Source organism: Gymnogyps californianus, chromosome Z (assembly GCF_018139145.2).
Source record: "Gymnogyps californianus isolate 813 chromosome Z, ASM1813914v2, whole genome shotgun sequence".
Classification (NCBI taxonomy): domain Eukaryota; kingdom Metazoa; phylum Chordata; class Aves; order Accipitriformes; family Cathartidae; genus Gymnogyps; species Gymnogyps californianus.
In genome coordinates, this window is record NC_059500.1 from 48,453,584 (window position 1) to 48,525,672 (window position 72,089).

Genomic DNA, 72,089 nt, shown 5'->3' on the forward strand with positions numbered 1-72,089 from the left:
TAGATTGTCATTACAGAGCTTAGTACTGGAGACCTTTAAAAGCAAGTCTGAATAATATACTATTGTAGAAAATACACAGAAAGAAGACATACGGGGTATTAGGTAGGATTGTGTCTACAGCTGCTAAGGACTGATATGCAAAATTACTGTAGAACTTGCATCATGCCAGGCGTAGTGTTAAAAAACCAACATGGAGAATTTTTTCCTCTTTCTATACTAAGTGCTGTAGAAATAAAGTCAAGTAAATAAGGCTAGGCATAGGACCAAAACAGTTGAAAGATAGGGGAGATGCACACAGCCTGTGGCAGCACACCACTAAGTGCAGGCAGGAGTTACAAATTCAGGGGATTTTAAAAAGCGCTTTTCAGCTAGATCCCTGTTGTCTGAGCATCCAACACAAAAATAAAAAAAGCTCCATGAAGTTTTACAGAATGTTAAGTAGATGAGGACAAAGGCCAAATGCAAAAGGAGTTGCAGAGCCTGCTCTGATATGTAGCCAGAAGAGGTGAAAAGGAGTAACTATTTTCAGTCTCTGCTGGAACATAAGCAGATTCTCAGGGTTTACAGTGAATACACAAGAGAGATGTGATGACAGGTGTCCTGGTTTCGGCTGGGATAGAGTTAATTTCCTTCTTAGTAGCTGGTACAGTGCTGTGTTTTGGATTTAGTGTGAGAATAATGTTGATAACACTCTGATGTTTTAGTTGTTGCTAAGTAGCGCTTATCTTAAGTTAAGGATTTTTCAGTTTCCCATGCTCTGCCAGCAAGCAGGTGTGCAAGAAGCTGGGAGGGAGCACAGCCGGGGCAGCTGACCTGAACTAGCCAAAGGGATATTCCATACCATAGAACGTCATGCTTAGAGTATAAATGAGGGAGGAGTTTGCCGGGAGGGGCAGATCGCTGCTCAGGGATCGGTCAGCGGGTGGTGAGCAATTGCATTGTGCATCACTTGTCTTTTCTTGGGTTTTATTTCTCTTTTTTTCTTTTTTTTGTTATATTCTTTTTCATTACAGTTATTATTATTTTTATTGTATTTTTTTATTATTATTGTTAGTATTATATTTTATTTTACTTTAGTTATTAAACTGTTTTTATCTCAACCCATGAGTTTTACTTTTTTTTTTTTCTGCTCCCCATCCCACTGAGCAGGGGAGGAGTGAGCGAGTGGCTGTGTGGTGCTTAGTTGCTGGCTGGGGTTAAACCACAACAGCCCTTTTTAGCACCCAACATGAGGCACAAAGGGTTCAGATAATGACAGATCTGACCAGAGCGTGTTAAAACAAATTTGGTATAAGCATTCATTATATTAGTTTAATACACGCTGGTCACAATGTTGATTTATTGGCTCTTAAGAGTTGTGGCGCTTGTTCTTAGAGTTGTATTATGTATCCCCTCACTTGCCATATAGAGTCCCTGTGCTGCTGTTTATCACCCATAAGGTAAGGTGGATTAAGGTTTTCACTTTGCTGTACTATGTAACACTGGTTTATGGTATGATAAAATTATCGGTCATAGGACTAATCCGGTATTTGTACTCAGCATTGCCATTATCTCTGTACTTCGGGAGCTATCTAGCGGAAACTATGAATAATTACACCCTTTACCTTTTCTCCTTGGAGAGCCAGTCTATGGGGGAGACACCTTCCTTCACCTTTCCCTTCTCCTCCAGGCTAATTACAGTAGTGCTTGAGAATTTTGAAGATTTTAAATATCCTTGGAATCTCGAAACGAACATGGTCTTATTGCTAGTAACTAGCATGTTCCTGAATGTAGTTCAGGTCTTGTTCAGGGTTAAACAACTATTTAAGAGGATCACGCAGAGATCTGCCCCAAGGCTGGAGAGTTATGAGTGGCAGGGTGTGTAGGGTAGCATGGGCAAATGCCTAGGATGGTGGGCACCTCCAGTATTTTGGAACTTCACCCTTGAACAAGTGCAGAATCCTGAAAAACTAGTAGAACATTTGGAAAAAGTATTCTGTCACCCCAATAATTCCAGGGAGACACAAATCACTGCAATGTGCTGGGGCCTGGCCCATGCCTACCGAGCCCTGTTCAACACTATTCAGTACCCTCATGGGGAAGAGAAGGTCTCTGGATCTGACAACAAAATCACAGGCGCTGCTAGTCCAGCCCCGGCGACAGGCACTGCAGTCACTTCAACCCCAGTGACAGGCACCACAGCCACTCCGACCCTGACGACAGGCACTATGGTTACTTGAACCCCTGTGACAGGCACTGCAGCTGAAGCAGAGAACCAACTCATGCCAGTATCAGTTGCCCCTGTACAGAAAAAGAAATACTAAAAAAAACCCAGGTCGCTTAGCAGAGGATGAAGGTGAACCAGGGTCATCATGAGAATAGGAAGAAGAGGCAGAACAGGAGATAATCACTGATCCCTATCCCTGAGTGAGCTACAAGATATGCGAAAAGACTTCAGCCGTCGTTCAGGCGAGCACGTTATCACCTGGCTGCTCCAATGCTGGGATAATGGAGCCAGTAGCTTGGAATTAGAGGGTATGGAAGCCAAGCAGCTAGGATCCCTTTCTAGGGAAGGGGGCATTGACAAAGTGATTGGAAAAAAGACACAAGCCCTCAGCCTCTGGAGGCGACTCCTGTCAGGCATGAGGGTAAGGTATTCCTTCAAGGAAGATGTTGCATGTCATCCAAGCAAGTGGACTACCATGGAGAAAGATATCCAGTACCTGAGGGAATTAAACATGCGGGAGATGGTTTATTATGACCCAGCCAATGTGCATTTACCCACTGTCATGGTTTAACCCCAGCCAGCAACTAAGCACCACACAGCCGCTTCCCCCTCCCCCCTCCCAGTGGGGTGGGGAGGAGGGAAAAAAAAAAGTAAAGCTCGTGGGTTAAGAACAGTTTAATAACTAAAAAGTAAAACAAAATACACTACCAACTAAGAATAATAATAATAATTGTAATAAAAAGGAATATAACAAAAAAAAGAAATAACACCCAAGAAAAGACAAGTGATGCACAATGCAGTTGCTCACCACCCACTGATTGATGCCAGAGGAGCAATCTGCCCCTCACAGCCAACTCCCCCCTGTTTATATACTGGGCATGACGTTCTATGGTATGGAATACCCCTTTGGCTAGTTCAGGTCAGCTGTCCCAGCTATGCTCCCTCCCAGCTTCTTGCACACCTGCTTGCTGGCAGAGCATGGGAAACTGAAAAATCCTTAACTTAGGATAAGCGCTACTTAGCAACAACTAAAACATCAGAGTGTTATCAACATTATTCTCACACTAAATCCAAAACACAGCACTATACCAGCTACTCAGAAGAAAATTAACTCTATCCCAGCTGAAACCAGGACTCCCACAGATCCAGATGACGTCCACTGCACACAACCTATGTGGCAGGCGTTTACATGGAGCGCACCATCATCGTATGCCAACTCATTGGCAGTAATGGACTGGAAGGACAAAGAGGGACCAATGCTGTATGAATTCGCTGGCCAACTCTGGCAATACGAAGAAAGTCTCTCATCCTCCCTCGTCTTGGCTGTGGAGAAACTGCCAGATATACTAGCCGAGAAACTGTCCCGAGAGTTCCAGGGATTTAAGGATAAGTTCTGCCTCCCACCTGCATGGACCAATATCTCAGCTATTAGGAATAAGTGTCCCTCTGCTCAAGAGAGAGGAGATAGAAGGTACACACCACAGGGTACCCTGTGGTGTTTACCTGCGTGAACATGGAGAGGATATGATGAAGTGGGATGGAAGACCTACCTCGGTCCTAGATGCACAGGTATGTGAATTGCAAGGAAAAACAGTCACAAAGGAGAGTTCTTCCAGGAAAATTGCTGCGCCAGTCTCCGGTGGGCAGTGTGAGCCGTGTGCCAGACAGAGTGGAAGGTCTGATCTTACTCCTGATCCTATGAGAAGGAATTCTAATCCATTTTTACAAAAAGTGCATGGAGAATCCTATGACCAGGACTGGAGGGGCCCTGCTTCCAGCCAGGTGGAGGAGAGAGACAACTGGGTTTACTGAACTCTGTGGATCCGATGGCCTGGCACATCAGACCCACAGGAGTATAAGGCTCTAGTAGACACTGGTACACAATGTACCCTAATGTCATCAAGCTATGAAGGGGTAGAACCCATTTGTATTTCTGGGGTGACAAGGGGATCCCAACAGCTAACTGTATTGGAGGCTGAAATAAGCCTAACTGGGAATGAGTGGCAAAAACACCCCATTGTGACTGGCCCAGAGGCTCCATGCATCCTCGGCATAGATTATCTCAGGAGAAGGTATTTCAAGGACCCAAAAGGGTACTGGTGGGCCTTTGGTATAGCTGCCTTGGAGATGGAGGAAACTGAACAGTTGTCCACCTTGCCTGGTCTCTCAGAGGACCATTCTGTTGTGGGGTTGCTGAGGGTTGAAGAACAACAGGTGCCAATTGCTACCACAGTGGTGCACTGGTGGTAACATCACACCAGCTGAGACTCCCTGATTCCCATCCATATGCTGATCCATCGACTGGAGAGCCAAGGGTTGATCAGCAGGACTCGCTCACCTTTTAACAGCCCCATATGGCCAGTATGAAAGTCTAATGGAGAATGGAGACTAACAGTAGACTATCGTGGCCTGAATGAAGTCACGCCGCCACTAAGTGCTGCCATGCCAGACGTGTTAGAACTTCAGAATGAACTGGAGTCAAGGGCAGCCAAGTGGTATGCCACAATTGATATTGCCAATGCATTTTTCTCAGTCCCTTTGGCAGCAGAGTGCCGGCCACAGTTTGCTTTCACTTGGAGGAGCATCCAGTACACCTGGAATTGACTGCCCCAGGGGTGGAAACACAGCCCCACCATTTGCCATGGACTAATCCAGAATGCACTGGAAACGGGTGAAGCTCCGGAACACCTGCAATACATTGATGACATCATCATATGGGGCAACACAGCAGAAGAAGTTTTTGAGAAAGGGAAGAAAATAATCCAAATCCTTCTGAAAGCTGGTTTTGCCATAAAACAAAGTAAGGTGAAGGGATCTGCACAGGAGATTCAGTTTTTAGGAATAAAATGGCAAGATGCACGTCGTCAGATCACAATGGATGTGATCAACGAAATAACAGCTATGTGTCTGCCGACTAGTAAACATGAAATGCAAGCTTTCTTAGGCATTGTGGGTTTTTCGAGAATGCATATTCCAAATTACAGCCTGATTGTAAGCCCTCTCTATCAAGTGACTCAGAAGAAAAACGATTTTAAATGGGGCCCTGAGCAGCAACATGCCTTTGAACAGATTAAACGGAAGATTGTTCATGCAGTAGCACTTGGGCCAGTCCGGGCAGGACCAGATATTAAAAATGTGCTCTACACTGCAGCCGGGGAGAATGGCCCTACCTGGACTCTCTGGCAGAAAGCACCAGCAGAGACCCAAGGTTGACCTCCAGGGTTTTGGAGTTGGGGATACAGAGGATCCGAGGCCCGCTATACTCCAACTGAAAAGGAGATATTAGCAGCATATGAAGGAGTTTGAGCAGCCTCAGAAGTGGTTGGTACTGAAACACAGCTCCGATTAGCACCCCAACTGCCAGTGCTGGGCTGGATGTTCAAAGGGAACGTCCCCTCTACACATCATGCAACTGATGCTACGTGGACTAAGTGGGTTGCACTGATGACACAACGAACTCGAACTGGAAATCCCAGTCGCCCAGGAATTCTAGAAGTGATCACAGACTGACCAGAAGGCAAAGATTTTGGAATATCACCAGAGGAGGAGGTAACGCATGCTGAAGAGGCCCCATTGTATAATAAACTGCCAGAAAATGAGAGGCAGTATGCCCTGTTCACTGATGGGTCCTGTCGCATTGTAGGAAAGCATCGGAGGTGGAAGGCGGCTGTGTGGAGTCCTATACAACAAGTTGCAGAAACTGCAGAAGGAGAATGTGAATCAAGTCAGTTTGCAGAGGTGAAAGCCATCCAGCTGGCTTTAGACATTGCAGAACGAGAAAAATGGCCAATACTTTATCTCTATACTGACTCATGGATGGTGGCAATGCTCTGTGGGGGTGGTTGCAGCAATAGAAGCGGAGTAACTGGCAACACAGAGGTAAACCCATCTGGGCTGCTGCATTGTGGCAAGATATTGCATCCCAGCTAGAGAACCTGGTTGTGTAAGTATGTCACGTAGATGCTTATGTACCTAAGAGTTGGGCCACTGCAGAACATCAAAACAACCATTGTACATAACTGTTTTTTTCTTGGGTTTTATTTCTTTTTCTTTTTCCTTTTTTTTTTGTTATATTCCTTTTCATTACAATTATTATTATTATTCTATTTTATTAGTATTATTGTTAGTATTGTATTTTATTTTACTTTAGTTATTAAAGTGTTCTTATCTCAGCCCACGAGTTTTACTTTTTTTCCAATTCTCCTCCCCATCCCACCAGGAGTTGGGGAGGAGTGAGCAAGTGGCTGTGTGGTGCTTAGTTGCTGGCTGCAGTTAAACCAGGACACCAGGAAAAAATGGAAGTAAGAAGAATAATCTTGATAACAGAGATTCAGCAGTTGGTGTTATCTTTATCAAAATTATCTCCTTCAGGACAAACTCCTTAACAAGTAGGTGTGCATCCTCTACATAAAAAAAAGTTATCCTCCATAAAAACATGAAAAAAACATAAAATAAGAAGCTGTTGCTTCAATCTGTAGACTGGAAGAGTAGTATAGAGGCAAAGACGTGGTGCAAGTTGTCCAGTAATTTTGCATATCAAAGCAGCTATAGATACCATCTTACATAACACCCAGTATATCTTAATCTTGGCCTAAGAAGTCTTCTTGTAGCTAGGTGACATCACTGAATTACAGAGATACTCAAGAGCTGATCGAAAATAGTTTGCCAAAGCTTATTTTTGTCAGAAGAAAATGTTATGACTTTTTAATTAAAAATTGTTTGCAGTGGCATTTTTCTTAGAATACCAACTCAGAGTAGAATACCTGAAGAGTGTAAGAGTAAAATATTTAAATACTTTTTTTCAAAGCTAGAGATATTCTCATATTTTTTCATTTTTTTGTTTCACATGCTTTCTTTTCTACTGAAACCTGGGTAAAACATGGCATATAAAATGTATAAGAGAGAGAAAATAGCAGTCATTTTACTTCAAAGTGTATCTCTAAAAAACAGACAGCAGAATATTAAACCTTTTCACTCTCTATATTGGGTCAACAGCAAGAACTTACAAAAAAAATTCTCCACTGCTGAGACATTTATAGAAAACATTTTAAAAGTAAGAGAAAGTTGTAGTCCCTCACAAAAAGGGAGAAAATATTTTGAAGCAAGATAACTTCTATTCTTTGATAATAATATAATGTCATGGGGGAAAAGGAACACCAGATAACATGACATGGATGAGCTGACTTTATTAAGTGGACCAAAAAAGTGGGATAGGCTGTGTCAGGTAAAGGATTGTGCACACACATGCATGTGCACACACACACGCATGTGCACACGCACGCACGCACACACACACACACAGAGTTAACGTGATTCCCCCACCGTTCCCATGCCAGAAAGTTGAGGCTGCAGAAAAAGTGACACTCTCCCCAGCCGCTCCATGGTGGGCTCTGCCTGAGGGCTTGGCAGGCAATGCTTTAACAGTTGCATCTCGGGTCCTCTGCTTCTACGTGGTGCCAGATGTTCACATACCAGCTTTCCCAAACTCTATTGCTGGCGGGGTTTATAGCCAGATGCTGTCACAAATTGATACATGATGATATCACACTAGGCCTTTCCAGCAGTTTCAGGTGTTGTTCTCCTGGCACTTGTTGATCCGTGGTCTGTACCATGGCTCATCCCACTCAGTTCTTGCTTGCTTCCTTGCCTGTCAGACACGGTTAATCATGCTTAGTTACTTATGATCAGGGACAAGGTTGTGATACTCCTGCAGCAAATAAAAAAGATTTTGGAGACAAAAAAATCAAATTAAATATTTGGAAAGGAACGAAAGTTTAAACATGCTATGAAAAGGATTTGGTTTCAGCCATCACAAGATATTTTGCCATCTGTACTGTCTAGAAATTTTGGAAATCTATCACAACACAGAATATCCAAATAATTTGGAGCTGGGACTGCCTAGTCCTTGGAAATCCTGTGTTTTGTAATCTTGATGGATTTAACTGTAAGGAATTCCCTTATGTCTTTAGGAACAAAGTACTAGCTGAAGCAAGTGCTGTCACTCATGATGCTTTGAAATGACCCAGGAATAAAGACAGCAAAGATTGGTTGCTAGAAGGGATTTTCCAGAGCTCATCAACAAAACATTTCTACTTTGCGTCTTCAAGATACTTGCAAGGAATGTGCTGACACTGTCGTGTCCGCAGCACAGCTGGTAAGCCTTTCCTACAACAGTGGTGTACAGGTGGAAGCAGAATCCTGTATTCATGGAGCTGTGTCCCCACGCTTGTGTTCTTTACTTATTTTTCTATTCCAATGAGGCCAAAAAAGACCTAGTTTCTTTTTGTCAGACTCTTTTGTTTTCTTTTTAACTCATTTTAAAGGGTCAAAATGATAGCTAGGGAGTCTCAGGAAAAGGTGTCTCTGTGTGCCGCTGGGCAAAAACACCTTTTACAAAGCACTGGCATTGCTGATGACATCAGCCCAGGTCTCTGGTGGTGCCAGGCAGGGCACACATGGCAATGATTTGCCATCATTGCTCCTGTACCTTTGACATCCTGAGTCCTCTCTGCCTTGCCTATACCAAGCCCATAATGCCTCAGGTTATTATCCTCTTGCCCCACACATTGTCTCCTTTTGCACATGTGCATGAGGTTGATATTCTTACAATCTGTTTTTGAGGATGGTTTTAAGACTTCACATGAAGAGCATTTGTTTCAGCACTTTTAACAGGCACTTTCAGCTTAGCTGTTTACCAATATGAATAACTTTCAGAATGCCTCTCGAAAACCCGTCTTTACTACCGAAAACACTTTTTGATCCTTATTCTCGTACTTATCTCTTACAGTCAAGTTACAAATTAATTGAATTCTTAGACATTATTAGTTCCTGCACCTCCTCTTACTCCTAATACATTTTTAGAGAAACAAAACAAAACAAAACACATTTGAAATTACCCTAATTTACAGTGAAGAGCAACCAGGCACTGAGACAACTACTTCAAGACACACTTTTGAAAAAGCGGGTCTTAATCACGTATGCCTGAAGGGCCCATATGTACACTGGATATAATAAAAAGATTTTGATACAAGAAGGAACCTCAAATAATATACATGAAGTATTTAGGGAACTTCAGATGAAAGGTCCTATGAACTGTCAAAACATTCATATTCTAATATGTTCCTTGAGACAGTTTGGCCCAAAGTAAGCATAACCCTCCTTCCAGCTAAAGGCTGACAGATGTATTTCATGATGAATAGTTTGTGCTTGAATGAACAATTTCAGAAGCTATTCTGAATTTTTTTTTTATCTTATGTTTTCTGAAGGTGAGCATCTGCAATTCTATTATTATATGGGGGAGAGGGGAGAAAAAGCTACATATAAGCATGTGTGTGCCTGATTGAAATGATAAGCTTTGTGCTGGAAGGATCTGTAGCTAGGAGACAGCTAAAAATAACTTTATTCAGGACAGATGGGTGATGTGAGTATGTGGGTGCTATTCAACTGTTTTACTGGACTTTTCAACCCTTAGGTGTGTTTTATTAACCCATTTTGAAGATCCACATGAAAAATAATTTGCCTACATTATGAAAATGTGATAGATGAAAGTAGGTAGGGTGAGCTTTAGCAATTTCCACAACTTGGGCTTTTGGATTGCTTGGGGTTTTTTTAATTTTAATGTTCAGGTTTGGCTGATATTGAAAAAGCAGGTTTTCACAATTAACTTTGCACAATAACTTCCATTATCTATAGGAATCTCTATGTTTCTTAACAGTATCCTTTAAAACTTTAAATTTCAGAAAGAAAACGTATCTATTCAAAAGTTAATAATATTGAAATTAAATGCCAGGGTGTCCTCTACTGGCTCACAGTATTAACACCAAACAGTAACAAAAATTAAGTAGTTGTAACCCGGCAGGAATCATGGTCCAAAATCTAAGAGAAGATTGCCAGCTCCATTTAATTTGAAACATGCTGGACTTGTTAAAAACAGATTTGGATCCCTCCCACGTCTTGAAAAGGTGGTGGCAGCTTACACTGCATGTGGCTTGAAGAAATTAACTGGCTTCTCCAGTGGCTGCTGGCTGCATGGTAGAGCAAACCACATTCATATTGCAGCAACAAGGCTGCATCATCAATTGAAAAAATGCTTTCCAGGGTATGAAAATAGAAACAAAGCATGTCCTGTTACATTTTCTACAGCTCATCAGAGCCTACAAGTTCAGCAGGGATTGTGAAATTCCTGCTGTTGCACAGTCCTTCCCTGCTCTGGTTCGCCGCAGGAGCTATGACAAAAGTGGGCGGCTGGCCTGTGTTAAGTTTAGAAACAAGATTGATAGTTGCACGCTATCAAGAGGGAGCTCTTCACCTCAGACATCAAGTAAGAAGCTTCTTGCACAAACTGGAAATACTTTCTCAGAGGTGGCTGCAGGTGATTGCTGACCTTCAGCAAGTGGTGTCCCATACAGGAGGAATATTTCAACACCTGTCTGTGCTTCCAGTTTTGCCTCCTGGTAATCTCTAGAAGTGTGCATACAGTGCTACAAGCCAGATCAGCAGACTTGTTTCTTCATACCTTTTCATACTGCAATATTGCAGAGAGCAACAGGAAGTGAGAGCTTTTCTTGGGTTATAGGGAATTTTGGAATTTCATGAACTTCCTTTAGACATAAAGAAATGAAAAATACGTAAGATAATGGGATTATTTATTACTTTTGCAGGCTGAGAAGAAGAATAGAAAAAGAACCACTGATGCTAGTTGCACTTGATAGGCCCTCTGACATGAGAGTGTGGAGTACATCTACAGTTAACTTCACAGCCTAGTGAAGTGCTGAAATTGTGACCTCCAGACATCTACCTATGAAACTGCAGCACATTAATACCTCTAGTTGCCAAACATCATCCCAGTATTCAGTGGAAGATACCTTCAGCTTAATTCCGTTTTCAGACTCTCAACTGAAGGTTAAAGTATTAATGCTTAGTAAATATTCTTAAACTGGCAAAAGTAAAACTTTTGGCCTTGGGTGAAAGCAGAAATTTTGATTTGGCTGGATTAATACCATAGTTGTACAGAGCAAACTGAACAGATTTTCTTTCCAGTCTACAGTGTAAAGTCTGAGAGCTTTATGCACATTAATATATATTCTCAACAGCTTTGTGAAACATGGAATTATTATCAGCCCTATTGTACAGCTGGAGAATTAAAACTAAATTCACTGCCCAGTTTCTGGCAACTATTCTCTGCCAGCACTGGGAATCAAATCTATGCTGAGTCCCATCCTAGGACCTTAAACAGATCTGGAAACATTATGGTATGACGTGACCTCAGCGACTTTGGGAGCCCCATGAGACCCTGCTAGACTTCCAGGCCAAAGCAAATAGTAACTTCATGATGCTCCAAAGTGAAAGCAAGGAGCAGTTTCTGGGAGAAGGAATGTTGAGGATGTGGTGAAATGACCTATAATGTCCCATGCCTCTGGAAGCTTCCTCATTTTAAACAGCTATCATCTCAGCTTTACTCAGCTGAGCATAGCAGCTGCTGCTCTTTTGTAGTGGACATTGTGAGTCTAAGTTGTTTTCATGTGGTGTACCAGGCTTTTTATCCTCCCGCTCAGAAGTGTTAAAATGATGGCATAAACAGTCCAGCTGACTTCTGTTTACTTTATATCTGTAATTCATTCTGCTCTTTAAAGAGCAAGTTTTAAAGCACCCGCTTACAGGACTTGCAGGAGCTGATCAGCTGCCTTAGCTTTACTCTTCCCTCTACCCCACTCATCACACAGGAACTGGGTACATTGGATCAGAAGATCGCTGTAGGATTGATGAAGCTGATGCACCTGCAGTTTCCTTTGGACATCAACACTGATGTGTGCTGATGTCTATCATCATACTATATCTTTTCCTGATGGTTCAGGTCTGCATTACGGTAACTGTGAGCTGCTAACAAGCTACTTTGGCCTCCTGCAAAAGGACTGTCAGAGGCCACCTCCTCTCACGCTGCAGAAGTAAAGCATGCTTGCAAGTTTTTCTATTTATGACTCTGTTTTTCCCTTCATGTCAGTATTTGTTTTAGAAGCAGCTCTGATCACATTTCACTTAAAGGCTAAAATCAGAGAAATTCCAGGAACACAAGTCCCATCTCTAGAAGAATAGGAGAAGATAAATAAAATTCCTTCCTCTTTTTCTTACTGAGTACTCTGCTGTTCCCTCATGATTTAGGAAGTATTCATTTCACGGCACAACCTGAAAAGTCAGCAAAAAGAGAGGATGTTTCTGCTCTGAAGCTTCCTACTAGCAGGTTGAACATTCTTTCTGCCTCTTCTAAAGTTGCCTTGTTCATCATGCAACCCCATACATGGGCTGAAGCTTCAGACATATGATACTTTCCGCATTACTACAGGAGCTTCTGGGTTTCTTCTGTTCCTGTGACCTCTGGAAGGTCCAGGCAGATGGGGATATAAAATGTTTGAGTGGGACTGCCCAGCTAGAGTTAGTGCTACAATTTTTGCTGACAAGTTTTAAAGATCAAATCATCCCTCAGATCTTGGCATAAATTAAGAAAATATGACTGAGTTCTGCTTGCAGTATTGGCAGAGAGAGGATTGTCTAGCTGATCCGTTGCAAAGGGTCACAGATGAGTTTTGCCAAGGCTTCAGTGCTTCTAGGTAAGAAATGCAGACACTTGAGGAACTTTACAAACAAAACCTGTAATGACCACTGGGCTAAGTGGCAACTCAATGGGCACTTTGAGAAACCAAACCTTAGACATAGGCACTCAGAATGCATGTTAAATCTTTGAAACCTAGCCAAGGTATTTGTGGAATTCTCCTTATGCAATTAACTCAGTGTAATTATGCAAGCTGTGTATTGTCACTTCCACCATTAGATGCCTCAGTACCCCTCAAGTACTTCATATTGTCAACCATTATAGCCATAACTGTTACACAGAATCATAACTAGTCTCCTCACTACACATAACATGCAAGCTTTGGAGGCAGGTGCTACAGCAAGCACTGAAGACCTGTGGATATCAAAGTATTCTGTCTGATGCATAGCATATACCAGCTAACTTTTACAGTGCTGTGACTTCACTATTTTCAGTGGAAACTAAGGATGTTCTCCCTCTCTGCAAAAAAAGTTTGGGGAATCTGCAGCTCCAGCTTGGATATGTTCAAGACTTAACTGGACATGGCCCTGAGCAGCATGATCTAATCATACCTCCTCTGAGCAGGAGGTTGGACTAGACTCCACAGATGACTCTCCAAATCTAAATTTTTCCTTGGCTCTATGAAAATTTGTTTCACCAGCTAACATGGAAATAGATGCCAGACTTAAAGTGTTCAATAATTAAGAATCTACCTATTATTTAAGAATCCAAATGTTTTAGGAGACTACAGTCGGGTCTATACGCAGGCAAGTGCTACAGAAATAAGTACAATTTATTGAGAGTCCTGTGGTATAACATTCTCTGTGGTTTAACATCCTAATAGACAAACTGATAAAGTATGAGCTAGATCAGTGGACAGTGAGGTAGGTGGTAGTGCTAAAACTGAATGAAAGACTGGGCCCAAAGCGTTGTGTTCAGCGGCACAACGACCAGCTGAAGGCCAGCCATGAATGGTGGACACCAGTGGTCAATAGGGTGTCCAATCTTGTTCAACATCTTCATTAAAGGGGGTCCAGAGGAGGGCCACGAAAATGGTCAGAGGGCTGGAACACCTCTCCTACAAAGACAGGCTGAGAGAGTTGGGGTTGTTCAGCTTGGAGAAGAGAAAGCTCCAGGAAGACCTTATTGCAGCCTTTCAATATATACAGGGGGCTTATAAGAAAGATGGAGAGAGACTTTTTACCAGGGCCTGTAGTGACAGGACAAGGGGCAACTGTTTTAAACCGAAAGAGGGTAGATATAGACTGGACATAAGGAAGACGTTGTTTTACGATAAGGGTGGTAAGACACTGGAACAGGTTGCCCCGAGAAGTTGTGGATGCCTCATCATTGGAAGTGTTCAAACTCAGGCTGGACAGAGCTTTGAGGAACCTGATCTAGTGAAAGATGTCCCTGCCCATGGAGGGGTGGGAAGTTGGAACTAGATGATCTTCAAAGGTTCCTTCCAACCCAAACGGTTCTACGACACTATGATTCTACGATCAATGGTCTGGAAGATTAGGCAGAGTACACCCTCCATAACTTCACAGTACAAAACAGGAAGGAGTGGCTGATATAGAGGGTTGTGCTGGCATCCAGAGGGACTTGGATGGGCTGGAGAAATGGGCTGACAGGAATGTCATGAACTTCAACAAAGGGAAATGCCAAGTGCTACCCCTGAGGAGAAATGTTAGACAGTGTGAAGGTTACACATCACAATAGAGGTCCATAAGTGGGACGAGAGAGTTCATACATTACACTGAATTTGGGTGTAGGCAGTATATGGGTACATGGTTTCAGACCAAAGTATGTGGTCTTCATGGGGTGGCACAGCACCTAGAGCACAGCTAATAGGGGCCTATGAGAGGTCTGTCTCACAGCCTGTGGAGTGTGGCGTTGGTGCTCACCGCAGCAGGAAGAAGAAATGGGAGGTAGCTGTGAAGCGCCAAGCATGCCCATAGTCCAGGGATGTGCAGACCCCCAAGGTCTCTCTGCACCAGTTCTCCATGTCCTCAGCAAACCTCTTGCCACTCTGGTGTGGGAGGAGACAGAGTGACTATGAGGACCATTAGAAAAGCTAGTAAAATAACTCTCTTGGTGATGTAAATTACAGCTGGTGCCTCCTTCAGGACCTCACTGCCCATGTCGATGCTCTGCGCAAAGGACGTGCCACAGGTCAGTGACTGTTGAGGGACAGGAAAGTCCCATAGATGAGCACTGTTGATGGTGGTTGGGTAAATCGCTGAATCCTCCAGTTTCAGGCAGTGACCCAAAGAAGCACCAGTGTGTTTCTGCAGGTACCAGGAAAGCAGATCTTGTCAGAGAGCTGCCCAGCTCCTCTTGGAGCCTCCCAGCTCATAGACGAGCAGAGACACAGGAGCTCGAGCCCCCTTTTCTTTCTCTGCTTTGTTACTGCTTCTTTTCAACTCCAGCTTTCACAAAAAGTGAAGGCAGAGTGAAAGGCACAAGCCCTGACCACTATGCAAGTGAGTGCAAATAGCATGAGGCTGGCTGCCACTACCCCACCAAATGAGCTGCCGGCCAGGAGAGGGCTCTTACTGCAGGGACATCAGCTCGTCCACTGTCTGCCCCAGTAGCATCTGAAAGGGAAATGTTCTCTGTTTGAGTCCCAGAGCTGCTGTGGCTTTCCAGAGCCAGCAGCTCTAGGAAGGCATGGCAGAAGCTGCTGCTTCTTTGACCTGCTCCCCTGTGCTTTACCTATAAGGAGATACTATTAAAGGTAAAAAGCTTAGAATTTATCTGTACTTTACAGTGCACAGCAAGAATATATCACAAAGCTGTTCCCATCTTCTGCAACATTTTAGGCCAAATGGTAAGGAAAGGCAGCAAAGCCTTCTGGAAATTCCAAGTCTGTGTTTGAGCTACCAGAGTGCTAAGAGTTTAAAAATAATAAAATAATAATTACAGAGCATTGTAGAAATTCTGAGCTTAAGTCTAAGACAACCTACTGGTGCTTTACAGAAAATTAAGATCAAGTTCATTTCTATAGAATGCACTTGGTTTTATACAGTGTTACCTGGCAATGTGCCCTAATTCATTACTTCATTTGCCCAACTCAAACTCAGCCTACTCATATGCTCGGAAGAAGCCCCATCTGCAAACTGACCTACATACACCCTGTTCCCTGCTTTCATGAGTCTAGCCATTTTCCTCAGCCTGTAGATATGGCAAGCCTAGGATACCTCCTGGAGCAGAACTGTTGCTCAGCATAGCAGTAGCCATAAAGATTTGAAAGACCTAAAAATGTGAAACCAGGAAAGAAGTCCTCACAGCAGTTTTTAAATCTGGTCCATGTAGTTCATGTGGGAAAAGCAGTATGATTATCTGTAAAGGGAGAGTTGTCTGTATAAACCCGAAGCCAAGATTCAAATACAACAAGATGGTGACCACCATCTTCTTTCTTTCTGGAGGGAAGGTGATATTTTAAAAGAGGAAAAAAACTCACCCTCATTTGGTTCAATCACTTCTTTATTTAAATGGAGAACTGTTAAGGGAACTGTTGGGGGGTTTTGCTATATTTTTCACAAAGTTTCACTTTGCAATAAATGAGAAAGTCTAAGAAAGTAAAAGTTTTATGAAACCTTAGGGTTCAACAGAAAAAAAACCCCCGACATCAAACCCAAAACATTTAGCTATATTCGGCAGCTGATAGCTCAGTGCTGGAAGACTTCCTGATTTCCTCTGTGAGGAGCAGCAGTTCTAGAGCCAAGTTTGGTAATTAGGAACCCATGTCACATTTTTGAAATGTTTCTGAAAACATACACCTTAGGAAGCAGGATGACAGAAGTTGTAAGTCTGCCAGTGAAAAAAGGATGTTGCCTCCATCAACAACATGTCTTATGTGCTTCTAGAAGGGCATAGAGTCACAGGGCTCCATAGGCAAAGCTTTGAACTACCTGAGATGTAAAAGCAAACAGCCTCCTGCTTTCTTCCAATCCCTGGATCACACCCTTCATCCTAGCACTGAAACTTTAGATGCAAACTTTTGTCAGCCCTGGTAATCTCTGTCTTGGCCGAGTCAGATTTTGATCTTAGCACCTGAGGAATAAAGCATTCTTCAGGGATTACCTGTACGAGACAGAGAATAGAGCAATACGGAACTGCCAAGAATTGTGTAACATGTCAAGACCTGGCCCATGTCATCAAGTGATGGCGTGTAAAAGATTTTTTTACTCTTCTGTGCATTTCTTCTGGCCCCATTTGTTGAAAGACACAACATTTCCCTACACCTTAAAAAACAGGCCCCCTCAGCAGGGTTGGACACCACTGCACACCAATTATCCTTCTGCTCTAAATCATGTAAATTATCTCTAAGATAGTTGCCCTATGTTTGCATGCCCTCCACAAACACTACAAAATAATAATCTGATAAAATAGGAGTGTGCCAGGGCCAGAAACTTGTGTCTCAGACTCCCGTTAATAAAAAGTAATGGGAGTTGTGTGTGTGTGTATATATATATATTTTTTTTTTTTTTTAATAGTTTGGGTTGGAAGGCACCTTTAAAGGTCATCTAGTCCAACCACCCCTGCAATGAGTAGGGACATCTTCAACTAGATGAGGTTGCTGAGAGCCCTGTCCAACCTGACCTTGAACTGAGCCTTGAATGAGGCTCCATCTCTGTCAGACTCTGTCTTGTTCTACTCTGTCAGAGGCCCTGTCAATGTGCATAGGGACATCCCTTAGATAGGCCTATGGGGTTATGTGACAAGTCGCTGGCAGTGGGGGGCTGCAGGGCAGCCTCTGTGAGAGGCTGGAGCTGCCTCCTGCCAGACACAGCTGGTTCCAGCCAGCCCCAACGGACCCACTGCCCAACATGGCTGAGCCCCTCAGACAAGATGGTGGCGCCTCAGAGAAAACATACTTAAGAAAGGACAAAACACACCGGGCAGAGAGAGGAGGAGGGGAAAAGTAAAAGAGTGAGAAACAGCAGAGTGAACACCAAGGTCAAAGAAGGAGGAGGCGGAGGCAGTCCATGACACACCAGCAGATATTCACACCATGGCCTGTGCAGGGACCCACCACTGGAACAGGGGAAAACCGTGAGGAGGAAGGAGCAGCAGAGAGGAGCTGTTGTGGACTGACCATAAACCTCCCATTCCGCATCCCCCTGTGCTGCTGGTGGGGAGGAGTCAGGACTGAAGGAGTGAATTTGAGCTTGCGAAATGGGGCAGGAAAGGAGCTATTTTAATGTTTGTCTTTTTTGTTTCTCACTACACAAATCTACTTTAATTGGTAATAAATTAGTTTTCTCCAAGTCAAGTCTGTTTTGCTTGTGACAGTGACTGGTAAGCAATCTTCCTGCCTTTATCTCAACCCATGAGCTTTCTTATCCTCCCACTGAGGAGGAACAGTGAGTGAGCAGCTGGGTGGGTGTTTGGCTCTTTGCCAAGGCTAACCCCCCACAATATGTGTACAAAAAAGAATATAAAATGAAATAAAATGCTGTGTCATATGAAAGAAAAAATAAATTATAAGTTACCATGTCTTTAAGCTTTACTAGGGGGTTTGTGAACACCAGCATTCTTTAATGAGAAACAACCTGTATCCACAAGATTGCATGCTGGTCATCATGACATTAATTTAATGTGCTCAGTGTTCAGTTTATCGTGTTTATGAGGGCCACTATACATATGAGTTTTAATTGACTGAAGCAATGTTATAATGACAAAAAAAGTATTTCTCACATTTGCAGGAAATGAAGAATATGCTTTCTGAAATAAAATTCTTGTTAGCTGAAGTTAGCACAACAGATTTGAAAGCAACAAAGAATAATCCACAACATTATTCTAGTCATTCTCTCAGCATTTATTTGAAATATCAATACTTTCCATGATATAGTTTATACATTAAGCAGTAGGGAATTGTCATCATTTCACATCATCCAATACTGAAGTGGCACATTCGAAGCAGCACATTAAACCTCTGAAAGAGTCTGTACAATTTAGATAAATAGAACTCTGGATAACTAAACTAACAGAACTTCTGCAACTGTTACCAAAAGAATGCCAAGAAGCTAGGCACAGCACTGTACACACAAAGTGCAGGAAGGAGGAACACAAGAGAACCAACTAAACATATGGGAAATGTTTTTGCATATACAGCCACATGGCTTTAATTGCTCAACACAAAAAGATAACAAGTTTTATTTAGTCCTCATTGAGGGCAGAATATGCACAAATGATGTTCGAAGAACACATGGTAGGCAGAAACAAATGAAGGGAGGGTCATGTTTGGTTGGTTACTGTATTCCTCAGTGAATGAGTTTACAAAGGATATCTGGTGCTTAAGCAGCATGATTTTGTGCCAAGACTTGACAAGAAACAGTTAACAAATGCCAGTTTTATTCCCCATCTTGCCCTCTTACTGGCATTTTGGTGAGCATGCTTGAAGTTCCTGAAGGGCAAATTCAGGTGGTTTGTAGTCCAAAGTTTTTACTATAGGAATCCCCATTTTATGGTTTACAGTTTACCTCTGGATGGAAATAGGCCTTTTAACAATAATTAAGAATATAAAAATGAGCAGAGAGCAGCAGGACACACAGTACAGTGGTTCACTTTCTCAGAAACCAGAAGGTCTACATTTACACTGTCTCTGTGAGAACAGCAAGCCAGTTTGGTTGGAAGATACAATTCTGTGTAGTCAATGTTAGACCTGTGTGAACTGTATCATTAGGAAGTGAAAGATGGAATGGCAAGAACTTTTCCCTCTTTTTATAGAGAACTAAGACTGAAAAGTAATACAGTGGTGATAGGCATTATCTTCCCAATACCACCTTCACTTCCTGCTACTTTACTATGAGTTACCTGCTTTGCTTGCCATCATCCTCCCAGCTTCATCTCAGTAATGGCTCTCGTTACCACCAGGCCAGCATGGCCAATAAACTAACCCACACTATGCTGGCTCAGAAGATACCACGCATCACCACCACGTAGTATGACAACACATAAACCAAAGATGCTCAGTGGGAATCGATGACTCTAACCACTGCAGTTTGCACTTGCAAGGTGTAAGAAGCAGCATTTTGGAAGCAGTGGTACTGACACAACTGTTTGGGTCAGAGGTGGTGGATCAGCCATCCTAATTGGGTAATGGAACTAGAATATCGACATAATTGATGGGGAAGAAACCTGACTGGCCATGAAGCATCCCCTCATACCAATTCTCATCAATCTGGTTAGTGAGGGTAATGATATCACCCTCTTTAAATCCCAGCTCCCCTTCATTTTCTGGTTCAAAGTCATACAGAGCTCGGCAGCATGGCTGATCCATGTGAACACCTATGGAGAAGAAACACAAAGAAACAATGTGCTTAAAAATCTCAACAATTACCTTTTTACCATTACAGTACAGATAGTTACAGTATCCTTTTTACCATTGTACCTACTACAGATTTTGCTGTTTCTGGTATCACTGATATGCTGATGACAGTTCTTTGGTAACATCTAAATTTGGACTGCTAAACTTCATTAGAAAACAGCTATCAGCTTTTGGCAGCCTTCAGTTTTCATATGTGACTGCTAGTAAATGTCTGAGAATCCTAAAAGAACCAAGCTACAGTCAAGCCCACACCTAAAAGCATGGCTACAATCAGTTCGGAATCTAATTTTTATCTGTTTACAAAACACAAAAAATGAAGCAAAAGCCCTAATGTGTTTCCAGCTTTACCGGCACAGAGATGCTCTATTTACCTCAGGTAAGTAGTGTGAGGGGTAGCTTAAAACAACAGTGAAGATATAACTGTGTCTTTGTCCTTTATTTGGAAACTTCACTGGTACAGCTATACTGTAAATCACTGTATATGCTCCTAATCCTCTGAATTTTAATATGAGGTTTCCAAAGACCTTTTCTCCCCATTCCCACAAAACACTTGATTGCAGGGCCAACAGGATAGATTCAGAACAAGTTTGAAATTGAAAGCTTTCTAATATGCCAGTTAATGAACATCTGACCATAAGCCCTTTAGAATGGCTAATGCGTATTATTATAAGTCACTAGTTAGATTAGATTTTCATACATTATATGAAATTAATAAATATTCCTCCCATCCCCCATAATCCCCCCTCCCCAAAGTCTCTATAGCTTCAAGCCTACCAAAAGCAAAATTGTTACTGGTCAAAATATTTAGGATTTAGCAGCACTAAATTGTAAGAAATCTTATATCCCTACCTGACTTTCCATAGTAAAAGTTCATGCAGAATGAACCGACACATACCACTCCACCATAATGGCACTTCTAAGAATACATATTCCAGCTTTTTCATGTATACTGGCTTCAGGATGAGTAAGTTTCAGATTCAAACTTTTTCCATATTCGTTTCAACCGCTCACTATGGCTAGAATGCCCATGCTTGAGCTATTTTAGGACAAAAATATTCCATTTCTATAGATCTCAATAGAGCAAGTTTTTCAAATACCAGATTTAATTTATTAAATTCTGTAGTGAAACTTTCTTTCATTTCTTTACATATCGCTTACAGTGTATTTTGCTCTATTTGTCACGAAGAATATTTTGCTGGCATCAACAAGCCTTAGAACACGTGTTTGGTATCCTCATTGCTACCAGCTGAAATTTAGAAGACTTAACAAATAAACTCTAATGACCATAGAAGACCGGAGCCTTGAATGAACCAACCCAAACATACATTAAAGAATTTTCAAAGGCGGCGGCACTTCTCTGAAATGGATAAACACTTCAAAAGAAAGAACCCCTACCGAAGAAAATGCTAAATACTGCTCTCTGAAGAGGAAAACATGACTGCTGAAGAGACACAGGAACATCAGTCTGCACTGCCTTAGCACAGACAAGTGTTCATGACACTACAAAACAGAAGTGAAGAAGAAAATTACTGGTAGCATGAGGAGAGCCTTAGCATGCAAGACTCAAGCCATGCTCATGCACAAGGAATCTCCATTGTATCCCTGTCCTCGCTAGCATAGTGAGGAGATTACCAGGAGTTTGCAAGATTATGCAAGACAATTTCCAGTTGCAGGTGCCAAATGAAGATACTGTTGCTGCCTGCATCTGGGAGAACATAAAACATTCACATCAGGATGTGATGGGAAGGAAGGAAATCCTGATTGAAGATCTAGTGAAAAAAATCCAGTCTTGCAAGGTGGAGTGTGCTAGCAATTGTCACTGAGGTAAACTGGAATAACTGAGGTCAGGGTCTGGACAGAGGACAGCCCTCACCATAACATGGGATAACAGGCCATTACTGTGAGAAACAAATAATAAGGCTTTCCTAGTATGTGCTGATATGAAATAAACACTTCTTTAAGATCACAGTTATGCACAGTCATATAAATGCTTAATCTTGCTTGTGCCGCTCCCAATTGGATAAAGAGAATAACTCAGATAGCTTTGTTTTTCTTTTTAGTGATTTTTTCTGTCAGGCTCTTTGTGTTGTAATACCTGGTTTTAAAAAGCAGGATAAGGTTACGGAGGTTTTGGTGGGGGTTCAGGGTTCTGCATTTTCATGGAAAACTTCCAGTTGTTCTTTCAGTTTTCTAAATGCCTATTTTGTAAAGATCTATATTTCAAGGTGAATTTAGTACAGCAGCATCTCTTTGAGCTTCTAGGACTAAGGAAATTTTTGACCCAAAGACACATTTAAAGCAGTGGATGATCCATCCCTGTTCTTCTGCCTGGGGATGTGAACACTTTACAAAGAAACAACAGTTCAAACAGCTCTCTCCTATACTATCCTCATTTTCATTTTCCCTCACTATGGAAGCACTAATCTCTAGAAGAAAGCATGGAACTTCTGCATTGTAGCAAAACTTCAGACAGAGTTGGCTTTTCTTCTCACACTGCTACTGCCATTACCTGACGGTTTGGGTGTGGTGGCATGGGATATTCCTCCATTGTGCTGAGTATTGTCACCAGATGTGAAATCCAGGCTCATACGGGGTTTGGGCTGGTATTCTCTCCTGGGCTGAGATGATGCCTCTTTTATTCTGCCAAAACATGAAGTTAAGTGTCAAGAGTTAGTTTCTTGTTAACAGATGACATGCACCAAACATCTTTATTACCATGGCTGAAGTCCCCATCTACCAATCATCCAGACTAAACAAGCTTTGGCATTGGGAGTAATTTTTCGTTTACAACATGAGTTTAAATTACGAAAAACCACCTGATGTGACTGTGCCATGAGGTTGTTAATTTTTCTTTCCCTCCAGGAACCTAGCATTTTGTCTGGCTTCCTTTTTGTCTAACAATAACAAAGAGCTTCTAGTGAAGAAAAGCTTGTTACGTGATTAGCAATGCTTACAGAAGGGCTGTACAAACATTTCTGCCCCCATTTTTAGCATGATTTTTGCTTCTATCCCTGGCAAGCCTTAACTATTCAGTTGGTCGATGCCAACTCTTGTCATTTTGTGAGGAGACTGTGTGGGAATGTACTGACTTCAGTTGCAGACTTAGTTCATTTGTAATTTGGAATACTTGTTTCACAAAGGCACACAACTCCAGTTTTCCTGATTCAAAATAAAAGTATTATGCATCATTCATTCCAACTTATTCTTCTAACTGAGAAATCTAGAATTTCTAGGAAAGGGTACATTTTCAGATTCCAAGGTAAAATCCAGGAAAGAGATGATGACAGAATCAGAGCAGCTTATGCAGAACAACTGCCACATATATTTCTAATATTGCATATGGAAGGATACTTGAGTCAAGCCCTCCATATTTAAAGGACAAGTTGGTTTCTCTAACCTTCTCTCGATCTGCCCCAGACTTGTTGTTGGTAGCACATTTTGATTTATCTATTGAAAAGATCTGCTTCTAACTTAACCAGGTTTGGTCCTGATAACAAGGGTTTCCTCACCATACATAATATTATCAATATTAGTCAGTACCCAGAGACTGCTTTTCTTCTTCATAAACAAAAACATAAGCATATTAAAAACATAAATTGAGTTGTCAAAATAAACTTAAATAAAAAGGCTTTGCTGAGTTTCACTCATTAACAGAAGTTACTTTTTCAAAACAGTAAAGTTTTGAAGAAAGAAATACTTAAGTTCTATTACACTTAATACTTCTGTGAAACAAACACCATTTTTTACAGATTATGAACTAGAAGGCGACAGTTCTAGTGACTTGCTAAAAATTACCCAAAAGCTCAGCATGAGCCATGTTTCTTAAGAAAAGAAACGTCTCCAGGGAAACCATTCCTGCTTCCCAGCTACTATGTCACGATACTCCGTCTTGAAAACTGCAGCCTCCTTTTGCTTGATGAAAAAGAGATTTTAAAAGGAAAAGCCTTTGTCGACCTTCCAGATTTTATTAATTTTATTGCAAGTCTCCCAATGTTTGCCAAGTTTCTGAAGTCCCAGTTCCTGGAATCATGGTGTTTTAAGGAAGTTTATGCCTTCTGTTAATGTGTAGAAGAAAAATGAAAATCCTTGCACTTGCAGTTCCTGAAGAAAGTTTTGAAGCCTAATCTAAAGGGCCCAGAAAGAACAGAAGACTTGAGTGCATTTTTAAATTTTTCATGGTTTTTGCAGTCTAACACAATATTTTTTTTAAATTCTTTGGGCAATTTTAAACAGGACAGCCTTAGCAGTTAGAAGACATTGTCCATGCCAAACAACAGCACAAATAAGTTCCATTCACATCTTTTAAAAAGTATCTGGAAAACGGGCAGTATGTGCTGTAGACATCACTGAGAGTGTACAGTAACATACTTGCTCAGCTTAAAAGTAAAGCATTATTTATTTTCTGGTCCATATGGTCAAAAAAACAACCCCCAAAACCCAGGACCGTGCATTCTTTGCCACCTGCATATCACCAGCAGGAAAAGACAAGTAGTTCAAATAGTGACAGCTCTACAGCCCTGCTTAATCCCTGGCATGAGCATATCGCAGTGCTCTAATTTGTGTCCAGTGGTGTGGACAAAGGATGATTTAGCCAGCAGACTCTTTACAATTAGGGATGCACAGTAAGTTTATGCAAAAGATTCACTTCAGCAGATCTATAATAGCAGTCTGATGAAAGGTTCTTGAAAAGCTAAAATTATTCAGAGCTGAAACTTAAAGCAAAGATACTAACTGTTTAGCAGAAGTTTCAAAAGGGCAAAGGATTATCTGAATTGATACAGGAAGAGAAATCTGTTGCACAGAGATGTATGTTCACTTTATGGCGTAACTTATGGACTACAGAACAACCCACCTGCTCCTGATGATTTTTTAATGCTTCTGTAAAGTAAGTGAATTGCAGTATTCATTTGGAAGTGCTGAAAATCATTCTATTAGCTGTTTAGACAGTACTGCAAACTATCCAGAAACAGCCTGCTGGGCAGCCTACCTACCAAAACAAGTGCTGCTCCTAATCACAAAGAACTTTTAAGACTTAGAACTGGATGAGGCTTACAGAGTGTGTGCTCTGAGAAAATAAACACTGACAGACCCAGTAGTACCAGAAACCAGATCTACACCAATGACATCAGAAAACAGCAAAGAATCATGCATGATTAAAAGGCTGCCTTCACACAGTATGTGAACATTATCTGCTCTTGGGAATTACGTTCAGCTTTTAGGAAGAGTCTTCCAGACTCATGTGGACTAAAGAAATCTTTCCTGTATGTTAAGCTTCCTTGAAGAAGGATGTGTGTGTGGGAAGCTGATAAACTTTTACAAACATTAGCTGCCTCATTTCAAGGGGGTACAATCTGTTTTGTGTTGACAGAAACAAAAATTCTAAACTAAAAATTCTAAAATTCTATTAGAAAGATATTGTAGTAATTCTGAGACTGTAGTCGCAGTTACAGAAAAGGGGATGGAAGAGGTAAACTCAATTAAGCCTTGTATCAAGTTTGATCTGATAATAAAGCTGGAAAAAAGGAGTATTAAATAAGGTGGCAAATGATGGGGGTTTCACTATCTGGCTCAGGAAGATCTTCAGGTAGATCAGACTGTAACAAGATACTCTTTTTCAATAGCAATCATCAGCATCTTCTCTCAGAAAGACTACTTTGTGAATACATGCAGGAATGGTAAGGAATCCAAAGCTGTAAGTCCCACTGACTTCCAATATTTATAAACACTTGCTTTCAGTTAAATTACATTTAACAGCTTTACTGAGCTGAGATGCTTTCACTGAACTCAGTCCTCATTCAGTCATACTCAGAAGTACATGCTTCTCCAAAACATATAAACCTCAGCTTGCAATTGCCTAATGAAATGGCCTTTGTTTTCATAAACATACAATTACCGAGTTGCAAAAGATAACAGCGTTGCATTCCACTCATAGGTTTTCTACCTCTGTAAAACAAAAAATTGAACAAACTTACAAAAAGTGCATTACCTATCTTCCAGCTTAGAAGTAACTCGCTGTAGGATCTGTGTGGCCTGCTTGTGGTACTCCAGCTGGGCTTGTACAAGAGCAGAAAGCTGGCTCACTTGTTCAATCTGAGGATTGACATTAAAACATCAGATCTTAGACGAGTACTAACAGCTCAGCAACAGCGAGTAAAGACCACTCACTGTCACACTGACACTGCAAAGGCAGTTTTACTTCTCTCTCTCAAAACTTGATTCATCTTTGTAGTTCGTAAATTGTTACATATCCGTCTTTATTCATTACCATGTCCAGTTATGACCTGATGTGGAATGGTAACTGCAATTCTTCGCTGCTGATCATCTCCATGGCTGATCTGCATGAACAGCAGCCTACAGACCTACCTCATTCGGCAAACACTATGAAAGTAAAAATGAGACTGTAATGAGAGCATAATACACCTTTTCCCTCCCTGCCTTTGAGGGGCACAAAACCATAGGGACTATGGTCATGCTTCTTTTGTATTCTGGCCTGTGAAGCAAACTAAAACAGGAAGATACTAGGTACTCTTGGATGCAGAATATTTGTAGTGAAGGCAGATAGTATTCTACTTCATGAGTGAAAAAACATCCAAAACTCTTGCGTGGGCAATGCAATTCCTAGCAGTTTCCATAATACACAATGCCACAATGGCATAATACAGGCCAGCACTATCTGGCCACATGGGGTGGGATGTTACTACAAGGATTAAAACTACAAACTTTTTATACTTCTTTCATTTCAGCACAGCTATATTTAATTTCCAGCATGCAAATATTTTCAGGTTTGTTATGGCCCCTCTACAGCAATCTGGTAACAAAATGAAGAATTAAATTAGATGTGTGTTTAAACTTTAAATAAATCCAATAATTTACTTCAACAGAAATATTTAAACTGAGTTTCCTTTGACCACACATTCTGTAAGACAGTCTTCAGCTGAAATGTTTTTTTTCCTCCAAAAGAGATTAATTTTTCTTCTCGCTTGATTTTACAGTTTCAACATTAATTATAAATAGAAGATTAAAAAAACCTAATAGATGCTCAATCCTAAACCAGACTGTAAGCAAAAAATATGCTGCAGAGTCAGATCTGAGCAGTCACATTAACTTTGGCTTTCCTATTCACTATTGCATCTGATTACAGCAGAGACCATGGGGTTGTGAGTTCATCATCTCTGATCTTTACCAATCCTCTCAGCAGCCCACACACTTGAGCAAAAGCCTTCGCTCAAACCCTAAAACCACAGCTAAGTAAAAGTCATGACTTACATTTACATAACTCTAAGAAGGAAGATATTTTGGTTTTCTAAGTAACACTATGCAGTTAGGAAGCACAACGATGCTACAGAGGATTTATGTTCTGTAGCTCAGTTACCTATAAAATACCTACAAAAGTAGTCCTACATGTGCATGCTGTACATTACTATAGCTTCTGAGCCTCTCAGCGAGTCCAACAAGGAGGCAAGTGCTTCCCCATTGTAGTGTGACAGGAATCTCTGGCGTCATGGATTTAGTAAGGCTTTCAAGTTTTAGACAGCTTTAGACTGCCTTCACTGCTGAACCAGTATCTTTCTCTTTTTAAGATTCAGCTCAAAGATTAACAAGGGATATCTCACATCCATCTCCAGAAGGTTGAACATGCTTGACTCAGCAATTTCTTTTGATTCGTCAAATTTCTCCAGAGCTTGGCGAAGTTCTTCATCAGGAAGCTTGCCCTGTCTTTTCTTTTTGTAATCAAAATCCAGGCGTCGACCCTCCATTTTCTTTAGGTGATGCTAAAAAACAAAAACGGGAAACGCAAGCACAGAATAAAGGATGTTCCCCAACTCTCCTTATACTGCGTTGTAATCAGGTAGTCCATGTACATTTGCAAGCATGTGCTGTTTGCTGTATATCAACCCTTCCCAGAGCAGAGAAACACAGAACAAGGAAGTAAGTGGTTTTACATATCGTTTAAGAAGCGATGGTGCACTGCTGTCTAAATGACAGACTTTCAACATTAAAAAAAGGCCACTCAGAATGGATAACTGCAATTGCCACCTGTATAAAAGATACACAAGTTTCTAGCTTTTTAACTCTGATGCAGAATTACCTGAACACTATGGTTTTTCCCTAGATGTTTAAGAGAAAACTCTATTAAAAGCACCAGTTAGTACATTTTTGCATGTGTAACAGTTCTCATAAACAAAGCAAAACAGAAAATATTTTTATCATTTCCATCAGACCACCAAAGGATCTTAATGTTATCTTTTATTAAAGATTTTCTAGTTTGTTAACTGACGTAACATTCATGTCAATCTGTTCAGCAGCTGCCACATCAAGCTGGCCAAAAGTTAATGCTACCAGCATGAGCATGATTACTTTAGGTGTTTACTTTCCCTCAGAAGAATCAATTTGTCATCTATTATGATGTTTATAACTTCGTCAACTTTGTAAATTATATTAAACTGCCTAAGACATCTTTCTTCCACATATATTGAACAATATGAAAGCCTTACTGAGCTCAAAAGAACAGTTACTTATACAGATAAGCATTTGCTGAATTGGGAGGCACTTTTACTTCCACAATTACAAAATTAGGTTGTGTCTGCAGAAATATGTGTGCAACAGATTTTTCTCTGTAATGCTGGCTGGTTCTTGGATTACTGTCGTGGTTTAACGCCAGCCAGCAGCTAAGCACCACGCAGCCGCTCCCTTACCCCCCCCGGCTCCCAGTGGGATGGGGAGGAGAATCGGGAAAGAAGGTAAAACTCATGGGTTGAGATAAGAATGGTTTAATAACTACAGTAAAATATAATACTAACAGTAATAATAATGAAATATAATAATAATAATAGTCATGAAAAGGAATATAACAAAAAAAGAAGAGTGGGGAAAAAAGGAAAAAAAACCCAGCAATGCACAATGCAATTGCTCACCACCCACTGACTGATGCCAGAGCAGCGATCCGCCCCTCCCGGCCAACTCCCCCCTGTTTATATACTGGGCATGACGTTCTATGGTATGGAATACCCCTTTGGCTAGTTTGGGTCAGCTGCCCCGGCTATGCTCCCTCCCAGCTTCTTGCACACCTGCTTGCTGGCAGAGCATGGGAAACTGAAAAGTCCTTAAGATAAGCGCTACTTAGCAACAGCTAAAACACCAGCATGTTATCAACATTATTCTCACACTAAATCCAAAAAACAGCACTGTACCAGCTACTAAGAGGAAAATTAACTCTATCCCAGCCAAAACCAGGACAAATTACTAATTACGTAATTCATGCAAACAGTTTTTGTGTTCAAAATTCCTGGGAATGTTTCAGACACAGTCTTCATACAGACAAAAGAGCAGTGCCAGTCTAGAGGCAACTATCAAAATGCCCTCACATGTCATACACTAGAAAATTGAATGTAAACATCTGTTCATCTATTTAGTGAAATGAGCTTTCAGATGGTAGGATTAGAGTACTGTGTTCATGCCTGCATAAGCTTCACAATGCTACTATCAAAAAATGTTAGAATTTTGATCTTCCCTTTCTAAACCATCAACAAGAGAGACAGAACTGAAAAGTAAAACTCAAGCCAAAAGAGACTAAAATCAGATCATCTGCGAATCTGAAAGCCCATTTTAAACTACGCAACTAACATAAATTTTGAACATATTCAGAGTCTGCACATTTGTCATTATTAAAATGCCACATTGGGGGCAATACCTGTATTTCTCTCAGATCTTTGTCATGGAGATTCTGAAGTGGGTCAATGAAGTTTTGTTTCACTTCCATGTCTAAAGAGTCCTTGACCTCAGAAAGCTCCTTCATAGCTTCTCCCACATCTGCAAGTGCTGGTCCTGAAAGAAAAGATGTCCAGTTTATCTCAAAATAACTTAGTTCCAAATCACTGCAGAATGAAACTGAGTTATGGAAATTTCAGTTAACATTTCATTTTAAGTCTCAAGTTTAGGAAAGAAAGAGAGTATGATGCAGCGTGTGAAAGGGCAACATGGATTTTACACTTCTGCAGCCCTCAGAGTTTATGCCTTGTAACACAGCTGAACTTGAGGATCCACGCTGCATCAAGACAGCCTCCTCCACACTCCTCGTTGTCTGTTCATTCCTCTCTCTGGTGATACAAACATGCTAGAAAAGAATTATCTGTATTTGCTCCAGTGTTGCCGTCACTAAACTCTAGACTGCATATACAAATAGCTCTAATGCACGTCTAGGTCTCCCTGTTTGTATCAGTGAGACTGGTGACAGCATCAAATGTGAAAATTCTGAACAATTTCACAGAAATTTTTTTTGATGAAAGATTTTTTTGATGACACTATCATCGACTTCATACACTTACTCAAGTTCATAAACTTCAATAAGAATTAATTGCCTTCTGAGATTTCCTCCAAGATTAACTTGAGGGCCACAAAAATTACCACTCTGGTTTACCTCCTCTGCATAAAAACAAAGCAAGAAGCTCAAAAATACCCTCCTGGTTTGAGGTGTAGGTTAGTGGAAAAAAATCCACTTTCAAAGAATACAAAGGGTCTGAAAACCTAAAAATGTGAGAAATCAGAAGGAGCTTTGTCTCCCAAGCAGGAGATGCCAGCAATGCACTGCAAAACTAGACAGCCTGCCAGACCCAGATGAAGAGTGACAAACAGCCATAATAGCTGCTATTAGTTAAGAATGCGAAAATAATTGCCATATCTATTCTGCTGCATGCTACTGCAATCATCAGGGAATATACAGCAATTTGCACAAACTAAATTCTATTAGTTCTTCATTTTTCCTTTAAGAATGTGTTTGAAATTTAGCAAATGAGAGGCAACCAATTAAAAAACCAATTCAGTAGTCTTTAGCACAAATCAGCCTACATCTGCCAAGCTAACTAGTAAATTATATAAAACAAACAAGAAAGTACCTTTTCCATTGCAGATGTCTTTATGCCAGGAACAACATTTTATGAAGATTCAAACAGGAAACAGAATTTTCACAGTGCTATTTGAGGGTCCTGTGTGGTGCCATATAAAAATGGCCACAGAGAAGCCCACACAAATAGGACAGAAAGACAAAGGATGCTGTCATGAATGTCACCTCTTTTAGTTAGACCTCTACTGTTGAAGAATACAACGTTAAGTCTCAGTTTAACATTTCTAACTCAGGCAGCTGTAAACTCATTTGGGGCTTGGAGGGAAGAGCAGTTGACAGATAAGACAGGAGTATTCACTAGTGCCTTAAAATATGGAATTTGGTCAGGAAAAAAGGTCAAAGTCTATTAAAAATCTATTAGCCTTTATTCCTTGTCTGTAATGAAGACAGTAACATTTATTATAAGGATTCTGAGGACAAAAGGGTTTTATTGTACACGTGCATAGATAATAATATGATTTCTGAACACGTACGTCTTTCATCCCAACACATCCCCAGTAACATAATCTATGACAGAGAGCCTAAAGACTATATGGATATGGGTCCAAATGGAAACAGTTTGACTTTCATCCACAAGAAAAAAATCTCTAGTCCAAATCCACAAAAGATACTCAACAGGCCTAGACCAACCTTAAAGGAGAAGTCTGATGAAGCAGAACTCTGATGCTTCTTGCAGAAGTTCTTCCTTTATAAGAGTGCAAGACTTTAATAATGAAAGTTATATTAAATTTTACTACCATTTTTATTGCATTATAACAGAAAGGGAAGTAATCAAGTTACCAAAGTTGCATTCTTCTCCAAGTTCTCGGCCAAATTTCAGCATTGCATCTGCCAGCAAGGCTTCAGCCTGAGGGTAACCTGGTCCCTTTTCCTGGCCTCGAATTTTTGACATAGTGTTGATCATGCTGAGTTTAGCTCTGGAAGCTGAAGCAGGCAAGTGACAGAGGTTACAAACATGCAATAGTTTGACTACACAGACAGGAATGCACTGTTTAAATTTATCTGAGCTACCTACAATGTATTTGAAGGACATTATCTAAGTTTAGGACTAAGCCCTGTTTTTCATCAATTATTTTTAGAGCAAAGCAATGAAATGTTGTTGGTTACTGACTTTTTTCTTCTGCTGGTAGGCCAGAGAGGAGGCTCTGTCTTGAACTTTTAGTCAAAGCTTCCCCTGAAATGACTTGGACAGAAGAAAGCCCAGGAACACTCCCAAGATAGCATGTTTGACACGTGCTACAACTCAGGTAGAAAAATCTTTAAGCTATCCCCAAATTCTTAATCTTAAAATCCTCGGATACCAGATGGATAGCAGACTGAAACTGCCTTCCTCTCAAGGAAAAGTCCAGACTAGTTAAACTCAAGATTAAACTGTGATGCCCCACATCTTTTAAAAGTTTGTAAGTTTTTCTGTGGTAGAATATTAAATAAAACCTATGTCCCCAAACATGATGTCCAACAACCTTTGAAACACTTTTTGCTTTTTATGGGGATTTGGGAAAACTTCTACTTCAATATGGTTTTCAATTGTACTTTAGCTTCTATTTTATTTCAGATACACAACTGCAGATCAGAAGAAAGCACACAATTATCGTAACTGATGAAAACAAAGACAGCAAATATAAAACAATTAATTTGATGATGTGCTTTAGTGAATTTTTGCAACTACAGAATGTGAATGGCCTGCAGAGAGTGAATTAATTAATGGCACTTGACTTCATATATTGCCAGCTAAATCCTATTGCCAGCAAAGCTGACTCAGGGTGTTTCTACCTACATTATTGTGTGTGCTACAGGAGGGCAGCTATGAATGCCTCTACCTTCCTCCTTGCAGAGGCTTGACTTTGTTAGTTGCTCTTATGAGTTAGTATTTCTGCTTACAAAACATTAGTAGCTCACAATGTTGTGTGCTGATTTCATCGGTCAAAACTCAACCTTGCACACATTTCTGCAACAAAACAAAACATTAGCAGATCGGAGTCAAGAAGTGTTTTGCTCTTAATTTATTGTTGAAAGTGCATATCAAGAGATGGTTCTTGTTGCTGAGTATGTTTCACTTTGTGGCATACAAATGCATGCACAGACATAGACACAGAAACAGACACAGAAAAATCAGGCAAGTATCCTAGTACTTATTTTGCCTGAGAAGCAGCTATGAAAGGATAACATATTTTTAAGATATAGTAACTGTGTTTTTGTAAGCTTTCTCACTACCCTTGAGTGCCACCAGATCTTGCTTTTCAGCATCTGAATTTCTTGATGCCTTCTGTTTCTACCCACTACAAAACTACAGTCAGGAGACTGGCTAAATGTTCAGTATAAGAAACTGCATTTTAATGAAGTGTCTGGCCTTTAAAAATGGCACTGAAATGAGGGTGGCAATGGGAAAATACAGAAGCACAAAAGCAACTAAGGCACAAACAAAATCAGTCAAGGAAATGGAGGCAGCAAGCTGAATTAAAACAGTAACAAATGGGAGTATTTTCAGAAATAAAAGAAAAAAATGTAAAAGACAATATAAAAAAATGAAATGGCTATATTCTGGACAGGCAGGTAAGAGCAGAAAGCACAAGGTAAAGGAAAGAATGAAAGAGATGAACGGACGATAAGGGAAGGGCAAGAAATAAATCGAGAAGAAAGGTAAGCATGAAAAATTCATGCTTCAATGATTCATCTAATCATTTAATAATGATTACATTAGGATCCTGATTTAGTAGGAAATCTTAGAATACATCCACCAGTGGTCTCATTCCACTTTTCTTCTTTTAAAGTTGATTCCAGTAACTTCCATGGGAGCAGAGGTAAGTTTGTGCTCAGTCAATCTCAAAATCCCATCCTGAGCCTTTCATTTCTATTGCTTTATCATGCTAGTGCTATGTGCTTTCTTCTCTAAGTTATGTTTCAGCCTGAGTGACAGAGATGTACAAAACACCACACGGAAGTGACCTGAATGCTTGATTCAGGTCCCAGTTGCACTCCCTCTCCTTTAGACTGACGTTCATGGTGTCACTAATGATTCACCGTAATATTAAGTGTTAACAGAGCTATGACAAATCATAAGAATACTGCCAAAAGAGTTTGAAAGAAACTTCAGCAGCAGGTTCAATTGCTCCTTCTTTGTACTTTCTATCTGGTTCATCCTGCACCTCATTTTCTTGAAATTATGGTCGTGTATATCTGCATGGAAAGTCTCTGAGCCTTCATCATGTTCAATTTTAGTTATTTTCAACTGTCCTTCAGGGTTTTGTTGTAATTGGGAAGTCTACAAAGCTATCTTTTTCATTTGCACAAACCTCAGCCCAACATCTCTTTCAATAAATTCACCTTTGTCTTTAATATCTTTTTCCCTTCCCTTCCCTTCCCTTCCCTTCCCTTCCCTTCCCTTCCCTTCCCTTCCCTTCCCTTCCCTTTCCTTTTCTTTTTTCCTTCCAGCATTAGTTAATAACTAATTTCAGTGTTTTCTAATTAACTAGAAATTAACTAATTTCACTAATGTTCAGTGAAGTTAAACAATGCTGCATACTTCATTTATTTATCCCTCAAAACACTATGAAGCCAATTGATCCCTAGCACTGCAGTGCTATGTTATCCAAGCATATTGATGTTTTCAGGGCACATCTTACTTATCATGGAATGTGTGCTACATCCCAAACCCTCTTCTCTCTACCAAACCCAGGTAAACTTTTAAAGAAAATCTTCTGTTAAATATTACTGTTAAAGAATTTTTTTTCATTCATTTTCCCCCCTCCTCTCAATGTAATGTTTTTATTTTTTTATAAAAATGAGAAACCAAACAGGAAATACTGGAAATCAGCATTTTTGGTGCCCCAGGTAAATAGTAATATAGTTGTAGGGAGAATTTTAAAGAGGAATTTTTTTATTTTATTGAAAAAAGAAGTAATATTCCTTGCAATTCTTCTCACTATAGGGAGCCCTTTTGCAATTGGGATAAAACAATCTAAGATTAGGTGAGAACTGAAAAGAGTTAGTTCTCCTTTCCTCTTACTCCATCTGCTACCGTTGCCTAGCTGTGGAATGAATAACATGGTCTCATTTGATATGCAAGAAAGCAAGCCTTCCTCCTGCCTATTACAGTTTTAATTTTCTGATCCTACTTGCACATGTCACAAGCAGATGAAAGGATGTGTAGCTAGAGTGTGGAAACTGCTCCTTCCTGCAGTACTGCAAATTTACATCAGCCTGAGGTGCCTGAAATCACACCCTTAGCTACTTCCAGAAATTTTGCTCTCTGCCATTGCTGTAAGCCTCTTTCATGATTCACAGCAATCATAATCACTCAGATGTGTCAGGAAGGCAGCCAGAAAAGCACTAAAGAGCCAAAGCTTATTACTCAGTCTATATGATGTTGCACAACAGCAGCTTGACAGTAGTTAACAATTTTATCACTAGCCCCATAATGTTTGTCAATCCTATTGCTTTTCCTGCAGAGTGCTTGTTGACAATGAGCAATGAAGCTGTGGACTCAAATCGTAAACGGTATTTCATCTGTTGACATAGAAACCGTTCTAGTCATCATTATTTTCTCTCTAGCAGTTCTTGAACTTGTAAATATTATTCCTCCTTTTTTCAGTCCGCTGGCAGCATCATCAAATTATCCTCCTTTCCTCTGTGGTCTAACATAAAAACATCACCAATTAAGCTATACCAGCAACAGCTGTTCATCCTGCCACACTGGAGTTAAAATATTTCACACCGGTTCAAATCTGTTTCCAGCTATTAGGAAATAAACTCCTCACAGTGAATGAGTGAATTTGGTCTGTACTTCCGTGAAACTCTAAGATACTTATGGTGGGTAGAGGACCTCATTTTACCTTCATGCTAATTTTGCACAAGCATAACTCCGTTGACCCTATCAGTGAAGCTGGCACTGACTTATGCTAGTATCAAAACCCTTATGTTCCTAGATCACTACGGAAATCTTCAAGTTCTTGAATTTAATGGTTTACTTGATTATAACAGCTCCAGATCACCCCTCCTTGTGAGGATCCTTTGGCAAGAGAGGAGCACGCAGCTCTCCATCAGCCCAATCACAAAACCCTTCTTTCATCTCCCCATGGAAATCAATCATTTATTTCTATTTTGAAGGTTCAATTTAGTCATCTCTGACTACATCTGTATATCTGCCCTTTTCTCCAGTTCGGCATCAACAGCTCTTTTGCACCGTTCCTTTTGTAGTAACTCTAACGAGGATGGGAAATCACTAGAGGACCAGGTGAAAGGTGGTGTTAGATCTCTTCCTGTGCCCTGGAGGAAGTTGCTTCAGAACTTTGTCTTTCTTCCCATGGTCTGCAAGGACTGCCTGGTCCTTTTGCCTCACACACGGTGAATGACTGGGACTGTAGAAGAAAGAGGTGTCTCATGCAGACACCCTCACCGTGCCTGATCCCGATCCCCACCCGTGGCCTGACTGCCTGGCCTCGGCCTGTCCCCATACCCAGGGAGGTGCCTGATGCCCAGGGCTCCTGCTGCCCCAGTGCTCCCTGGCTGTCCTGCTCCTGGCTGGAGCAGTGGGATGGCCCCTGGGTGCCAGGCCCTGCCATGCCGCCCCTGGGGAGTCCACAGCCATCTCCAGCTCCCAGGGAGCCCCCCATGCTCACAGTGCTAACATTCAGATGCCTGCAAGTAAACACATCTCGTTTCTAGGCATATGCTGCCCCCTTAACGAAAGCAAGGACACACAAAAGGAAAACAAGCCTCCCAAAGCCAGTCTCCATTCCCCTGACAGCCTCACACGGAAGCCTGTACTCACCTCTGTCTTTTACTTCATGGCAACTTCACCAATTTCATGTTAATCTTAACTGCACCAGTGAGGATGAGATCTGTCAGACTATATATTGGTGAGAAAAAGTATTTTCAAAAAGTGCTACAAGCACTGGGAGACTTTGAAATTACATTACCTGGATTGGGCTGAAGATACTCTATTGTCTTTGCCATTATTTCCATAACTGCCCTGCTGGTAACATCCACTTTCTAAAGGACAGAGAGTTAAACAAAAAGAAACATGAAAAAAAAGATGTTAGACAAAAGTAATATGTTTTTCTCTCTTCTTTTTGTTCTTACAAATTCTTTTAACTCTTCTTACAATTTTATTTTTGTGTCCCTGAGAACAGCCCTGGTACCAGAATGGTGATAATAACTGGAAAACTACCAAAGCATGAGTCCAGCATTTCAGTTTATAGCAGATCCATTCTCAAGTGAGGCCATTAGTATAGAGTACCTCAGGATGTGTTAGGAATTTGATAAGACTCGTACCATGCTGATACTTTACATCACCCTGGGAAGAATCCACAATAGGGAAAACTTTTCAGTAGAATCGTCACTGAAAACTATTTGAAGAATTAGCTGTCTTTGATCCCTTAATAACTGGCAAAATGAGGGGAAAGCAGATGTCAATCAAAACGAACCACCAATGATAAAATAGGCTGTCTACCTCTTTCAGAGTGAGGTTTGGTAAAACTGGGGTAAGGAAGACTACTTATCACTCAGTTTCCAATTTCAAGAAACCTACCAGCATGGATGCACTGACCATGTATTTCCCCTGGCTGGCTCCGTGAAGAATTATTTTATATTTAGGAATTTAAAATACTTAGAACTGAATAGCATTACTTTCTTCTACTGTAATAGGAATTCTTGCTTTCTTAAGAAGTACTCCGCATCAGCTTCCTAAGCTGCATATAGCAAAGTATGCAACTACTCTCCCTCTCAGAATCAGGCCTCAAAGAAAAAAATGCTGCTTTGGCAGACTTGGGGATCCCCGTAACCTGTCCTGTACTCTGCATTTATGAAGACACATTGCATTTGTCTGCAGGTTAGCTTGTCTCCCACAGAGTGAATTACTTTACCATAATGGCAAGTTCCTATTTTAAAAAAGAACACCTGAGATAGGTTGGTTGCAGCACGCTGTGACTGACATCTTTCCCGTTTCCTGTTGCCACTGCCATCTGCCAGGTCTTGCTCTACGCTTTCCACAAAGAAGCAGAAGAGGTCTGCCAGCCCTGGGTGAATAAGTAGCTGAACTGCCTGGTAGGGAGCCCAGAAATGGCTAGAAGGCTGCAGAGGAGAGTAGGGGTGAGGGAACAGAAGGCTGGCAATAGGCAGAAGGAGCATGTCCATTGCCTGCAGAAAAGCTGGCAAGGGACATTGGGCCAGGCGGGGAGCATGGAGGCAACCGATGAGTTTACTCCATTCTCTTCTCAACTCCCAGTGCTCTTATCTCCTGGGCTCCCAACCCATGCTGCCCACAAGCACTATGTGGCACTCATCCCTGGCTGTGGCAATGTCCTATTTTCCACTCTAAACCTTGCATCAGTTTTCTGAATCTTCGTTAACGTCTTCCAGTTTTGATGGCAGTGCCTATACTTGCAGCACATTCAAAGGGAAACTGGGCAGAAGGGAAGAAATGAACTCTGCACTACTTTCGCTATAAGAATTACAAAGGATATGCCCTTCTCCTTTATTTTGCATCCAAGGTTTTTTCCCCATCTCACTATACAAATGTACTGATAAATAGCTTCTGTTTCTCTTGATCAGAGTTATATATCAGATATGTACCCTACAAATCACCTAGCAGTAGCTTAAGTTACAAGATTTGATAGTACCTTTCAAAGTTGAAGCCAGAAAAAAGCCTGCCCCTACTGATCCTTCCAACTGAAATATTACCACTGTCACACACAGCTGTGGCTTTTCCCCCCCCCGTCCCCCTCATAGAAACACTCAATGCTACCACTGCCAGCCTCACCAAGCAGTCTGTTGGGGGGTTAGCCCCATCCACCCAAGGCACTTTGCCAGTGGGGGCTGCCTAACAGGATGTCTGAACCTGTGAATGAAGATCCCAGTGCCACTGTCAACCCACTTCGGCAGACAGTTCTTGCTCCTCTTGACTGATGCTCAAGGAGCTGAGAATTACAGGCACCCTTTGCCGTTGAAATGACCACCTTGCAGATGGTCTCTCTGTTTTCAGAGATCCTCTACAACGGTTTAACTGAAACTAATTTGTAGCTGACATCAGCCTCAATCTCTGAATGAAATATTGGCATTATAAAGAGTGCCATATATTATGTATGCCTTGGTTAGAAAACAAAAAGAAATAAGAAATGGAAAGCTCAGTCCTGCTGAATAAAAGTTAAGTCTTTCAAAATTATTCAAGTGATTCCAGGACAAAAGCTTTGAAATTCCTGTCCTAGAAAGGAAAAATGAATGGTAATAATAATATACGCACCTGTATTTAGACTTACCCTTTCCATTTCTTTGAAGTCATCATCTAGCTTGGTTCCTTCTGCACCTCCTACTTTTTCACTCACTTTCTGCAGTTAAAAAAAGAACAACAAACAGATTCAGCAATAACTGAAAAATCTAGCCACCATGTTTCCTGGGGAAATGTTTTTTTCTTCAAGTTGGTACAACAGTCAGACATACTATTCTTTCTGAAAAACTTATTTCAAACACGCTTTAACTTACGTTAAACAATCAAAAAATACTATATTACTGCTTAAGTCTCAGAGACCCAATCTTCTGCTGGTGTCAGAAGTACATACTATCATGTCTTTGCAAGATCACACCTCTATTTCTCTGTTGAATGAATGTCTGTATCTTGGAACTTATCAAGCAATTAACCAACAATGACAGATCTGTATTCAGCAGACAGAAACATCCATGTCACGTGTGCTGATGAAAAAGGAGGTGACTTGATAGAATGAACTGGGAAAGGAATCAAGGCACTAAAAAATTTCTCATCAGAGCTGAAAAATGGCCACAGCTGCTTTGTCCAGTGTGTATCAATGCAACACCAAGGGTAATAATCATGCCTAAGCACAGAGCGAGAAGCAGCTCCCAAGGTCTGGGTGGCCTTCTAGCCACCCAGAAGGCAACAGGCACCCACGCCTGAGAACTCTCAGAAACATACTGACTCAAGCCACAACCAGACCTCCGCCACTAAAAATCAAGTTTATAAATAAAAGTGATAGACAGATACAAAACCCCCTACATTCACACCATGCAAGACTTGAGGTTCACAGGAGTTATATATAAAATACCCAGTTGACAGATCTATTAGAAAGAATGAAACTGAACTTTGGTGTTATGTCTTTAGCAAATTCTCCATTTTTTGATAAAATACTCCGCTTGAAAACTAATTGGAAAATGATTTTGTGCTACAGTTTAATTTCCCTGATTCAGTGGAACACATTGAACTGAATTTCCCTTTACCGTCAGTAAAAGTGACAGTAACAGATTTGAATGGTAACTGCTATGCAGCACCATTCAAAATGGATCTTAGCAATTGCATTGTCAGTCCCAAAGTGTTTTAGTGGTGTAATTCCACAACTAAGCCAGGTGCATATGATCCAGTGAATGTACTAATCTTTCACTGGGCTGGTATTGGTCATAAGAAATTCATCAAACATATGACTTTCAGCTTTCTATCTGTTTTTAGCTCTTTGCACTGAACACCATTTAATTTCACAAACTTTCCTAGGTGCCTCTGAATCATCTTTAGACTGTTTTAACTAAGTGTAACTACTGATTTCAGTGAAGTAACTCCTGCAATAAACACAGAGAAATGAAAGAAAAATTGCACTTTTTTCCTCTTGGTTTCAACCACTGTGTTAACTCTTCTATAGCTTTCTTTTAGTATAAAGAGGAGGAAGACCCACAGTCAATCACTCACATGCCATTAATAAAATCCAGACATTTGATTAATTTCAAATTCATTCCAGTTCACTCCAACAAAGCTGCAACTGCAGCATGGCCAAGCACTTACTAATGCAGGCTATAATTATCTGTGCAATAGGAAATGGCTATCAGCTCTGTTTGTTTTCTGTCAGCTCCTTGCAAATTAGTACCCAAAATGGTGCATTAATGAGACATCAATACTATGAAACATCCTGAAAAAAACAAAGAACTTTACTTATCCCTTCTTTCCTGTACAGAAGAGATGTGCAAATCCATGCAGACACTCTCTTGTCATTAATCTGAATGCAGATGAGTTAGTGTGGTCTGTATTACTGAACTTGTGCCTTACAGAGATTAGTGAAATGCCACAAAAAATCATAGATTTCAAACTCAGTGTTGTTAGGAACAATTCTGCAGTGGACAAGGGATAGACTCAATGTCCTAAAAGGGGCTATTCATTTGCAGTTTCTGTGAAAAATGGCAACAAAGGAAGCATAAAAGACCAGAAGCTTTCTTCACCAATCCATGAATGAATCTTCTGCAAATGGATGTCCTACTACAGATGATATGGCAAAATCTGCACAGGAGCTTTCTACCACAAAGATTTCATGTCCCTGAAAACAACAGTATGCAAATATGCTAGTACTTAAATATTCAAAACAGATTTTGAATAACTGACGTTCATCTCTAAGGATACTAAGTACCCAAAGGTAATTAATGTTCCAGCCCTTTTTAGCTGTAGCTTTACTTTTCATCACTTTGAGATATTTTCATTGTTGATGAGGATTTGCGAAGACATAGCTTATCATCCCCACAGATGCCCTAAAGATCCCATCTCACATCTATAAACCATAGCAATTACTCCTTCCCTTCATATTCATCATTACTCCAGCTGATGAATATATGACACTCTTAACAGTGCAGCTCTGCAGTCTGCTGGAGTGGTCACTGCTAAGTCAAAAAGGCAGGTCATCCCTCTCTTCTAAAAATGCTTTCCATTTTTGGTCACTTCGTCAATATTAGCCTCACAATCACCATCATGAATCAATCCTTTAAGGTGACTAACAAAACTATGTACCAAGCAGAAAATTCATTTGTAAAGCTCTGGGTCCAGTACTGTTACAGACAACAGAGGTGAGTCAAAGGAAAGAGATGAGCTGTGAAGTCTTCAGCCCTTCTGGAGCTGGGTGACTCTTCTTTCAGGGTAGTTACATCATAGGCCCTCAAGGAATTACCTTCACCTCCATTATCCAGACAAAAATCTAGTTTGGAAAAGCACTGACAGACCACAGGAAAAGAGCAACTGAACCAAATCCCACTTGAAAATTTAAATACTGTTTTTTTTCTTGAAGGCCACAGCCACTTAGCAGTCAGAGATGAGAACTCAAATTAAGGATTCAAATTAAAAAAAAAAAAAAAATTAAAAACTTAAACCCTCAAAAGTTCATGCCCCTTAGGGCAGAAAGGGGAAATCTACTCAGAAGAGGATATTAAGCTCTCTTTGCAAGACCATAATCTAAAGTGGTCAGCTGGGAGCAGTGGGCCTGAGAAAGGCAGCCTAAGCATTTGCAACGAGCCCACATCTGTGTCATCACTGTATTGACTAAATTTAGAGATATTCTTCAGCCCATTTATATTCATCCTCCAAATCAACTGTTAAAGCATTTCATAAAGGCTACTGCTCCACCATTATCTAAGATTGTCAGATTTGATTATCATAGGTCATGAAGCTATGCCAGCTTACATCAGCTGAGGATCTGCTCTCGTGCTAAAGATTCAGAAGCAGTCAGAAACATCACCAGCTAAGAGCTACAGCTAGCCAGAAAACGAAAGTCTCCTTTGCCATGTCATTGGAGTTGAGGTTTCAACATTTTGATTCTTGCTTTACAACAGAATGAAAATTAGGCCCTTTAAGTTGTATTTTAAAAATAATAATACTACTTCTCCTCCTAGTCCAGTCATATGGAAGAATCAAGACCTAATCTGATACCACAGCCAACATTATGTAGTTATTTTGTGATCATGCCTTCTCTTTCTGATGTTGATTACCTATTCCATCTTGCCTCCAAAAAGCCTTTACAATAAAATTATCATTAAACTACCAATATATTTTCATGAAAAATAACAGATTCAACATATATTTTCTGGGTGGGGGAAAAAATGTCACGAAAACATTTTTTGTGCATCAAAAATATACAGACCTTTTCTACACCTAACAATGTTATGTTTTACAGTTGGGATCTCCATATTTTGTATGACCGAAAAAAGTGCTATGTGCCTTAGAGCAAATTCCAATTTTATAAAGATCCCATTTCCACTCAGGCAGAATATTAACTTAACATCTGCTGGTCAGAATGGTTTCAGTAGGGACAATAAAAGTGGCATGAATCCTACACTTAGGGGAAAAAATAAACTTGTTTTTTTCCTGGTAGATAATTTAAAAAAGCAGTTTTTTGGTAAAAGCTGACAGGATCTGGAATATAGGCAATAGTGACAGGAGTGTGGCTTGGTAGATGGATTTCATGTGAAACAACAAAACTTATTACGTCTTAGTTATGGAGCCATTTGTTCCATTTTTCATATAGCTGTGCAATTAACTTTTTTTCTTTTGTATTGCTGTGTCATGATGCAGCATGTCACACAGGATAAAAAAATGCTTGTGCAGTCACTACAAATATGCTGAAAATTTCAGTTGCCTTTTCTAGAATACACTGATGATCACTTGCACAATATCCCATATAGCAGTCCTCTAACTAATGACGATACAAATCTGACACTGTCATCTCTCACTACTCACAAGATATTAATGTAAAGCAAATGTGCATTAGATAGCTATTCCATGAGAACTGTGTTCTTCAGTACTATGACACTGCATCGTACTAGAGTGCCTCCTGAACAATTCACAGTTCAAACAACCAGAAAGCCTTGCACAGTACGATATGCCACTACCCAAACTTGAAAATGCAGCAAGATCAGCATTAAACTACAATAGTACTCACCTGAGTCTGCAGCTATATTAATTTCATGAAACACTAGTTTGGCAGCATGTATAGAAGGCACCTTTGCTTCTATACAGGAGTAGAAAACCAGCTTTGAATAGATTACCACCACAATACACAGTCACATCACAGTAAGACTTAAAAAGTAAGTCTCTTTATGGCATGCATTCATAGCTCCAAATATGGAGCACAGCAACATTTTTACTCAAAGCACACAGCAAACTCTGATGTTTATACCTTTTATCATTACCGCCATCCTAGACTGGTTTTCCCATTTGGGTATTTTGGAGATCGTCCTTCCACAATGTTTCTTATCTACCACATAGTTCAGTTTCCATGGCATAACTTCTCTACGCCTAAAAGGAAGGCTGTTGACCCTACAGTCCTATCAAATTGCCACAGAGTGAACGGGGGTGGGAGGAACAAAAATTTTATTAATATGAAAGCTACAAGAAACAGTAATGAATGGAGCTCACAAATTCATGATGGAGAAGAATAATGCTCTCTGTAGTTCATGCTTGTTAAATGCAAGTCACCCTGTTGATTTCTCACTCCTGATTGCTTAGGATCTGTTCCACAGGTTTCTATAGTTCTTCCATGCAGTTTTTGCCTTTTTGACTTTTGCCTGTCATTGTAAGGGTTTCTGTTCTGGAAGCACAGTGACAGAAGTATTTTCAGGTTTGTTAAAGATTTTCAAACAGGCTCTAAAATGCTGTGATGCTTTGTTAGCTTTGCAAACACAAGAAAGACATAGCTGACTTGCAAAAGAAAGTAGTGAGAAATACACATTTTAATGGGAAGAAGTCTGTCATTTTAATGGGAAGAAGTCTGTGTACACATGATGAAGGTTTGCCAACACTGTAGGCTTTTCAGAAGGAGAAAACACTTGAAAAAGAACATTTATAAAAAGCACAGTCTCTAATGAAGAAATTTTTTTTTTCCTCTCTGTCACTTCACATGCTAGAGTAAGACAAAACTGCCACTTGCAAGCCAATTTTTCTGTCTGTTGGATCCTGCACAGTTTGGCATTTATGGTATCAGAATTTGTCACCACAGAAAACATGTGAGATCTGCAATTCAAATTTATGGTCATGGCCCTGGTTCTCTGCAGATAATGAAGCATACTTCCTTGCGGCAAATCACACTCTCAGCAATAACAGTAAGCAAGAGAGGAGATTTTCTGCTGATTTCAGATAAATTAGAATAGGGACTAAAAGAAAAACCCACCTCAAAAGCATATGTAAATTAGCTGTATTTTAGAATTCTCCTCCTTCTCCAATTGACATCAGAATATAAAAGAAAAGAAGGACCTTTCCCAGATTAGTCTGGAGATGGCTTATCTTCAGAAACATTAAGAGGCTGTAGAAAATATCAGTGTTGGTTCACAGCACCTTATCCTGTACTGGAAAGGAAATTAACATCTGATTTCAACCAAGGTAGAGTGATCTTGCTCAAGCTTTTCTGGAACAGCCATCTAAATGAGGGAAGTCCTGATTTACAAACCAAGTGATCCAATATCATTAGTCTTGGACAGCTTCAGGAAACTCAACAGATGTGATAAATCTCACCAGAAGCCAGAAGTGTCTGATTAGCCTTACACTTACATTGCACTCATTTGTTAGAGAAACTGAGCATAACCCACACTTTCATTAAACACAAAAGATTTCACAAGACAGGAAACCTTATCACCCTCTCCCTTGCATTTAAAATTCGTTGAATTTTATTCTATTTTTCTTTTAATTTGTGAACACCTCGTGCAAAATAGGGACTGTCAATAGGACATGGCATGAGAATGTAGAACAAGCCACTTAAGCAGTAAAATGAAAATAGGACCCCAACTTAACATACATTTAAGATACAGTAATGTCCATTTACATCTCATTAGTAAATTTCTCTTCTTCAGCTGGGATGGCTACAAGGGCAGTCCACAATGCCAGCTGGAGCTTATCAGCAGAAGATCCTTCCCTTGCAGAACTGAGGAGCACAGTGACTCCACTGCTGTACCACAGAAGCTGTAAGGGGTCATGAAGACAGTGTGAAAGGCAAAAGGGAAAAAATGAGAGATCCAAGAATCTCCAGGGAACTTCATTGTTTATCTCCTGTTTGCAATGAGACTTTGATTATGCCATTGAAACTTTGCTTTCTCCTTGGCAAAACGAAGAAATACACTTGCCTACCACATGCGAAAATTGTGAGCATTAATTGGCACCTGCTACTGCTTGCCATCAGGAGCATATCTAACAGAAATGTTCGTGATGTAGTTAAGGTAAGCATCTGCCAGACAAGCATGAGATTATCATTTCCTTTTCCCTTCTGTCACTCAGCAGATATATTTAATCAGGAAATAATATACTCCCTCCTCTGATAGCACTGAAATCACTTTCTTCCTGCTAGAAATCTTTCTTTGCTGGCCTGTTCCACCACAACACCACACCAGCCAGAAGCTGAGTAGGTTTATTCTCCCTTAAAAGTTCCCTTGACTGCTGTTGGAGGCAGAATGTCAACAATAAAGTGCACTATTCAAAGATGAGGAAGTGAACTGAATTTTGGAAAGTCAAGAAGAAAAGGGAAGGCTATGACTGGACTCTAAAAGGCTTGCCTTCATCTCTCACAAAGCATCTTCTAAGTACCCTTTATATATATATATACACAATAGCTTGGCCTGGCTAGTCCTCACAGCTGCTAGTAGTGGGGCCCATAGCCCTGTTAAGATCCCCACTAACAGTCTGAAGGCAGATCAGAAAGCCAAGGAAATTGCCTATACATGTGACATACATAAGACACAGGAACTGGTAATGCTAAAGACAAGCCATTGCTTGTCAAGCCATGAACAAAATTCTTCGTGGGATAGGATCTCCAGTAACGCCAGTGATAGTCTGGAGCAAAAGCAAAATAGCTCAGTGGAACTATTTCTCCCCAAGAAGGATAAAAGGAGATCAAGATCCCAACCTCCAGCATTGTTGCAGTGTAAGAAAGAAACACGCATTGTGAATCTGCCCTGTGTTCTTACTCTCCTCATTTAGAATCAATCCCTAATTTGCCTTTTTTTTTTTTTTTTATTTTCAGCTAAAGCTGTCAAAGGGGAGGGAAGAGGGTGTCTGGATCAATCCTTTCTTCGACCAATCTGATCTAGCATTTTGCGTTCTGACTACTGCCAAGGACCACACTGCAGAATTCCTGCAACTCCATCATCACAGGGGGAGGCATTCACATTCAGCACTAGTGCACAATATGAAAGTACGCCGCAGGCTTCTGCACTGACAGGAGTTACTGCAGAGCCTCTGCTGCAATGCCACTGCATTACATTGGAGGCTCTCCACTGGTAAGTGAAATAAAGCAGGGTGAGAGCAGGGGAAGAACTGCTGAGGAAGTGCTGGTGTAGTAGCACCCTGTGCTGTATCTCTGTATGGAAAGTCCCTGCACAGAGGCACCCACCATGACAGATGAGGTAAGTACTACTCTAGGGCAGACAAAAATTTAAATCAATATTATGCATTCCAGTGACAGAGGTGTGGTGATAGCTGAGACACTGCAGTGCATCCATGATAACCAAGAGAATCCGTTTCACACATTTAAACTTATTACTGAAATTTCGCATGTTCACCAAACACACACTTTAGGAGGTCGGTTCTCTGCAAAGTTTAAGTTCATCCAGAAACCTGGTCACAACCCCAGCACCTTTGCGGTTTAGAGTGGCCTCGGGAGCTGGCAAAGAGAAGCTGGCAAAAGCTCAAAAGCTGCCAGAGAGCTGAGGAGAGTCAGAACACTGTGTGCTTTTTTAACACTCTCTGTCCCCAGCAGGCCACCAGTATGAGAAACAGAGAAGAAAATGGCATTAAAAAAGTGGCTGTATTAGCTAGAAGACGTGCCAATCTCTGCTTTTTTTGCAGTACAGAAAAGGAGCAGAGAATCTATTCCCATATGTTATCTATTCCCACACGGTATTTCTACATCTGATGACAACAGTACCATGACCCACAGTCCCTTTAGTGGACCTGTGGGCAATAAAATGCTCACAAGTTTTCACTCCTGTGCAAACGGATCTGTATTCAGACACACAATCCTTAGGAGTTCTCCACACAGCAGTAGTGGGAGCCCTGCCCTACACTGCACTGCCACAGAGAAAGAGGACATCTGTGCTCTATTTCTCAGAGTGCCAAAAAATTTGGTAGCTGTCTGAGTGTTTCTTCAAAGTAAGTGGCTCACTCAGCTGGGGGGTGATAAGGAAACTCTTGAGAGAGGGGCAAAACTAATACAAGAACACTAGCAGTTTTGGGGGTTCTCAGTTTTCTTGCCTAGAGAGGTGCACGGCACCAGCTTTCTCATCTGGAACGCTATCGTTTGCCTGCTCCTGAACTATCACGCTCTGTTACCACAAATGAATAATGGTTTTGTATCTTAGAAGGAGAGTGTAAACCATGAAATTACATATTCATTCAAACTTTCATACTTCTCTCATGTCTCCAAAGCAATTTTTATGAAGCTTTAAGGGGAAGATGCTTCCTCTGGGTAGATAGAGTTGCAGCTTTAAATTTTGTTGCTGCACTTTCAGGCAGGTGAGCTGTGGATCTTAAAGCCATCCACAGAGGTGTATGACAGTACACAGAGCGGAAAAAGAGGGAAGGAGAACACAGAGCATGTATCCGTCCAGCTAGCATCCTAATCTGGAGCCCAGGTACAGCATGCTTGATCATGATCCATTTTATCTCAACTACATACATTAACACATGCTTGCTCCGTCCACATAGGCTCTAAGTTCAGCAGAAACAATGATCTCCTCCTTCCCACTGCTTCACTGGGCACATGCATACCTCACCACATAGCAGACCCAATCTGGGTACAGGTGACAGGTGGCTTAAACTGTCCCACGGTTTCTTAAACCACGTCACCGGACTGCTTGAGCTCACCTACTCCATTTCAGCACAAAACTGTGTTTCTTGCAGCAGTGGTTTAAGCTGCCAGCTGGGAAGGCAGAGTTCACATTCACTCCTCATGAAGAATAATGTTTAGTCTTGGCTACTGATCCAGCTAACTTACACGCACTAAACGTCAACTTTGAAAAACACTAGAGTATTTCACAGGTACAGCAGGTGAAGAGTGCTAGGGCACAGTCTACACCTTGCTAAGATCTCCACGAAATGTGGAGTCCAAATACCTGATCAGCGTTATGCAAGCAGTGACGCAACGATGTACTGTTGATGGGTAAAGCAGACTCTACTGCACATGACTTTGTTAGGCGAATCAACTACTAATTTTTACAGAGTATTAAAGCTTTGGGGGTGTTGTAATCTCTCTCAGTACAGGAATGAATTAAAGTTTAGCAGAAATAAATAGGACATACTCAGGCCAAAAAAAAAGGGCAAAAAACAGCATGAGAAATTTACAGCAATTAAATCCCATTTAAGGCATATTTTATAACTCTATATAATGTACACCAGTCTACATGCCTTCTGCTGTGTGAAAGTCAGCCTAGTCCTTAACATCTGGAAATGTGAGAATGCCAGGAACATTCAGAAGCTGCTAGAGGCCAAGAGAACAAAACATGGCTTAAATATGATTAATCCATTTAACAGCTGTACAAACTGTGCTATTGAGAACTCATCCCTTCTACATTTGAAAGTGCATTTGCTGGAATCTGTCAGTGAATTAATTGTTATCTGCCAAAGACAAGATGTTAAAGGGAGTTTCTGAAGGAAAGCATGTCTATAAGCTGTTGCTGGTACTGACGTGCATTTTATTTCTGGTGTTCCTATGGCCACAGTATCTGAAAGGTTGCAGTCCGTACAGCACAACAAAGTGCCAGTCCAAACTATTTGTATATTTTCTTCTGCTGTTGGTAGTGTTGATAATTTATTAACTACATCAGAGCAACCCAAAGCCATCTTTCATCATCACTTTCAGTTTGATAGCAGCACATTTAGAAATTGCTGAGATCTGCTTTAAGCTTTAATTTTTTTACATGAGCACTACATAAATTAACCTGAATGCCCTTTTCTTAAATTTATATCCTGTGTGTCACAGTCACTGTATAAGAGCAATATGTGCCAAAGCACTGGCCTGTTAGCAGGGGCAGGAGAGCACTACAGTACAACAGTAATGCTCAAACGAGCTCTGGGTATTTCTGGGGTGATGCCCTTGATTGATTGAAATGGTGGTGTGCCTTTTTGTGCTTCTGAGGCGTACGCAAATGAAAAAGGAGAAGAGAAAGGGGACTGGATGAGTTAGGACTGGATGAAACATATCCAGATGTAAGAAAAATATGACAGACGGCACCACTTAGCCTGACACCGTACTGTATATGAGCACACTGCACAGCGCAATGGCCAGGAGCAGACGCAGCTTTGCTTCTGCAGCTGCAGCAAGGTCAGCAATGGGATTCTGTCAGAGTCCCTGGCAGGGAGGAGGAGCAGCCCGTTCCTACCAAAATGAATGCACAGCCACAGCCCTAGGGGATTAATATCTAAATTTGAAGATGATAATTTTCCTCCTTTCACTGTGTGTATCAGCTACCAGTGACAAAGGACAGTTTAAAATGTAAGGAAACAAAACCTGCATAAACAAACAAGAGACCCAAGACTCAGCTCTGACCTAAACACTACTGCAATTCACCAGCAGCACCCCTGAAGTCCAGGCAGTTACACAAACATACCTGCATTAAGCAAAAGCAGAGCTGAGCCTGTTGCTCTCTGATACTTGGAAATTCTAAGAGGTACCGAAGAAATGAGAAAAATGACCATAAAATCCCCCTGGAAACAAATTATACTACAGCAATGATCTCACTAACTGGCTCATGACCACTGTCAGGACTGATCATAATACAACATGGATCCACACAACAAACCCTGCTTTAGATGCAGTAATATGTGTCTAGCTGGTATTTGAGATATTGATGCTTTAAGAAGGCTCCTGTGACAAAGGGAAATGAAAACCTTTTGCTAGGTTTTTACCGAATTTACAAAGCAGTGTCTTATTACCAGGAGGGATATAGAGATTTTTGAGAGATAACCATGAAATAGGCATTTTTCGCTAATGTTACCTCACAATTTGTTTGAATGATGGAATCCAGATGAAAATATAATAAAAAAGAATGTTGGGCTTGGTAAAAGGACCTGTGGCCAGCTCAAAAATTGTAAATATTTACACCTTTGACTATCTCAATATTTACAGTCTTTTACAGTCAGTCTTTCAGTCTTTTACAGCAGCTGAAGTTCTGAGCCATTGTGGATCAAATTACATACATACCTGAAGTTTCACATAAAAGAAAAGAGAAATGTTCTGCTTAATGTGCAAATTCAGTTGCTGCTTTTTGCCAGGTTATATCCCCTGCAATTTTAACATCATATGAGCATAAACTATTGCAATGAGTAAGTTCAGTTTTATAAAGCTATTAGGTTCCATGCACTTTTCCTAAAAACATTATGAAGTCTTCATGTACTGGCTGTGCAGGCTCATTTACAGCCCTTGAATTTAAAAACAGATTAGGAAGATGCAAAAGTGGAACTGCTTACATTTCTTGCTTAATACAAAAGTATGAAAAGTGATAACAGATTCTTTTCTGAATTGCCTTCTGTGAGTTAATCCGTTGTTACCTCCTTCCCTGCCCTCAGTGTCTGGAAGTCCTCTGCAAGTCCACTATCTATAATTAAAGTATTTTCACACTGCATTAGCCCATGCAGCAAACGAAACAGGCAAGGTAGATTCCAACATGCACATGTACATGCAGGTAGACTACTTTCAGAGATAAACTAAGTCTGAAAAATACTGAAGCATCCATAAAAAATAAAGGGAAGACTGTATCAAGGCTGACATTTCATCCTTCCTAAATGACACCATAGGCATGTCCCATCTGAAAAAAGGGCAATCACCTTATAGACAGCGCATGACAAAATAAAACCATAGCTACATAAAGGGAATAATATTCACAGCTTAGAGTGCAGAAATGTACGCATGGGAATATACTGCTTGGTACTAAAACCCCACCTGATTCTTTCAGCACATTAGTGCAGGTGAAGGGCATCCTAAGAGTGCCTTTTTAGAAAGACAGCTGCATATTCACATCAAGTACAGTTACATAGCAATAGTTTAAACCTGTCTCATCCCATTTAGAGAGACCACGTCTGTCTGACAGACTAGGAAAGGCAGCCCTTGCGGCCCACCCCACAGACCCCGCCTGCTTGCACATCCACAGCCATCTCACTGACACCTATTTTCTCTGGACTGAATCTATTTTGTGGTACATAGCTGACGTAAGGCATGCTATACAGTCCTTGCCACATGCACAGGGACTTTCCAGCTTCTGTGAAACACATGGAGGTTACTACCTGATACCTGCAAAAAAGTACTACCTGGCAGGAGGAGAGAGGGGAAATGAAAAGAGCAAGGAAGGCAGAGTATAAAGGAGATACGATCTTCAGTTGGTGTAACATACATGAATCAGCTTCCATTTTACGACAGAAGTAATCCTAACAGATGCTCTATGCTGCCCCTGTCAGTGAAAAACCCATCTCCTCTTCTTTCATCTGTATTCTTAAAAACATTTATATCGTGTTGCCAGGTACTGATCTGTTTTGTGCCAGGTTCTATCCCAGAGGAACCACATTTCATCAAAAGGTATCCGCGTACTTCACAGAATGAGATGTAAGGGACATGTAAAATAAAGCTTTTAAATGCATAGGATTTCTCTTCCATTTGAAATAACCTAATGGAAAATGTTTTTAAAGACAATCACCTTACACTACAGGAGAAAATAACACTTTTTCTTCCCTCCCTCCTCCCCATATTTCCCATACTGTCAAGTATTAAAATTTGTCTTGAATTTTAGGATGTAAATATCTTGCACTCTGCATGCGATATTAAAGCATGTATGATCCTTTACGTCAATCTGCTAATTCAATTTAGTAGAACATTTATATTCAATATGAAACTTACCACAAGTTACTCTGTGGTGATCTAAAAGCAAAAATTAACAAAAAATGTAGACCAGGTGAGATTTTCAAATGTCTAAATTCAAACATCTCAACCACAAATAAAAATACAGCAGTAGCCTCTTGATGTAATTAGTTAATGAGCCTAATTAGCCTAACTACCCACATGTTCAGAGTTACTGTTCATTGTGCAGACAACTATGCCACTAACATGTTCATTATACCCAAGTAGTTTTATCTTGGGAGGACAGGGGGAAGAATAAGTTGGGCTTTGTATTCTTTCACAGCCTTCAGACTTGTAGTTGGTTGTAAAAGAAACACAGAGATAGAAATGCTACTAAATACTTCACTACCTTACTCTGCCTTGGAAGCTGCTTAGCAGTGTACTCAGTCTGAGGTAAAAAGTCATTCTCAAGAAATCCTAGATCTTTTACACTGTTGTTTCTTGCTTTAAAATACTGTGTTTCAATTAGTTTCCAAAGGCAACACACAAGCAGAAATCATACACAGAGGTGGTCAGCTTGAAAGGTATAAATACGCTTTGCTAGTCTTGAGCTGTCTTAATGCACCTTCCAATCTAGAGAAGATCCTAGACTAGCCTGCACAAAACATTCAGTGACAGGCAGAAGCTCCTAGCATTTGTCACAGTACTACCTGCAGGTTATTGAGACTCTAAGAAGCACAGATTTTTCCCTGTTACCTGCTTATGATGGCGCCTCACATTTACATAGTTTTAAAAATATTTTAAACTCATTTATCCTCACAGCCTTCTAGAAAGCCAGCGGAACAATGAAACCCTGTATTACAACTGATACTGTACTCCTACAGACAGCTTCAGACACCACTTCTGCTTATATGTGGGTGGGTCTCTGTTATGCTGCTGGCTTTACAGCTTTTTTCCAGTGAGGTATCTCATTGACTGAGCATGACCTACGCCAAGTCATTTAATTACCTGTGATCAGATTTCAGCATATATACATTGTTCCCTACACCACATCAGTAACAGCGTGGATTAATTAGCTAGGATCCTAGTTTCCACCAGGTCTTGGAGTTAGAATGTTTACAAAGTACAAATTTTCTTAGCAGAAAGGTAGCAAACTTGCTTCTTAGCAAACACGCTAAGCTAGCTTCCAGAGCCGACCTTTTACCACAGAGATCAGCAGAAAAATTCCCACTGACTTTATTGATACAGGATCAAGCAAAGCAGCAGAAGTGATGGTGTTTTAAACATTTGACCTGCTCAGTGGATGAGGGAAAGGCTGTGGATGTTGTTTACCTGGACTTTAGTAAAGCCTTTGACACTGTTTCCCACACCATTCTCCTGGAGAAACTGGCTGCTTATGGCTTGGATGGGCATACTCTTCACTGGGTAAAAAACTGGCTGGATGGCCAAGCCCAAAAGGTTGTGGTGAATGGAGTTAAATTCAGTTGGCAGCCAGTCACAAGTGGTGTTCCCCAGGGCTCAGTATTGGGGCCAATTCTGTTTAGTATCTTTATCAATGATCTGGATGAGGGGATCGAGTGCACCCTCAGTAAGGTAGGGGTGAGGTACCCTTGAGGGTAGAAAGGCTCTACAGAGGGATCTGGACAGGCTGGATCGATGGGCCAAGGCCAGTTGTATGACACTCAACAAGGCTAAGTGCTGGGTCCTGCTCTTGGCTCACAACAACCCCATGCAATGCTACAGGCTTGGGGAAGAGTGGCTGGAAAGCTGCCTGTTGGAAAAGGACCTAGGGGTGTTGGTCAACAGCTGGCTGAAGATGAGCTGGCAGTGTGCCCAGGTGGCCAAGAAGGCCAATAGCATCATGGCTTGTATCAGAAATAGGGTGGCCAGCAGGACTAAGGAAGGGATTGTCTCCCTGTACTTGGCACTTCTGAGGTCACACCTTGAATAATGTGTTCAGTTTTGGGTGTCTCACTACAAGAAAGACACTGAAGTGCTGGAGCACGTCCAAAGAAGAGCAACGAAGCCGGGGAAGGGTCTAGAGAACAAGTCTTATGAGGAGTGGCTGAGGGAACTGGGGTTGTTTAGCCTGGAGAAAAGGAGGCTCAGGGGACACCTTATCGCTTTCTACAACTACCTAAAAGGAGGTTGTAGTGGGCTGGGTGTCGGTCTCTTCTCCCAAGTAACAAGTGATAGGATGAGAGGAAACGGCCTCAAGTTGTGTGAGGGGAGGTTTAGATTGGGCACTAGGAAAAATTTCTTCACTGAAAGGGTTGTCAAGCATTGGAACAGACTGCCCAGGGAAGTGGTTGAGTTGCCATCCCCGGAGATGTTTAAAAAACGTGTAGATGGGGTGCTTAGGGACATGGTTTAGTGGTGGACTTGGCAGGGTTAGGTTTACGGTTGGACTCGATGATCTTAAGGGTCTTTTCCAACCTAAATGATTCTATGATTCTATGATTCTGTAACAAATGCTGCATTCTGCTTATCAGTAATCTCATTTTTTAAGTTAGTCTTTGTCCTGGTTTCGGCTGGGACAGAGTTAACTCTCTTCTTAGTAGCTGGTACAGTGCTGTGGTTTGGATTTAGTGTGAGAATGATGTTGATAACACTCTGATGTTTTAGTTGTTGCTAAGTAGCGCTTATCTTAAGCCAAGGACTTTTCAGTTTCCCATGCTCTGCCAGTAAGCAGGTGTGCAAGAAGCTGGGAGGGAGCGTAGCCGGGGCAGCTGACCTGAACTAGCCAAAGGGATATTCCATACCATGGAACGTCATGCCCAGTATATAAACAGGGGGCAGTTGGCTGGGAGGCGCGGATCGCGGCTCGAGATCTAACTGGGCATCGGTCAGCGGGTGGTGAGCAATTGCATTATGCATCACTGTTTGTTCCCCCCCCTCCTTTTTTTGTTATATTCCTTTTCATTACTATTATTATTATTATATTTCATTATCACTATTGTTAGTATTATATTTTACTTTAGTTATTAAACTGTTCTTATCTCAACCCACAAGTTTTACTTTTTTTTCCTTTCCTCTTCCTCACCCCACTGGGAGGGGGGAGGGGGAAGCAGCTGCGTGGTGCTTAGTTGCTGACTGGGGTTAAACCATGACAGTCTTATCAATGTCAAGGTTCTCCTCATAAGCCACTGATCCTTAAAATATGTCTTCCTTGAGTTCTTGAGTCTCTTATGTTAACAAAAAAATAACTGAAGTTGATAACATTGTACTAACCAGATTTCAGAAATACCAGCCCAAAAGGGAACAGCAATGTTAGGCATTTTGAAAGAGAAACTGTTAAAGAAATGTCAACCTTGAAATGGTTTTGCATTTCATTAGTATTTATCAGCTGTTGTTTGATACAATATAATACAATTAGTATTTAACAACTACAGTGAAGTAGTCCACAGTTAAAGCCATTAGTCTCTTTGCTTTAAGCACCATTTTAATTGATTAATAAGAATACATAAAAGCTTTGCCTACTCTAGGGAGTCTTTTGCAAAAACACCTCCTTTATGGCTAGAGGTACCCTGGCTCCAGTAGGCCTTCAAATGCTGGTAGTACGCTGCTGCCAACTGGAACGATGCTACTTTCAACCCTGCTCAGAAGAGGCTTTCACTACGCAAAGCCAGGTGACCTACCTACACCTGGACTCCCAATACAGTCATCAAAGGTGGAACTCAACCAGTTTAACGCTTCTCTTTTGTTAGATAAGATATGGTAAGGACAACTTAGACTTGAAGATGGCTGCTGGAATTTAAAAAAACAGTAGCATAGTGGCATGCTGAAGTACACCTACCGTTGCACATGGAAGGTGGGAAAGAAGCAACGAGTGAAAATATAGCTACGCTGTAACTATGAACATCCTAAATATGCAAATGAAAGCATTTTGATCCTCTAAATTAAATGCAAATGTGGAAGGTCAGAAATTATTTACACAAAACCCAATGCAAGCAAGCACCATGACAGTATGCCACCTGTTTCCTAGGTGAATCATCCTTAATATTTAGCTCTACAGGATAATGGCATTACAGCATCCAAAACAAGAAAATTTGTTCCTTCTCCTCAAGAATAAAGAACTATTTGTGTCTTGAGCTTCTATACTGCCAACAATAATTTGGTGTGAAATTTGCAGCATAGTTGTTCCTCGTGTAGTCACATCCTAATACAGGCATTACAATACAGATGAGTACAGGTGAAGTGGGTTTTTTTAAATAATAAAAAAAATAAATATATATAATATACATATATAAATGTAGACATGCAAGTGCTAGTATTTCTCTCTTTCACCATTAGCTAATGGCAATGCAAAACCGAGGATTTTAGTGGTTGAAAAGTATCTGGAACTGAAGCCAGGGAGTATGGAGACAGAAAAGTCATATTGGATTTAGCAATATCTCATTTTTCATACTTCATTTATGCTGAATATGTCACTCACTTTGAAGTTGTGTAAACTGGTGGACAATAAATAAGCCATGTTGTGAATATGCATGAAACTGTGAATAACATTTTCTCTGTGTCCCAGTTCCTTAGCTACTGTGTGAAATGATAATACCCAGAAAAATAAACCATTTTTATATCTTCTCCTTAAAGTATGCATGAGCTGTGATGGGATCTACAAATCAGTCGTGTTTTGCCTTCTGACTATGATCCAATAATCTCATATGCCAGCCACCCTATGCCAACATAAGCATGAACAAATGCTAAACAAGAGCTACAAAAAGAGAAGATTCTTGACATACAAATTTAGCAGCACTTTTCAAAAGCCAAAAGAACACCAGACAAAAGCAACACTGTGAAAATAAGCTTGGTATATGCAATCTGACAAATCAGGGCAGATTAAAAAAATTGTATGGGTACATATACTAGTGGTGCTCTCAATACTTATTCACTTCTTACTCTTCAAGCCTTAGGTTCTCCGTTACCAGTATGTGGGCCATGACAAGGTGGGCCGTGACCCGTTGAATCCTGTCTGTGTTAGGACTTTCAAAAGAGCCACATGGGAATGCAGCTGTGACCTTAGCAGTGGTGGGGAAACAGGAACCTGGAGAAGACTGTCTTCCAGCACCACAGAAATGTTCAATAAAACAACTGGTACTGCCACTATGCTTCTGAAACGGGACAGCATGGGGTGGGGGGGATTAGGAAAACCAAGGCCAGCAGCATCGCCTTTTAAAGACGCCAAAAATGCACAGGCCAAAGTCGTCTTTCTAAGGGCAGAAAGGCTACCCCCAGCTATACACCATCTCCTGCTCTTCATCACGAACATAAGGCAGTGTCTAGTGGTGGAGCTGTCAGAAAAATCATTGCAAGCTCTCGTGACCTGGTGGCCACCCAACCATTTGCTTTCATTTCCAGTCACCACATACCACACTAGAATCTGTTCATGCATCAGTTCCACCACAAGCCACCCTGACTTCATATTTTTATGATTTCAGCATCAGTCCAACTGGAGTCCTTTGCTGAGATAACCTGGCAGTGCACTCCACTCTCATGACTGATGACCTATTTTATTTAGCAGAAAGTGGGGGGATGAGAAGCCTTTGCCGCTCTACAGTTTCCATTTCATTCTCAAGCTTATCTTACCACAGCACAGCCACTCTGAGGGATAATGCTACTTTAAATTACTGAGGAAATTGAAGAAAGAATTACTGTGCTTAATATGAAAGAGCATGTAATTTGCTCTTATAACAAACATTGTACTTATCTTTAGGAGTAACTGATAAGTTTCTGATTTTTATTTGCTGTATAACATTCTTTTGTGAAGTTGGGTTTTTTCCAGTTCACTTTAACATATGAAGTTGCTTCTGTCAAACAGAGCAAAATGAACAGTTAGAATTGCAAATGAGTGTTTCCTTCTCTTATACTGTGGGAATATCAGTGAAAAAAAACAGTTTAAAATACGGACATTATGCCCTGAATAGCTTATCAACAATATATGTTTCAATCATCATAAAATTTGAAGCTGGAAAAATAAACCAACACAAAACAATTAAAAGTTCCAATTTTGCTGTCCTGACACAGGAAAAATTCCTATTTAAAATTCAGAGAAATTTCACCTCTAAAAGACTGCAGGATTGGGACCAGATGCACTAACCATACAAGCTGACAGAGTTAGCCATTTCTTGAAATGAGGCTGCTAATGTTTCTATGCCACTGTACTTTGTGTGAAGAGTAATATCTACTTTTTCTTCAACCTTTCTCTCTCTTGTGTATTTGAGCTGTAAGTCTGCCTGGGTAAATCTGAGACTATTTTTATGCAGAATATACATCATCATGCTAGTTCAATCTATCAAGAGTATAGGCTTGACATTCCCTAGGCACTAGTGCTGAGGAGATGTATACCTTCATTTTGACAGGCAAAATGCAGCAAAACTTTTCCAGCATCAAACTGCCCAAGGATAGCTCTAAAAACTAAAAAGCTCTCACATTCCTCATTACACATGAGCTTTATAGCCTCCTGCAAACTGCAGACAAAAGCAATAAAACTGAGGCTATTATGACACTGGGCATCTGGTGTAAGACAATGAAGGAGATGACTGATCCGAGCTCTGTTTACACAGCTCAAATGATACAGCATGACAATGTCTCGTTCTTCCCTGGAATCTCTTCTGCGTAATATCTTCTGATCATTCAGATGCCCTTTGTAAAGACAGCTGGGAACCCACAAGATCAACGCCTTTAATAACTGCAGAAAGGTTTTTATAGTTTAGGGCATGTGAATGATGATAACCAGAAATAGTAACTGCCAGTACACTACAGAGTAAATTTAGAGATGTTTAGGAATTTCTCAAACCATTTGACAGATAATGCCAAGTGGCCAAAAATACTTTTTTTTTTACAGGATTCTACCAGTTTCACTATGACCTGTGAAATGTTTTCTCCATGCCGGGATAGAAATTCTGTTCAAAACTGGACATAACAAGTGACCCTGTAAGCTCACGCAGAGAGTCTCTTTCACAAAAGAGACTACAATGTGGGTCTCTGACATCTCACAGCCTTAGCCGTTCAGTCTAAAAGTTATGCTTGGCCAAATTAACATTTGGAGGTGAGGGAAGGGGAGAAGAAGGAACTCACACAAAGTGGAGGAGGTCCAAAAGGAGAGATTAAGATCATCCAGTTCACAGGAGAAATTTGCGTGAACAGAACAGTACATATTTAAGTAGGCTGCTCTCAGCTTTTTCCACAAAAATTCTCTGCTACCTCAGAACTGTTTTCAGCATCATGCAAGTTAGGAAATTTTCTGTAATCTCGAAAAGCTGCACAGGGCAAGAAAATCATGCTCTTCCTCATTTGATGAATTAGTACCTTACAGAGTTTCTAGGTATGTTGTGTTTTTAACAGACCCTATAGAAGATACTTTGCTCTGGAGGTTGGTGACAAGTTGGTTCGCTAACCACTTTTCTATCACGGTATTGACAGTGCTGAGAACTAAGTCAGCAAGTAATATGTGCAGGTTACAAAGTAAGGTAAGAAGGGCAGAAGATAACATTACAAATGCAGAATGTGTGAATCCCTCCATAAGTGTAAATCAAAAAACACCAGGCCCGGTTTGCCTTACCATGGCATCAGTGAGGTTTCATCGGGTGATCCCCACTTAAAAAGGTACCAGAAAGAGTTACAGTAACTAAATACACAAGAGAAAAACAATATGTTTGCACAGCAAAAATATCAAGGAAAATTCTTCATGATCCATGAACTTAATTATATAGCATTTCTTAATTTAATTACCCATTAAAAATCCATTCATCTATAGCTCTTGAGAAGTTAAATGATCAACTGTGCTTACTCAGGCAAAGGCATTCTGGCACTTATTACAGAGTTTGCTGCTGCTAAGACACAGAAAATCTTCTTTTCTTTTGTATGTAACCACAAGGTATAAACTACATATTTTGATTGCACTGTAATGAGATGTTTTAATTACTTCATGGTAGCCTGCTGCACCTAGTAAAAGGTTTTACTTTTAAATCATCAGCTTTTACAAAGGATAAAATAAATGCCAATTATTCACAGCAGAATGATAATTTTCCATTTCTTCTGTCAGTCTTTCCAATGGAGAAAATGGTAAGGGTTTTCTGACAGGTTTTTCTGCTTTGTGGAGATTTTAGACAAATGCACCAATGCAGTGCATAGGATTGCTGGGTTTTACAGCAGGTGGTATGTGTAAAATTTTTTGAGGACTAAGTCAGCAAGTGAAACCTTGGTGTCTAGACATCCCACTCTCATGCTTTATCTTCAATTCTATATGCCTAATTACCTCATGGAAAGACTTTGACCAACAGAGGCAACAAAACTTGCTGATGTTAAGGATGTTGACAAAGCTGCAAAATTGTGATTAGTATCAAACATGTCGTTTGACACCGCTGAGGCACATGAGCATGTCTGTACTGCATAATGCAGCCCCACATCAAAGATACCCAGCTACCTCTGGGAAAGCTGGCTTATCAACAAGAGCATAGCACAGTGCTGTGGAGAGCAAGTGACCTCAGCTTCTTCAGGGAAATGGTAGATGTGGTCCCATGGGAGGCAGTAAAGCAAGGGAAAGGAGTGCAGCAGGTCTGGCAGGCCTTGAAGGGCAGCCACCTCCGAGCACAAGTATGGTCACCATACTCAGGAGAACAGGTAAACATGTCAGGAGACCGGCTTGGCTAAGCAGGGCACTCACAGCTGAGCTTCGATGCTGTACACAGGAGATGGCAGCAATGAGAGGCTACAAAGAAGGACTATAGGAACCTTGCTGGGGTATGCAGGGACAACGCTGGAAATCTTGAAAGCTCAGCTGGAGCCAGAACTGGCAAGGGACAACACGAGATGCAGGAAGAGCTTCTATCACTGTATGAAAAGAATAAACGAGACAAATGGACGCCCCTTGCTGAATGGGGTAGGAATTATTGCAAGGGGTGCGGATAAGGCCAAGATACTTGGTGCATTCATTGCCATGGTGTTCACCAGTAATGTCTTCCATCCTTTATGCCATAGTTCAAAGAGGAGAGGAGCTACTGGGAGTGGAAGAGGAATAAGTCAGGGTTCTCCTGACAAAATGTGATTACTATGAATCCATGTGACCAGATGGGCTGCATCCATGGCTGCTGAGCAAGCTGGCCAATGTCTTAGCAAGTGTGCGCTCAATGATTTTCGAAAGGTCATGGAGACTGGGGGAGAACCCCTTGGTGCAGAAGTGCAAATATTGCACCCATCTCCCGACAGGACAGGAAGGCCGATCAAGGGAAACACAGCCCCATTTTAGTCCTTAAGAAAATCATACAGCAGGTCCTCTCAGTAGCCATTTCTGGGCACATGAAGGAGAAGAAGGTGACTGAAAACAGTCAGCATGGATTTATCAAAGGCAAACCAACCTGGTTGCCTTCTGTGATAGAATGACTAAATCTGGGCATGAAGAAAGGACAGCAGATATCACCTACAGTAATTTCACCGAGGCTTTTCAGAGCATCCCAGTAACCAGGCTGCGATGCTACAGTCTGCATGAACAAGTAGATGAATGAAAAAATGTCTGGATCATCAGTCTCACAGGGTCATGGCTAATGGTTCATACCCTACCTGTAGGCTGGTAACAACTGGAGTTCCTCAAGGGTCTGCCCTGGAATCTCACCAACTGTTTATTGTCTTTACCAGGGACCTGGCTGCCTAGGGAAGCAGCTCTAGGGGACAGCCCGAGGTGCTGGTGGGTAGTGAGCTGAGCCAGGGCCAGATGTGTGCCTGGGCAGCAACAGGGGTCAGCAGCGCCCAGGGTGGTGTGAGCATGGCATGGCCCCGTAAGCACAGTGACACAAGCTGAAGCACGAGAGGCTCAGGCTGGAAATAAGGGGAAGCCTTCTTCCCAGGAGGACTGCCCAGCGGTGGAGCCGGGGTAGGGGCCTGCACTACAAACCTCCCAAGGTGCGTCTGTCATGGGCTAGAGCTGGAGCGTGAAGCAGTATAACAATTTCACTACAGTGACAGAGACAATTGGTCTTTCTGAGCAGGAGCTGCTTAAATGGAGACTTCAAAAGTTTGAGTTTTCCTGGGACTTGTGCTGAAGTCACTTACGGAGTGTACTGGGTTTGTGTGGCAAGGTTTTGGTAGCAGTGGGGCTGCAGGGGCGGCTTCTGTGAGAAGATGCCAGAAGCTTCCCCTGTGTCCGACAGAGCCAATACCAATCGGCTTCACAACAGACCCGCCGCTGGCCAAGGCCGAGCCAATCAGCGACGGTGGTAGTGCCTCTGGGAAAGGAAAAAAGTTACTGTGCAGCAGCAATTGTAGCTGGAGAGAGGAGTGAGAAGATGTGAGAGAAACAACTCCGCAGACACCAAGGTCAGTGAAGAAGGAGGGGGAGGAGGTGCTCCAGGCACCTGAGCAGAGATTCCCCTGCAGCCTGTGGTGAAGACCATGGTGAGGCAGGCTGTCCCTCTGCAGCCCATGGAGGTTAATGTTGGAGCAGATATCCACCTGCAGCCCGTGGACGACCCCATGCCTGAGCAGGTGGATGCCCGAAGGAGGCTGTGACCCTGTGGGAAGCCCGTGCTGGAGCAGGCTCCTGGCAGGACCTGTGGCCCCGTGGAGAGAGGACCCCACGCTGGAGCAGGTTTGCTGGCAGGACTTGTGACCCTGCGGGGGACCCACACTGGAGCGCTCTGTTCCTGAAGGACTGCACCCCATGGAACGGAACTATGCTGGAGCAGTCCATAAAGAACTGCAGCCCGTGGGAAGGACTCACATCGGAGAAGTTTGTGGAAGACTGTCTCCCATGGGAGGGACCGCAAGCTGGAGCAGGGGAAGAGTGTGAGGAGTCCTCCCCCTGAGGAGGAAGGAGCGGCAGAGACAACGTGTGATGAACTGACCACAATCCCCATTACCTGTCCCCCTGTGCCACTGGAGGGGAAGAGATAGAGAATTTGGGAGTAAAGTTAAGCCCGGGAAGAAGGGAGGGGTGGGGGGAAGGTGTTTTTTAAGATTTGGTTTTATTTCTCATTATCCTACTCTGATTTTGGGTTGTTGTGAGCCAAGTGCAGGACCCGGCACTTAGCCTTGTTGAGTCTCATACAATTGGCCTTGGCCCATCGATCCAGCCTGTCCAGATCCCTCTGTAGAGCCTTCCTACCCTCAAGCAGATCAACACTCCTGCCCAATGTGGTGTCGTCTGCAAACTTACTGAGGGTGCACTCGATCCCCTTGTCCAGATCATTGATAAAAATATTAAACAGAACTGGCCCCAATACTGAGCCCTGGGGAAAAACCACTTGTGACCGGCCACCAACTGGATTTAACTCCATTCAACACAACTCTTTGGGCCTGGCCATCCAGCCAGTTTTCTACCCAGCAAAGAGTACACTCATCCAAGACATAATGACCATCTGATGTCCTTTTTCTCTGCCTCCAGTTGTGTTTATGGACTACAACCCTGTTCTTAGGACTACTGAAATTTCTGTAATCTAAGAACTGTTTGACTAACTAAACAGTGGAAACATCAGTATATATAAAGTAGATATGGTAAAGCACCCATTTTGTACATCCTACCAGATTGGATGTATTAGATGATCTCTGCCTAAAACAAGAATTACATACATCAGCATCAGAAGAAAGCTCAGGGAAGTTTAAGAATCTTTTGGTAGAGAAAGCTAATTGGAAAGATCTGAATTTAAAGTGATCATTAGTGCAAAATTACTACAAGAACAGTTTATTTGTTTAGAAAATGCAGTGGCTAGATAGCTGATTTTCTGTGCAAAAAAGAAAGCAAATGCCCACATCATCTTGCAGAATATGTAAATACTCTAAAACTTAAGTTAGAAACTTTTAAGTGAAATTTGCATTTGAAAATCATAAGCAATGTATCTGCATTCCTAAATCAAATACCATTAAGAGAACAGATCAAGCCCTTCCCTTTCGGAAACAAAATTTTGACCAATGCAATTAACTTGTAAACCGTGAAGGCAACAGCAGTTTGTGGTAATCTGTGGTAAAACCCATCAGCACAGAGGGATACTCTTTTGATGAAAAGCATGCTGATTGTTGTAGAAAACACACCACAAATTTGTATTGAAGCTTCAGACTCTGTTCCCAGTAAAGAGTCCAGTTGAACACTATGCACAGAAATGCAGTATACGAAATCATATAATGTTTTATACAATATGAGATAAAATTAGTACTTATTGCTGTCGCAATTGCTCAGGACTTCCCTTTGGTTTACACCTGCATGTAAAAAAAACCTGTGCAAATACATAAATATGTCCTTAGACTGCACACATTTACTACCATTTTTCTATTAAAAAAATTATTGTTAAAGAGATGAAGGATAATATTTTCACTGTGTGGGTCATCGCTAAACTAACTTTTAATTGCTTTCTGCTACAATGCAACTGGCAGGTCTCACTGATTTGAATATAAGCTATTTCCTGACAGGTGAGCAGCTGTCGCATGCACGCAATGTGTGCAAAAACAGACCTAAGTTCTTGTCTTCAGGCTCATTAAGCTGACTTCCGCATTAGTCCAACTTCAGTAGCAATGCCAGTGGCACAGGTTTCCTAAATTAGCTTGGCTGAAATTAAATATTTAGAGAAGAAAAGCTTTTAAGACAGCAGGGCACTAGGCCACAACTGCAGTGCAGACCTACAGAAGCGTCATCTCAAAACACATGCAGAAAAAGAAATCTGCTGGCTTCAAGGCTGATAATCACCAAGCACCATAGGTTAATATAAAGTTTCAGAAGCACAGTACATCATCTTGTACTGATTTATAAACTGTATGCATCAGAAAAAAAATTAAAAAGAGAGTGCTAGGATCCAAAAATATGCACGTTCAAAGAAAAAAAAAAAACAACCACCTTTTTAAAAGTTGTACTCTCCAATAGTGATGCCTGTTGAAAACACTGGGAGATAAGACAGGTCCCTCATATCAGTGAAGAGTGAACTTTTTTGTTGTTTTTCTTAAAAGAGCACTAATTATTTGAAGAAATGGTGAATTCATGCCGAGAAAGGTCACTAAGTCATGGAAAAACACTTATTCAAGCAAAGCAGTGGACATATACTTTATTTTTAAAATCTACCTGTCACCAATTTCACATACAAAAAAACCCCACTCCTGTGTTACACCTAAATTAGGATTGCAGAGAGCGGAAATAGTATTCATCATACAGAGATTTGTACAATGTCTCTAATAACCATTACTGCACAGAAATCAGCATAGGTAAAGGTTTATTGCAACAACTCAGAAGCAAAATGTGTCTTCATTCAAAATCTGTTTCACTTTTTTATTACAATTGTACAATTTTAGGCTTTATAAAAATTTCTCTCTCAGAAAAGAAATATACTACCAATACAGCAGTAGAAAGGTTTAAAACCACTATCCATACCACAACTTGGTTCTGTTTTTCTGCAAGCACTCTCAATGGCAACTAATGAGCAGAGAAGTCCCAGGTATGCCGTCAACCATATATCCATCCTGACATGGCTTTCTCCCCAGTGTTTGGATTTGAGGGGCATTCTCTGAGGTATCATAACTCAGTCTTATACAAACAATCTTGCTCTCACTTCCCACACAAGTAGCAGTTATTACTAGCTTGTCCAATTTATCATCAGGTCAGCCATGACTTTTAGTTTTGTTTAGGAAGATGTCAGATAACCCACAAGTCACAAGAGAGACATTACACAATGCCATGAACAAAAATAACAGGATGCAAGGAGAAAGAAAGAACAAAAGGCTCAATCTCTGTGGATAACTTTTGAAGCATCTTGGAATAGTCCCAGCCCTGATACAAAATGGATCCTGACATGGTTTTTGCGCACAAACTTCCCCACTGTTGAAGTAACTGCTACCTGACCTCTTCTTACTCCAACTGGGAGGCACAGGGTATTTTTAAAAGGTGTCTCTCTAAAAGATGCAAGATAGTAGGTACTATAAGAGTATTTGACATTCAGCCCCGTTCAGGCCTAAAAATTTTCAGCTATAGGCAGCTCCCTTATGTGGCCATACTGTACCACTAGCCTACAGTAAAATAATAATCTAAGGTCCAATGACTGTTGAACTCTATTCTTCCCCCTGAGTTCTCCTGCAGCTTTTTTACTGTCCGCAGGTTACCCAGTGCTCTTCTCAGCCATTACACACGCTTGCATTTCGTGTCTTCAAATCCCAGCTTCTCTGTGCTGCAGACACTTCTCTCCCACCCCCTCACAGGTCTCTCTCCCTTAAATATCTGTAAAAAAAAGATGGAACTATCTGCCAGTGATCCCAGCTATTGAAATACTTTACTAACTACACCTCTGGTGAACAATCTATGTGCAGCAGAAGTGACTGTGCTGGTTTTGGCTGGGATAGGGTTAACCTTCTTCATAGTAGGTAGTATGGGGCTATGTTTTGGATTTGTGCTGAAAACAGTGTTGATAATACAGGGATGTTTTCGTTATTGCTGAGCAGTGCTTGCACAGAGACAAGGCCTTTTCTGCTTCTCACACCACCCCACCAGCGAGTAGGCTGGGGGTGCACAAGAAGTTGGGAGGGGACACAGCCCAGACAGTTGACCCCAGCTGACCAAAGGGATATCCCATACCATATGAAGTCATGCTCAGCATATAACGCTGGGGGAAGAAAAAGGAAGGGGGGTACTTTCGGAGTGATGGTGTTTGTCTTCCCAAGTAACCATTACACGTGATGGAGCCCTGCTTTCCTGGAGATGGCTGAACACCTGCCTGTCCATGGGAAGCAGTGAATGAATTCCTTGTTTTACTTCGCTTGCGTGCGTGGCTTTTACTTTACCTATTAAACTGTCTTTATCTCAACCCATGAGTTTTCTCATTTTTACTCCTCCGATTCTCTCGTCCATCCTACTGGGGGAGTGAGCAAGCGGCTGCGTAGGGCTTAGTTGCTGGCTGAGGTTAAACCACGACAGTGACACTAAAGAAACAGAAATCACAAACACTGAAGCTTCTGCACATAAAATATGCAACTTGCTATTCTGTTGAGACAGAAGGAAAAGATGCACTGAAAGCCTCAGATTGTTTAGCTGCACAGTTTGATCATATTTATACCCGATTTGCGTCAAATATAGAGTTGCAAAGACACATGACAGAATGCTTTTTACCAAATCGGAACTCAGTAGAGAGAGAATTTTCATAGAAAAGGAAGAATAAATCAACATGCAAACATATATATGAAATGTTATGTCTGAAACTTTTACATGTACACGAGGCAACATATATTGTAACCAGTAACCTTAGTTAACAATATTATGTCACTATAGTTGTTTGCTTTACATACATAATGTGCACATAGAGGAAATTCAGGAAAGCTACTGTGAAGTGACAGAGAAAAATCTGAATACCTGTCTCAAGTCTCAGCCAGTCACCAGCGCTGCATTGCTTTGGGCACAATATTTCACCTGTCAGTATCTTAGTTTCTCAGAGAAAGGGGAATAATACTACTCTCCTTTGTAAAACATGTATGTAATTATAGTGCGTTTCTTCCTTTACTCAGGATCCCTATTTACACTTTGAGATGAAAAATATAGTCAATGTATATTCATAACATATATTCTTAATGATTTAAAAAAAAAAAAAAGTTTCCAATAGAATGCTTTCTCTGCTTTTCACATTGGGGTTAGATACTTTCCTCCCTTCTTTACAGAGGCACCATTACCAGGAAACTGTGTTACAGACAGTTCCTTAAAATAACTCTGTGTTGATTAAACTTTAAATCACATAATAAGGGTGTACAGCCTGTAATTGCTGTTGTCAATTTAGCCAGCTACTATGGACAACAGAGATATCTCATAACTATTCTTTGATATTCAAGATGATGATACAGAAGATCTTATTTTCTTGGAGAATACCACCATTACGTGAAGCTCTACATTGATTATTTTAAAGACACAGAACATACTATGCTATTGTCTGCCGCAGCTACTAGAGACATGTTAAAAGTTACTATGTTTGTCTGAAGACTGTTCAGGATGAACTATGCTCCAGCTTCATTTTGCAAGGTGCTGTATTTGTACCTACGCCGAGCTAATCCTTCATTTGCAAAATTGTAAGATGTATCTCTGTACACAGTTTAGCTTCACCTACATCAGCTATATGAACTGTGGTAGAGCTATGACTCAGTGAATGCTATCTTTGAGCTGTGTTTCATAACCAGGACACAGCTCTCTTCTTGTTACAGATGGTGGTGGGTTTTTTTCTTCTTGGACACGCCACTGATTTCTTGCAAGTTCATCATGCTGCTAACATCTAACACTACTAAACTGAAAGGTTTTTTAGAACTTTGTAAGGGCTATATAAAGACTTTTCAGAGAGTAGCTGTAAAACGAAAATTAAAAACAGCAGTAGATGCTTAAATGTCATTCTGTAACAGACAATTAAAGAGCATCTGCAGACTTTGTGCATGAAAATAATTCTCCCTGGGTTCACCTTTTGCAGAGCTGATGTGTGTACACTACACTTTCACTTCAGTGCTTAATTTCACATCCTGTTTAACCCTACAAAGGAAGATGTGTTTGGTTTCAAGCTCACTTTTAGAGACCACCTGCTCATAACGAAATCATTATCCAGGGTTAATAACCTGTGTCTACGAAAGGTCCCAGAGTAGCTGAAGTGCATTAGCTTAGATGCAGAGACTGCTGCTGGTCATGATCTAGTGCTACCAACCACATGACGCTGCAAAGACTTCACATGCGCTGATTAATACTCTCCGTGCCCTTGATGTAGCGGGGGTGTTGTGATTCGAAAGCCCAAAGGCTTAGAGATTTTCAGGCCACTGTTACTAATAGCTGACCTGCCAGACATTGCTACGCTTTTCCTACATGGAAGCCCTTTTAAAAAAAAAAAAAAAAGGAAAAAAAAGGGGGGGGGGGGGGCAGGGAGGAAAGAGAGAAAAAGAGGAAGAGAAAGGCAGGAAGTCATCTTGAAGGTGCGAGATGGCAAACCAGCCAGGGAGCTAGAGAGGATCAGGAAATGGGACAGGTCAGACTCTTAGAAGCAGAATGAAACAAAGCACGTATTCCTTTGTGTAGGATTTATTGCTATTTCCTCCCTTTCTCCTTTTTTTCTCCACTATGGATTATGACTGCACTTTAGCCCCACTTGTGGAGAAAACAAGCAGCTCAAAGAAGTTCACTATAACATCCTCTCTCTCTTCAGATGCTAAAAAACTCAGGTTAAGTATTGTCTTTGTCAGTTCCCTAAGCAATGTCTCAAGTTAGGTTCAAGGACAGTTCTACAATACTTCTCAAACCTATAATGTCATTTTACAAATCTCAAACTTTCAGTTAAGTCGCCAATAATATTGTTTCCAAGAAACACAAGTTAAAATTTTACATTTTCTGACTTCTGAAATGAAAGAGATATCTACTGAAAAGTACAAGTGAAAACCACACAGAACAGAACTGCAAAGGCAATAAAAACAATATTCAAAGCTGCAGAAAAAAAGATACAGAAAACAACTAGTACCAAACTAACGAGTGATGAAAATTAAACAGTGCAGAAACAGAAAACTGAAGAGAAACTGCTAGAAGCAAGAATAAAACAACTTACATGGAGTAAAAGAAATGCCAATGCATGCAGAGATTTTTCAGCTACACAAATCTAAAATGGAAAAGGATATCTGAAACAGCTAAGCATGGAGCTGTGCAGCTCATTCACCAGCATAAAAAATACCAGCCCAGGCAGTTTGAACATGAGGGAGGAGGGTCCCGGAGAGCATGGAAAATGACAGCCAACAGGTGGTTTTCAGGTAAGGAGGCAATACGAACAAAATCTCTAATAGCTTAAGAGAATATGCACAATTATACTTATTCTGTGGTCTACATTTCAGCTAGGCTGGACAGGAGGGAAAATTTCTAGTATTTTTATTTGAAAGAGACTGGACCAATTTCTTCTTGGGGTAAATTTTACCTCTCTTTATAAACTGAAGGTCTATACTCCACTTACAGTTCAATACAGAGCTGAATCCACCTCTGCAACAGGCATCAAAATGCCTTGGGTAGTGAGAAAGGATGGGTTTGAATTTGGCTAGCTGAAAGACAGCGCTAGCTCTAAGCAGCCTGCCCCGATACCTGCAGCACCAAGGACACGACCCAGTCACACCTGCCAACAGAAGGATGTGTTGCTCATACTTTCAGGAGGATCTTTGTGATTAATAATGCTCACACAGCACTCTCAAAGCTCTGGGAGGGTCTTCTGCAGAGCTGAATCCTTCACGTGCTCCACACTCCAGTTTTCATTTTGTGACTCAGTTAAGATTTCCGGATAGGCACCAGCTGAATTAAAATAATTCTATTAAGTAGAAACTAAGTAAGAAAGGGATGTGTTGCCACAGACCCAGGAATAAGGATTTTTATTACAAAAAATCCCTATGGCTCTGGACAGGGATCAGAATCTTTTTGTGCTATTACAATAGTCACATACAACGGAGCATTTGTTGGAGAAGCAGCAACCATTTATTTTTTAACTTGGACCTAAAAGGAGTAAATACTATGTTAAAATGCTTTATCATGCCCTTAACTGAACTCTTCCCTCTCTTTAATAACCACCTAAAACAAGTTTCAAGTTATTGTTTTTCCTCAGTCTCACACAGATCCAAAACATTTTTTTAATCCGAGCAGTATCTAAAGCTACTGGACAAGGATTACATCCCAAGCAAATATTCAATATCCTGAATGGATTCAACATTCGTTTCTGTTTAAAATTAATCCCTCTGTGCACTGGCTGGCTGTGTAACAGCAAGAAAAGATGTGCATAATTATAACACTGTCTTTCTGCAGTACTAATTTTAGCACTTTTGTGAAGAGAAATTACCGAAGTACTTCCTGTAGCTGCACAGGAAGTAAATTCAAATAAATCATTAGATAAGACATTTTTCCTTTGAGTATGAAATGAAATTTACAGTAACACTTGTAATCCAAAATAGTACAAACTGGTTTTTTTATACCATCCATTTAGCTCTTCTCCACTTTCTAAAATGTTTGCTGTGTTTATTTTTGTGGTGGAAGAGATCTTTCTGGCAACTAAAAGAAAGCTGAATTTTTGCAAGACCTTGAACTGGAAGAGCATTTCAACACCTGCAGTCTCACCTTCAGCTAAGCACTTGGCAATGGTCTTAGCAACACATTATAATCAGTTTTGTTCCACAGACTTCCTGCAAGAGGAGTAATTTTGCTCATACTTGTTATTCTTGCACGCAGTGGATGGGGAGCCTCTAGGTCAGAGAAACAACTATATCTTTTGAAGGGACATAGACTGATAATGGACTAAGTTGTGCAAGAGTTCCCCCCAAAACAGTACAGGATTTCTCTGCTGTCAGTTCAAACCATAAGGAGGAACTCCCTCAATTAGTTAGTGGGGTGAGAGTTTTTTCCTTAAATTATCTTCGCTTTTGCACTAAGTACAATGGTCCAACCACTCACCTCTGATGGTCTTTCATTTTATTTGGTGGGTTTTGATGCCAAGTCCCTGATTCAGTGTACTTTGCACTAGGTTACAGGGGTTCCTCTGCCCATTATCATTCCTCTGATCTTTCCGTGA

The 72,089-nt window shown here is 41.0% G+C and overlaps 1 protein-coding gene across 2 annotated transcripts; it reads right to left on the reverse strand.

Moving 5' to 3' along the window:
• Window positions 1-18,824: 18,824 nt before the first annotated feature.
• SH3GL2 (SH3 domain containing GRB2 like 2, endophilin A1) lies at window positions 18,825-39,354 on the reverse strand. Of its 2 annotated transcripts, none has more exons than XM_050912621.1 (8): window positions 39,286-39,354; window positions 36,949-37,021; window positions 31,811-31,954; window positions 29,822-29,955; window positions 27,744-27,902; window positions 26,117-26,220; window positions 22,640-22,770; window positions 18,825-20,090 (listed from the first exon to the last, which is right to left on the reverse strand). In XM_050912621.1, exons 1-8 carry the CDS (start codon window positions 39,292-39,294, stop codon window positions 19,891-19,893), a joined length of 954 nt encoding a protein of 317 aa, XP_050768578.1. In that variant the 5' UTR covers window positions 39,295-39,354; the 3' UTR covers window positions 18,825-19,890. The 2 variants fall into 2 exon arrangements, with proteins under 2 accessions (XP_050768578.1, XP_050768579.1); XM_050912622.1 differs by having other exon boundaries at window positions 22,634-22,770; window positions 39,286-39,342.
• Between the last annotated feature and the right edge of the window lie 32,735 nt (window positions 39,355-72,089).

What these genes read in the sequence shown, in the direction of transcription:
- SH3GL2 (XM_050912622.1), bottom strand. An exon ending in TCAACCTTCTGGAGATGGAT is followed by an intron (nt 26,221 to 27,743) that starts GTGAGATATCCC and finishes GTCAATCCTCAG; the next exon opens with ATTGAACAAGTGAGCCAGCT. An exon ending in ACTTCTAAGCTGGAAGATAG is followed by an intron (nt 22,771 to 26,116) that starts GTAATGCACTTT and finishes ATGTTTTGGCAG; the next exon opens with AATAAAAGAGGCATCATCTC.